The following is a 72,089-nucleotide window of genomic DNA, read 5'->3' as shown; positions in this document are numbered from 1 at the left end:
AGCATAATCAATGACACCAAGTTACACGTGTAAACACTGTTGAATTTGCAAACGGTTCATTAGTTCTAATTTTTACAACAAAAACATAATTTTGTAAGTAAGCTGAAATGCAGACGGATTAACTCTAAAATTGCCTGTGAAGCCTAGGAGAGAGGATTACCACCAACCCTCCAGAGGCTCCACTCCAAACTTCTCTAATATTTGCAGTCCCTGGAGGCATACATCCATGACTACCGGAACCCTGACATGTGGAATCCCCTGGTCTGTAAGAGTGACCTCTGTGACATAGCACCGATCCGTCGGCTTCCTCACATAGCCAGAGGGTGCTAAGTCAGAGCGGCTTTAGAGGAAGAAGGCTCCTCTTGTCAGAGAAGTGGTGAAATGTGCTGACTATGTCCTCTCTAATCAGTCCTGGTATGACGGGTCACAACAAATTTTGAGCTAGAAGCAACATCCAATAGTCCCCTCCACTGCAGTGGACCAGGTGCATGTTTTAAAGACATCAAAAACCCTAACGTTCATTATACGATAGAATAATGATAAAATATTCCACGTATTGAGCAACTACGGTTTATGAAAGGTTTTCCAAAAGTTTTCAACACACTAGCTTATTTACATCTCATGGCTCTCCTACACGGATATCATTTCAAACATCTCACAGTTGAGTAAAGTTAGAGACAATCGATTGACCACATGCTCGACGCTGCCAGCCAGAATGCTGACGTGCCAGGGTCAGGAGGCAGGTCCATTTGTCTTTGATGTCTCAATTTCTGACAACCCCGTTTCTGCTCATATGCTACAGTTTTGTTCTTAATCCTGGCTGTTATTCTCCAAAAGTACCATGGATGATCTAGGGCCCTGCTGGATACTAGGGAGACGAGACAAAGGAAACGTCCTATTCAATTCACACAACCCGGAGATGCTTCTCCTGGTAAAGCCCTGTATCTCAGACAAGACTTTGTCCTTCAGGTCCTTAACTGTGCTTATGTTCACTTATTAAAATTGATTTAGGTCACATTGACACACAGTCTACTTCATGTTGACAAAGCAGATACAGCTTTACGACAAAACAGAAATATATCTGGATAAGCATAAATCGTTAACTTTCAGAGACATTTTCCTGAAGGCACTGCAATACACGGTGAGCAAATGTCTTCTTGGTGTATAAACTGGTGTCCATGCTGGATACCAGTTAGTGCACGAGTGTGTGCATGTGTGTAAGCGAACAGTGGTGGACGAGGCCGAAGAGTCTGGCCCAGATGGGACTGCAAAAAAAAAAAAAAACAGAGAGAGAACAAAGGGGCGCGGGGGCCGCGGAGTGCAGGTGGGGGCAGGACATTTAGGACAGAGACCTCACACCTGGACAGGACTGCCCAGTCCACAGCTGCTCCCCCAGAACGCTCACTTCTGCTTCCGGTTTCCGGGACACTAGATGCTCAGTAGAGGGCTTCCGTGCAGGAACCTAGAGTGCTCTCTATCTGGGGACCTAGGGGCTCAGTGGTTCTCCCTGGTGTGTGGGATCTGGCCATGGCTGCCCTTCATTTCCTCTACAGAGAAACGCCTGGGTTTTCTTAAATGCGTATATGAACTGAAATGCAGAATTCAGCAACCTAATATACTGAAGAGGGGTATGTTCTCTACATTTAATGACATTTCTTAGAAATGACATGAGACACTTTTAGCTACAGCTCACTGAGAAAGCTTAGTCACATGGTACCATCTGGTAGCAAGGACTGCTAGGAAATAAAACGCTATTCCTAGGTGACCACAGTTAGAACTGAAACTCAGGAATTCTATGACTAAAGTCCAAAAGAACAACAAATATTGAAGGAGACCAACATCTGTTACCAAAAGTGGGCAATTTTGACATACGTGTTGGGGGTACAAATAGCAGAACTTGAGGACTGCTTTAATGGGCAGTGACTGATGAAAGCAGACAGAAAACTCGTAATTTCCACTTTTCTGACCTAACCAACAGGACAAATGGCAGTGCCTTTCTAGAAATGGAGAAATCAAAGGCGGAGAAACTTGAGGCAAAAACACAGGATTCATTAGTTACTATGACCTTGTCCACACAGCCCTGAAGAACGGAAGCAATCTTCCCATTTTCCTGTGCACATACTCAAAGATGTTTTATGACCTGAGATGTGTAACTGTAAGAGGCACAAAGACGAGGATCTAACTGAAGTTCTTTAAGGTTAATTTATTTTTACAAAAATACGGTGTGGGCCATTGAATGCATGTGTTAATTTCCCCCCAAAGGGGGTCTGTGGGTGTTCTGGAATACTCTGTCAACCGCAGAAAGAAAAACGCACTCACGTAAGAAGGCCAGATATAAGCACTCATAGGAGCCAGAGGATGCTACAGCACGCTTGGATACATGGCCACACAGGTGATTACACCCAGGGACAAAGCAACAACACGTTGGAACTATAGGAGAGGGCTTAAATATGGCAAGAGGGTCTACATCTTGGAGTTGGGATGTGCTAAGAACTTACTGACCAGTTTAAAAGTTTCTACTGCCTTAGTGTGGGAAAAGCCCAGGACCAGAGAACAAGTATCAAGCCACAAGTTGTTTACAGCTTACCTAGGAAATGTCAACCAACATGGACAAAAAGTAGCAAACCTTCCAAGCCCACTGGCAGTCACTGGTGACAGACAGCAGGGACACAGGAGCATGTCCTGAGGGGGACAAGAGGAGCCGGTCCTAAGGAGGCCAAGAGAAGCCTCTCCTGAAGGAGCTGAGAGGAGGCCTGTCTTCAGGAGGCTACCAATAGAGATGCCGGTGTTGGGATAAGCTGGGACATATGATGGGCCACAGCATTAAGCTGCGCATCAGGCACAAAGGGAACTCTTATGCAATGCACATACACTGTAAATCGAAACACTGACCCAAATCCTAATGCAGACTACCTCCTAGGAATTTTATCTGACTTGCAGAGGGCAAAGTTCCAGCCCTGGGGAATAGGATCCATGACCAGAGAGCCTGGAGCTCTACGTTGGAAAGCACTAAAAGCTGAATATCCTAGAAGCAATTTGTAATTTCAGGGATCACTTTGGAAAAATGAGATCCCTCCTCTTTCTCCTTCCACTTTGGGAAAATGAGTTCCCATTTGCGTTGTCTTTTCTTTCCTCTTTGAGGAATACTTATTGGGCGTTCAAATTTTCTCACAGGCTCAAATACCTATACATCTGATATTCTGGCAAGTTAATAAGTTTTCTTTAGGACCTGTTTTTCTGCAGAATTGAGTCAATCTTACCAAGGAATTCATGTATACATTTTAAGACCCTGGGTTCCCTATTTGCTTTCTATTCTGTTACATTGTTTAGGAGTACAGGCCTGACTTTTCATCTGAACTCAATAGACTGATGAGTTTATGTTGTTTTTCTGTCACATTTTGCTCTGAAAGCTTGACTGTGATGTAGTAATTGTAACCGTAGTAATCTTTTAGTCCATTCAGTCCCATGTAGTTAATTTTGGTTCACTGCAATTCTGGACCAGCAGCACTATGTAACTGGTTGTTTTCTACACAAGAGTTCTAGAAATCTTAACTCAGTCTAGTGGTATCCACATTCAAACTATAATAGTCTTTTTTATAAGGCTGAGAGATGGAATTACAAAAGTAATGCAAAGTTAAATAAAATCAATACAAAAACATAATCCAACTGAGGGAGCAGAAGAGCAGTGGGATGCAGACCCCAAATTCTCATAGAAAGGCCAGACTTAACGGTCAGTCTGGGACTGGAGGGACCCCGGAGGCCATAGACCCCAGACCTTCCGTTACCCCAGGGCAAGAACCATTCCCAAAGCCAACTCTTCAGACAAGGATTGGACTGGACTATGGAATAAAAAATGATACTGGTGAAGAGGGAGCTTCTTGGAGCAAGTGGTCACATAAGACTATATGGGCATTTTCTGTCTGGAGGGGAGATGAGAGGGCAGAGGGGGCCAGAAGCTACCCGAATGGACACAAGGAGAGAGAGTGGAGGGAAGTACTGTGCTATCTCATCAGAAGGAAAGCAATTAGGGGTGCATAGCAAGGTGTACATAAATTTTTGTATGAGTTTTTTTTTATATATATAACCCAAACATATCTCTAACAATGACTTTCTTTTCAAGTGCCTCACATATAATAGATAGTAATCTTGAGATGCAATAATGTATAGTGAGAATACCACATTTTTGCTGAAATAATGCACACCTTCTACACATTTGTTAACCAACCACGGCCTATCCTAGGCCAGCCAGCATCCAGTTAAGCCCGAGCTTGGGGGAAAATCCAGCCTGGATTAGCAGCTGCCTTTCTGACCCACAGCTGATGCAAAGGCATCCAAGGGCCTGCCAGGAATAGAAACCTGTTATGTGGACCCAAAAAGAACAGCTTCTTTTTCTAACTCCCTGAGTTTTTACACAGCCATAGCAACTTAACGATTTTTCATATACATAATTTAGTAACTTCAATTACATTAATCATGTTGTGCAACCATCACCAGTATCTGCCGTCAAATTTTCCATCACTATAAACAAGAGAAACTCAATGCCTGCCAAAAGTCTGAGTTGACTGGAAAGCAACTTTTTTTAGGTACATTGGTCGGTAGAGGGGAAAGTCTGGGTGATTCAGGACCTGACAATCACATCAGCATTGGCCAGGGATAAGGGCAGAGCCTGATGACATAATCATCCTGGGCTTTCTACTAGGTGAGTCCAACTAGCACAAAAGCAGCTGCACGTGATTTGGTCTATGAATTTTACACTGTCTTCTTTGAGTTCCCTGGTCCCTATATCTCAATCTACTGTGTAAGTCAGGGCTCAACACACTACACAACCCCAGGCCAATTCTGCTCCAACAACTGCATTTATAAATAGCATTTCCTTGGAACATGGCCACAACAATTCATGGAAATACTGCCTATAGCTGCTTTCAAGATACACTGACAGAGCCAAGGCTTTGCAAAGCTAAATATCTGGGCTGCAAACTCTAAAGTGTTTACTATGTAGTCCTTTACAAAAGTGCTTGCTGGACCCTGCTCTAAGTCATGGTACAGAACACATTTCACTTTCAAAGTAAACTTTCTTATTAGAAAGGAAATGAACACCCTACCCGTGTATGTAACTTAAAACCTGTCACATCACTTGAAATATGTGAATGTGTACCCAAGCTACACCCATCAAATGACGGGATCAGAGGGAACATGTACCATAAAAACACTTTGTCAAAAATAAGCCGTGCTTTCCCCTGCCCTTCCAGTTCTTCTAGAAACTGCAAGATTCAAAACAGAAATAAGTAGCAGGAGGATCAAGATGGTGGCACAGATTTGGCAGAAGTTGGAGGTCAGGCCTCCCAATAGTGGGAGCCATATCATTATATCACAGAGACTACATGGCCTGGCTGTGATTCATCCAAAAGGGAATACTGAGCTCTGAATGATCTAAGGTTTCTGAGATTGGTAATAGTAACTCCAAACACCTGTCTTGGCAAAAAAAAAAAAAAAGCTCTTTGGAAAAAGAAAAATTATATCTTCGATTATGTCCTTAGTTGAAATATCTAACATATTGACAGCCATTAAGCCTTGATAACAAATATATGAACAACTCTTATTCTTTTAGTATACCTTAAACATGATTCCAAATAATAAAAAAATCTAAAAAATATGACATCACAGAACCACAAAATTATCAGACACACAGGAAATGAACCAATATGGACAACAGGAACAGATACGAGAAACTGAACCTAGTCATAAATTCTGTACTGAAACACATGATTACAAAATTAGAAGACGTAGATAGGTTTCATATCATTACATACACAGCAGGAAGTAGGTTTCGTGAACTTAAAGATTGTTGTTGTTACATGCAATTGCGTCAATTCCGAATCACTGCGATCCCATGTACAACAGAACATTTTTAGGTCCTACGCCATCCTAAGAATACTTGCTATGCTTGGGCCAACTGTTAGAACTTCTGTGTAAATCCATCTCTTTGAAGGTCTTCCTCTTTTTTGCTGAACCTCTGCTTTACCAAGCGTGATGTCCTTCTCCAGGGACTGATTCCTCCTGACTACACGACCAAAGTATGTGAGACGCAGTCTTGCCATTCTTGCTTCCAAGGAGCATTCTGGTTGCACTTCCTCCAAGACAGATTTGTTCGTTCCTTCGGTAATCCGTGGTATAGTCAATATTCTTCCCCCAGCACCATAATTTAAAGGCCTCAATTCTTCACTCTTCTTTATCCACTGCTCAGCTTTAAAATGCAAATTAGGCAATTGAAAACAGCCTGGCTTGAGTCAGGTGCACCTAAGTCCTCAGGGTGACATCTTTGCTTTTCAACACGTTAAGGAGATCTCTTGAAGCCCGTTTGCCCAAATAATGTGTCTTTTGATTTCCTCACTACTGCTTTCATAGGTGTTGATTGTGGAACCAAATAAAGTGAACTTAAAGATAGGTACAAAAATAAACAGAATAAAGTAGAGCTATAAAAGTTGGAAAACACTGATGGAATGGAAGGAAAAAGAGGACAAAAAAAACTCATGATAAGGAAAGTAGAGGTAGGTTAAAGTGGGCAAACCATTCTTCCTGTAATACCCAGAGATCTTGTTTGTGGATATTCTGCTTTTTGTGAAAAAGCCTCTTTTCTCGAGATTTCTTCTGGGTTTTTAAAAATCAATTCAATGCTTTCAATTTTATCTCATACCCCTTGTACCTCTGATTCCAGGAGTAAGGTCAGAATTAGTCTCAATCCCTAGTACCACTTGGGAGTTGATCTTCTTCCACTCTCATGTAAAATCCCTTGTCCTTTTACTGCCTTTTATCTATACCAGCTTCTCTCTATCTTCACTGTTGTATGCCCATATCCCAGTCATTTAGTGGACGGACGCATGACTTTTGAATCTGGCTCATCCTATTACAAAGATCCCCCCTTGCAGGAACTCAAGTCCTGGATCCCTTGCCCACTAGTGATACAGTGTTTCCGTGTTGCTCGTTCTTACTGTTTGCAGCTGGGCAGAGGCCAACATCCCCTGTAAGTTCAGGTAAGGAGTTGTGCAGGGGCAGGGTCCATGTTCTGCATTTCCCTCCCCCACCACCTGATAAAGGGGGCTCACATGTGCGGTGCCTAGGAGGGCAGCCTCCTAGCCTCCCAAACTCAGAGCTGTGAGAGAAACGTACCAAGACAGAATCCAATGAAGTGGCAGAGGTTCGTAATAACACACGGTTACAACTTTGTAATGCACATCAAAATGTCATTACTGTTATCACTGTACTATCATGTTCAAAATATTTTATTGAAACTACAAGTGTTTCCTTGGACCTTTTTTATGCATAGAAAGGTACACTGTACAGTATATTCTAAGGAAAACATCCGACTAAACGACATTACATACAAATAATCGTACCTAAGCGTTCCGGCGTGCAAATTCAACTAACAAACGCACTTAGGAATGGAACTCCATCATAATCTGCGCCCTGCCTATACTATTATGAATAATCAAAAACAAATATCAGAGTGAAAGAAATCTATTTCTTTCAGAATGCCAATTAATAGATATATTTTATTGGGTATTGGAACAAAAAATATCATCCAGTAAAGACCACAGTAATAATAATACGTATTTATATGCAAATACTAACATAGGTAGGCCAAAGTACAATGAAAACCAGAGTATTTACACAGTCTCAAACTATCACTATATGACAGTTATTAATTATAACAGACAAAACAGTTTACGATAAGAATGGAAGGAATGTTTCAAATATGAAAACAGTCTGATCCAAATATAAGATGAGTGTATTTTATTGTTTGCAAAATAACATCAAGGATATAACATTAAATAATATAAAACCACATTTGCTCAATGCTATTCCCTGCAGCCTCACTGGTAATAGCAAAGACTTTAACAAAGCTAAAATTTAGCTTAGACTGAGAAAGTAACAAACACTTATGAGGACAGTCCCAGTTACAATGAAACTGGCATTTCTCCCAAAGGCATAAATTATGTTTGAGGATCCTCTGAGTTAGTATTAATTTCTTACTAAAAGTCTTTGTTCTTTATTTATAAACTTTCAGAAATTTGCTGTTCAAAAGCATAACTGTAAGGATGAAATATCTCACTTTTGACCTAAGAGTAATCAATCAACTCGCTGTGAGTTCTTATATGTGAAGTGAGGTGCGAGGAACAAATAAAGGCCTTCCCACATTGCTTACATTGATAAGGTTTCTCTTCACTGTGAGTTCTTTTATGCATAGTAAGGGCTGAGGAATAAATAAAAGCTTTTCCACATTCTGTACATTCATAAGGCCTTACTCCATTGTGAGTTTTATGTCTACTGAGGGCTGGGGAACTGAAGGTTTTCCCACATTGTGTACATTCATAAGGTTTCTCTCCACTGTGAGTTTTTTTATGTGAAGTGAGGTGGGAGGAACGAATAAAGGTTTTCCCACATTCCTTACATACATGAGGCCTCTCTCCACTGTGACTTCTTATATGTGAAGTGAGGTGGGAGGAATAAAGGCTTTCCCACATTGTTTACATTCATAAGGTTTCTCTCCACTGTGAGCTCTTTTATGCATAGTAAGGCATGAGGAATATATGAAGGCTTTCCCACATTCTGTACATTGACAAGGCCTCACTCCATTGTGTGTTTTTTTATGCCTAATGAGGGCTGTGGAACAACTAAAGGCTTTCCCACATGGTATACATTCACAAGGTTTCTCTCCACTGTGAGTTCTTTTATGTGAAGTGAGGTGGGAGAAACAAATAAAGGCTTTCCCACATTCCTTACATTCATGAGGCCTCTCTCCACTGTGAGTTCTTATATGTGAATTGAGGCAGGAGGGACAAATAAAGGCTTTCCCACACTGTTTACATTCATAAGGCCTTTCTCCACTGTGAGTCCTTTTATGCACACTGAGGGCTGAAGAACTACTAAAGGATTTCCCACACTGATTACATTCAAAAGGTTTCTGTCCACTGTGAGTTCTTTTATGGATACTAAGGGCTGAGGAATAACAAAAGGCTTTCCCACATTCCACACATTCATAAGGCTTATCTCTGTTAGGACATTTTTTAGGTAAAATGAGGGATGAAGGACTACAGATTTTACAACATTCTTTACATGCATGCTTATGACCACTCACGTCTGTACAAAGGGATGACAAACTACAAAATCCTTTCCCACATTTGTTGCATTTGCAGCATTTCTCACCAGTGAGTGTTGTCACAGGATTCTTAAGGGTTGACATACAAATCATATCCTTCCCAGACACCTTACATTTACGGCATTTATTTCCATGAAGAACTCTCAAAGGCGTGGTTAGGTGAGAGGAACAGCTGCAGGATTCTCCACATTCCTTACCCTGAAAGGCACTGCATCTGGTGGAAGATCTGATATGATGGTTATATGCTGAGTGATCCATGAAGACCTTTCCACAATCAGAGTATTCAAAAGAGTTTACTCCTGGAGGGTTTCTTTTGAGCGCAGTAAGATCTGGAATCCAGCTGAAGGTTTTCCAAGACTGAGTGCCCTCATTACTTTCATGGAAGTTCTCTACTGTATGACTGCTGTGAAAAATAGGGAACATGGTGTTGGAAATTAATGTGTTCCCATTTCACCATTACCAAATATTCAGAACATGCTTGGTTTTTTCCTGACTTGTCCCATGTTTCCTAGGTTAAATACCCTAGTACAGATACGACCATTACTCTCACAGAGTATCCTTAAAATAAGAGGCTTTCTGATAACCGCGTCCAGGTGAAATACGTTTCAAATACTCTGTATCTCACTCATCTATTTGAATATGCTGTAATATACAAATTTCCAAAACGCATACTTTTCCATCTATGTTCATATACATAGATGTCTATGTGTGTGTGTTGTGTACACCTTCTCCTCATTTATCAACATGGTTAAGTTCCAAAGACCAGCTCGTTATGCAATTTTAGCATTATGTGAAAATGGAGGATGACATTAGATCAGAAAATAAAGGATGACAACATGATTCCATAATCACCAAGTTATATCATTACATAAGTGATAAACCAGTGAGAATCGTGGCCCAGCCATGTTGACACAATCTTAACCATCACAGCCAGCATTACTTAGTTTTCATCCAAACATTCATTACCAACAAACATCCATCATTAATGCTGAAAATAGTCAGATACTAGACTTTTCTTTACCATAATCATACATGCAAAATAGATACAGAGACAGTCAAAAGTGAGAACGTATACATGTTTGTAGGTATCAAGATTTCAAAATGGTTCGTAACGGTTCAGGAACTGCCTACAGAAACAAGGGCAGCAAATACTTTGCATAGAAACTAAATATTTTGCCCATTCAATTTTGACGTCAGTAGGTAAAATACAGCTGTGCCCCGCTCAAAGATAGCAGTCAAGTGTGTGTCAATTTGAATGTGTGTCATTCTGTCAATTTGAATGTATGTCGTTCTTCAGGGTCCTGTCAATAATCTACTCTCCCACACGGACACCGAAAGTCTCAGGAGCCTGATGCAGGAAATTGGATTACGGGCAGGACTGCAGAGAGTGACACATACTCAAAGTAGCACAAATAGTTGCCATTCTTGAGCAGGGCACCACTGACTATTTCCTACTTGGGTCCAAACCTGACAGGGAACAGATTTGTTTTCTATGCAATGCATACACTGCCCTCGTTTACCTTGGCAAGTACTAAACATTTACAATACTGGCTGAACGTGTGTGTACATTAATGTCAGGACACTTTTGGTCTTCCTCCTGAGGCACTGTTTTCTTCTTTGAATGACACTCACCTCAAATATTTCCCCTGGGTTTCAGAGTGATCTACATTGCCATGCCATCTGCAGATTTCTCCTAACATGGACAACTGGGGGTTATTCTTTATGTATTGTAGCATTGTATCTTCACCGGATAACTTTTCTCCATCAATAAGGTTCTGGGAGACTGACCCAAATATTCAAGTTGAGGTTCACAATACGAAACAAAAAACAAAGGAGTTATTGGGAAAAAGGCTGCTGTGAACAAAGAAAGACTTAACCACATTTCATTGAGCACATTCACAACGGTTCAAAAGCAATTTACTATGAAATAATTCCATAAGGACTGAGAGTGATGGTGACATAAATAAGTGTAGTTGGGAGAATAAAGAAGAAAAATATTGGACACGATACACAATATAACATTAAAGAAGAAAAGGCTCTCCTCTCCGTGACCACGGTTTTGACAACACTGCTAAAGTCAGAAAAGTAAGTTCAGGTATCTGTGACGTAGTTTCCACAACCCAAAAGGGAGTTTTTTTAGCTGACTAATTGAAATATAATTCCATTCACACAGGGCTTGCCCTTCCAAAAATTCCTGCTTTCCTGCTGCTTCCTGACACAGGGGTCCTGGAGGGGTCCTATCCTCACTGTACTCAAATCTTTCCTTTTTTCTCTGAGAAATCAAATAGGTAGAGCTCACATGGTCCTATTGGAGAAATGCACATCATGAGAGAAGACAGTGAAGAGCAATGAACATTTTCTTGACAGTGAGCCAATAGTTTCCTCTTCAGGATCTCTGATGATAGACAGGTGTGACTTTATATACAGCAAAATAATCATGTTGAACTTGTAATAAATACTGTAAAACTCTCTACAAGGTCCCAGACCACCTACATCTCAATGGCCCATAGTGACCCTGAAGCCAATGCTTACACTTACAACACTTAGAAAGCCTCAGGGCTTTTCATCACAGGAGAAATGAAAACTCACTTTAATATAAGAAGAGCTTTATGCTCATCCAGAATCCAGGATATGTCAGCTCCATGGACCAAGGGACCACACCTGATTTAGTTAACAATTTATTCCCATTCCTCAGCCCAAATTCTGGAGTAAAGTCAATGAGTCAAATATTTTTGTTTGCTAAAGAAAGAAGTAAAAAAAGAAAAGATGCCCTTCTTCCCTACTGAGGTCAGGTTTCTGAACGTTTCCATCATCACATCTCTGTAGAGTTTCCTCTCAGCAACATCCAGCAATGCCCACTCTTCCTGGCTAAAGGCCACAGCCACGTCCTCAAGGACCACTGAGTCCTAAAACATTCCATACATTATGAATCAGCAAGGTTCCATGGACTTCAGTGTCTACAAGAATGAAGGGTAGGGCTCAGAGCCCAGGGGAACTAAGAATTCAAAGGGATTTGACACAAAGTTCTGCATTGTACCAAGGTTTACCTTTGGCTAGTCATCAGTCTCTTCCCTTCACTAACTACATTCACTGCCTCATCGATTCCATCCTGTCTCATACACTTTCAACAAGCACAAATAAGCTTTCCACAGTTTGACTCAGACCCACATAGCAGAAATTAGAGAAATACTCTCATCCAGACTATCACTTCCTTGTTAAAAAACAATTCCACTTCCTTCCATAGGACCCACCAGAACACTCAACAAAACAAAAAGCAAAGGGTAAAGGCAGGCTGAGGTATTACCAAGTGGAAAACACTGCAGAAGGACAGTGTTTCCTTTTGCCCCTCACAGCCATGGCAGGACCAAGGTCCTACACAAACTGGCAAACCAGGACCCTGAGCTGATCATATATACTCGAACTCGAAGACATCAGAAGGTGACAGATTCACCTGCTGAATTCTTTTGGAGAATTAGGAATTTTTACAAGTCAATCACCTATTCCTCAAAAACTCAGTTCTTCTGTCATCTTCTGCCCTTTTCAGAAACATGCAAAGGGAATACAATTTTAAGAGCTTAGATAAGACAGGAAACAGGAGAATCCAGACTGCCACACAATCCTCACATTTCAAGATGTGATGTAACTGTACATTAATTATTAGTGACTGTTCCCCTCAACAAACATGAATTCATACATCCTCAAATAAAAAGAATCTAATGTTATCCCATACCAAAGAGCACAACCTCCGCAGACACAAGAACGGCACACCCTTGCGTTTGCCGACCGAGAAGAGGTTATGATTTCCATTTCGTAATGATGGCACAATGTGAGGAACGTAAGCAATGTCATCAAATCATACACGGTAAACTTTGTTGAATTGGCGAATATTACGGTATATGTAATATCTGCAACAATAGACACCATTTTTTAAGTAAGGTGAAGTGCAGTTTATCTGTTAAATTGCCTGTGAACCCTAGGAAACAGTTACACACCAGCCCTCTAGAGACTCCGCTCCAAAATTCTCTCCCATTTGCAGCCCCTGGAAGGCACACAACCACGACTACCTGAACCCTGACCACTGGAATCCCTGGGTCTGTAAGAGTGACCTCTGTGAAAGAACACCAATCCATTGTCTTCCTCCTGTCATGAGGAAAGAAAAGGCTCCTAAACCAGTGCAGCTTTAGAGTAAAGAGACTCCTCATCTTAGGGAAGGGGTGAAATGAGCAGTCTATGTCATTTCTAATCAATCCTGGTATGACGAGATCACGACAACATATTGGAGTGGCGATACATTCTACATAAAATGCAGGCCAGTAAGGGGATAAGCAGCCAAGTAACAGAAGTATATTTCCCTTTAGTAAATTAGTGAAGGGAGCAAAATGATTATTTCACAAAACATTAACTAGCGAAACTTGGCTTGGCAAGAGAAAAAAGGATAGCACTTTCAGTTCTAAAAAATTAGAAGCAGACTGTAAACATTCTGCAAACACTCATATATGTTTAACATGCTTTTTGATGTCAGCAAGTCCCAGAGTAGAAGTGCAGGAGCCAAAGGGCTCCACTAACCTTCATGCCCAGTAAAGGAAAGACACACTGCTTAAACCCAGGGAAAAAAAAAGTCATTAGCAGTAGGTCAAACATGTAAAGTTAGGAAATGGGAAAAACAAAAGCAGAATAAAGGAATATTATGAACAAAGTAACAAGAAAATAAAGACCACGATAATGACACAAAACACAAATGAAGGCTTCCAGGTTCTGGTCTGATATAGAAGGAGCTTGAAAGCTGTCACTTCCATCCTTGCAAGAAAAAACTAAATATCCTGAACTCAGAAAATTGACGTAACATGGGCAAACGGGTGTCCTAAAACTGGAGGGACACATAAGCAGCTATGGAGACTCATACCAGAGCAAAAACCTCCTCTAGGATCAGTATCAGGGAAGGAAAACTTAAAATACAGTCGATGAATTGCTGGAGAGTGGATGTGGACCAACTTCCAAGTTAAAAATGCAAGGGGGCCAAACTTAGGTGAATCCAGAGTTTTCTGAGTTTTACCTACAGGAACTCTATCAGGTCCTCAGCGAGACCATCAGGGAAAACTCGTATGATTCCTTATAGTAGGGGGAAGAGGAAAAGCAGCCATTTCAAAAATTTCCCACAGGGTTTCGTTCTACCTGATAAAGCCTCCCTCAAGGGAACCTATTTTACCAGAGTGTAACTGAGCTGCAATAGTAAAACGTCCAACTGCAGCCTCATCTAGGCTTCCTGTCTCACCAAAGTGGGTGAGGGGGAGCAGAGGAGCACCTATAGGGTCACTGCCCAGGGCACAGGCTCACTAAGACTGAGACTTAATCACTGGGCTGTCTCAGGCCTTCCTTTTGTCCCTACCTTACAACCTCATCTATAGGGCTCCTACGTAATAAGAGGATTCCAACAGAATTGCAAGCCTCAGGCCTGATTTAAGAAGTATCTAAAGAAGCCCAGACACAATAGGTAAGAAAAAAACAAGCACATCAGAGCAACTGAGAACTACACTATACACAGCCTAATGACTAGCCAGGGAAAAATAAATCTCCTAAGAAAGGCCTATTTATTTACCTCATTTCTTTTACTTAATACATAATCCCTGTCTTTCAACAAAAATCTACCAGGCATACTAAAGACAAAACCACAGCTTGAAGAGACAGTGCAAGCATCAAGATAGCCAACATTTTGTAATCACCAGACCAAAAATTTCGACTAACACACTTTGAGTTATTCTAACACTAAAAATGCTAATAATAAAGGACAGAACATGTAATAACACATGGTAAAGTTAGCAGAGAAGGAAACCGTAACAAGGAAACCAAAGGAAATGGCACAAATCCATTCCTAGTAACAACAATGAAAAACACCTTTAACTAATTCCTCCAATGACAGGAGAAAGCCAAGAAGAGATTAGTGAGCTTGAAAATATGTTAATGAACTCAAAACTGAAATGAAAAAGATGGAACAGAATATGCAAAAACTGTCAGACAATTACTAGAAGAGGGTTATCCACATATTGAGGATGCCAGAAAGGAAAGAAAATAGAAACAAAAAGAAATAGTTCAGGTAATAATGACTGAGAAACTTAGAAAAGCTAAGACACACACCAAACCAAAGATTCAGGAAGCTCAGAGAATACCAAGGAGAACAAATAGCAAAAAACTATACCTGGTGATGTCACATTCAAAATGCTCAAAATCAAAAAGAAAATACGAAAAACAGCCAGAGGAGAAAAAAAATCAACTTTTTACTGAAAAGAACGGTTAGAATTAGAGTATATTTGTCTTAAGAAATCATGCAAACAAGGAGAATGAAACATTTAGCATTTTGTTGAGAGAGAGAGAAAAAAAAGACTACACTAGAATTCTGTACCTAGCAAAACTAGCCTTTAAAGGGAAGGAGGAACATAGAAAATAACAAGCGTTGGCAAGGATGTGGAGAAACTGGAACCATCATCTATTGCTCTTGGGAATGGAAAACGGCACAGCTCCTGTGGAAGTTTGGCAGTTCCTCAAAAAGTTCACCCCACAGCTACGATATGACCCAGTAATCCCACTCCTGTGCAAATAAACAGAAGAATTAAAGACAGAAATCTGTACGCCAATATTCCTTGCAGGAGTATTCACAGGAGCTAAAATACGGAAGCAACCTAAATGCCCATCAACAGATGAATGGATGAACAGAGTAAGAGTCTATCCACGCAACGGAATACTGATTAGCTACAAAGAGAAATAAGTCCTGATAGATGCTACAATACAGATGAACTTTTAAAATGTTATGTTGAGTGAAATTAATTCAGTCAAAAAAGAACAAATACCACAGGATCTAACATCTAGGAAACAGGCAAATACAGAGTGAACAAATTTATTAGTGATCAGCAGGGATGGGAAAGAAGGGAAAAGGAGGTTCACTGCAGAGAGGGCACTGAGATTCTACTACTGGTGGTGCAGTAAGGAAGAAAAAAATAGTGGCAAAAGTTGCAAAACAAATGAACTTAAACAACTTTGCTACATTATCGTTGTTCTTAAGTTGTCACCTAGGTGTCCCAGACAGAGCAGGAGAAAAACGTAGAACAAAATTCAAATTCAAAAAAAGGGGACAGATTTAGTGGTCTAACAGAGACTGGAAGAATCCCCGAGATGATGGCCCCCAGACACTCTTCTAACTCAGAACTAAAGCCACTCCCAAAGTCCACCTTTCAACCAAAGATTAGACAGGCCTATTAAAAAAAGCAGTAACACACGTGACCAAAGTGCTTCTTAGTTCAATCAAGTATGCGAGACCAAATGGGCAACACCTGCCCAAAAGCAAGGACATGAAGGTAGGAAGGGACAGGACAACTGTATGAACGGATACCGAGACCCCAGGGTGGAAAGCAAAAAGGGCAGAGTGCTGATGCTCTGTGGAGATTGCAACCAACGTCACAAAGAATCTGTGTATAAATTTTTGAATGAGAAACTAATTTCCTCTGTAAACTTGCACCTGAAGAGAAATTTTAAAAAATACTTTTCCAGTGTAGAGTTGGAAAGGAACATGGATAATCCAAAAAGGGCCAAAGACAAAACATATACACCTAAACAATATACACACTTAGGTAGTCCACATTTTGATAGTAAAAGCAGATATAAAACTGATACCCATTATTCCATTCCGATTCAACATCATCCAAAGGGTTGTATCTGGTACATGACAACAAAGAAAATTAAAGAAAAAAAGTAAAGAAATAAGAATGTCAAATTCGGAGCTCCCCATATCATTTTACAGATTAAAGAACAGTACATGTAAAACTCCAAAAGACGGTGTAGACGATTATGGGATTAAAGAGATTTTGCACATTCAGATTACAAAATAAATATCAAAGGTGGAAAGGTTTCATTTACAAACACTAGTACCAATAAGTTGAGCACTGAACTTTTAAAAGACAACATGCATTTTAGTTAAAATAAACAACACCTAAAAGGAGTATAATTAAGTAGATTAAAGTTCCCAATGAAAAAGTGGTAAAACATTATAAATGACATCCAAATAGACAGCAGTAAATAAAATGGTACGATGTACCCTGATAATGATTCTCCCCAGATAAATTGTTATTTCCAATGCACTTCCATAAAATTCCAAGCAATGTCATTATTTTTTAGGACTTCACAAAAAACTGCGTTGAAAAAGTATTTCAAAGGGCAAATGCCCAAGATTACCCAATACGTTCTAAGGAAAAAGGCACTGGGGTCTGTCCCAACACGTCATATGTAATGTTAAGACTTCTATTCATTTCCTTTATCAATAAAGTTATATTACATTTATAAATATTTATGTTGTTTTATATTTATAGTAGATTTCAAATGACAGCTTGAGAAGACCAAGTATTATGACATGTGCAAAGACCTGGAGTTAGAAAACCAAAAGGGAAGAACATGCTCAACATTTCTGAAGCTGAAAGAACTGGAGAAAAAATTCAAGTCTCAAGTTGCAATACTGAAAGATTCTATGGGCAAAAAATTGAACAATGAAGGAATCATCAAAAGAAGATGGAAGGAACACACACGGTCACTGTACCAAAACAAACTGGTCAACATTCAGTCATTTCAGATGGTACCCGATACTCAAGAACCGATGGTAATAAATGGATAAATAAATTATGGTATATTCACACAATGGAATACTACACATCAATAAGGAAAAATGATGAATCCGTGAAACATTTCATAACATGGAGGAATCTGGAAGGTATTATGCTGAGTGAACTGAGCTGCAAAAGGACAAATATTGTATAATACCACTAGTATAAGAACTCAAGAAATAGTTTAAACAGGGAAGAAAATATTCTTTGATAGTTATGAGGTGGGGAGGGAGGAAGAGAGGGAGGGAGAGAGGTATTTACTAATTAGTCGATAAGAACTATTTTAGGTGAAGGGAAAGACAACACACTACAGGCGAGGTCAGCACAACTGGACTAAACCAGAAGCGAAGAAGTTTCCTGAATAAACAGAACGCTTTAAAGGCCAGCATAGCAGGGGCAGGGGTTTCGGGGGACACCTAAGTCAACTGGCATAATAAAATCTATTCAGAAAACATTCTGCACCCCACTTTGGAGAGTGGCGTCTGGGGTCTTAAATGCTAGCAAGTGGCCATCTAAGATGCATCAATTGGTCTCAACCCACCTGGGGCAAAGGAGAATGAAGAACACCAAAGACACAAGGTAATTATGAGCCCAAGAGACAGAAAGGGCCACATAAACCAGACACTACATCAGCCTGAGACCGGAAGAACTAGATGGTGCCCGGCTACAACCGATGACTGCGCTGACAGGGAACACAACACAGAGCCCCTGAGGGAGCAGGAGAGCACTAGGATGCACACCCCAAATTCTTTTAAAAAGAGCAGACTTAATGGTCTGACTGAGACTAGAAGTACCCAGGTGGTCATGGTCCCCAGACCTTCCGTTAGCCCAAGGCAGGAACCAGTACCAAAGCCAACACTTCAGACACGGATTGGACTGGTCAATGGGATAGAAAATGATACTGGTGAAGAATGAGCTTCTTGGATCAAGTAGACACACAAGACTATGTTGGCATCTCCTGTCTGGAGGGGAGATGAGGGGGCAGAGAGGGTCACAAGCTGGCCGAATGGACACAAAAAGAGAGAATAGAGAGAAGCAGTGTGCTGTCTCACTGGGGGGGGGGGGGGGGGGGAATTAGGAGTATATAGCAAAGTATATGTAATTTTTTATATGAGAGATTGACTTGATTTGTAAACTTTCACTGAAAGCACAATTAAAAAAAAAAGAACCGATGGTAATGAAGGATGAAGGCCAAGCAACACTGAAGACACTGGTGAAAAACAAGGCTCTAGAAATTGACGCAATACCAATTCAGATGTTTCACCAAGCGGATGCAGCACTACAAGTGCTCACTGTCGATGCCAAGAAATTTGGAAGACAGCTATCTGGCCAACTGACTGAAGAGATCCGTGTTTATGACTATTCTAAAGAAAGGTGATCAAACAGAATGTGGAAATCATCAAACAATATCATTAACATCACATGCAAGTAAAATTTTGCTAAGGATCATTCAGAACAGTTGTAGCAGTACGTCAACAAGGATCAGCCAGAAATTTAAGCTGGATTCAGAAGAGGACATGGAATGAGGGATATCACAGCTGATGTCTTAAAACAGAGAACACCACAAAGACCTTTTCCTGTGTTTCACTGACTATGCGATACCTGCATATACACCAAGTAGTAGTCCTTCAGACAGAACAAGGGGATACTGCATAGCTTAAAGTCAGGGAAGGTGTGTGTCTGGGTTGTATCCTTTCACCAAACCTATTCAATCTGTATGCTCGGCAAATAATCAGAGAAGCTACACTATATGAGAAAGAATTCAGCATCTGGATTGGGGAAAGACTTGTTAACAACCTGCATTAGGCAGATGACACAACCTAGCTTACTGAAAGGGAAGAGAACCTGAAGAACTTATTCATGACAATCAAAGACTACAACATTCAGTATGGATTATAAGTCACTCAAGAACCCAGAGTAATAACGAATTTACACTAAGCACAAAAGAGGCAAAGCTAAACAACACAGAGTTTATGGATTAAGACTTGGGTGACAAAGCTATAATATTACCAATAATATTGGTAGTAATCATAAACTTTTAAATACAGTTACCAACAATCTCCAGGAAAGAGATGAGAACTTCCTCAAGATTTAAGTAAGCTCCAGCGTAACTTTTAGATAAGTTAAAGTAAGCATTCCTCTGTGTCTGAGAAGTTTATATTCAGTTGAAAATTTTTCACTAGAAACACAACTAGGAACTTAGAATTTTCATCTAGTGTAATCTGTAAATCCGAGAACGTGAATACACAAATCTCATAGGATCAGAGAACCCTTTAATTTTTGATCCTGATTTAAAGCTATGGAGAACATCTACAATTGTACAGATGAAACACCAGCTCTAGGTATAGGTGGGAGGACAAGGACCGACACTGGGGAGCCATGCTTTCCACACACCTGAAAGCTCGAGGTAAAAAAAAATTCCCAAATGGAGGAAAAACAGGTCTGTGGAGCGCACACAGGACCCAGCTGGATGCACCGTTCCAAGTTTCATAATTTTGTTGACATCAGGAGAGCACTACCATGATCCAGGACCCAGTAAACATTCAGGGCCTTCCCCTACAAACTATCCACCCCCTTTTCTAACCCATATCACAGTGTGAACAGGGAGCTGTGGTTTTAGAACAGCACAAGAAATGCTTCACTGCCTAGAAGGAGTCAAGAACATTGTTCAGAGAGATGGGACAAGGATGGCTCTGGAAGGCGGGGCTCAGTCTGCACATCCAGAGCTGCTCTGTCTCTAGATTCTGCTCAGGAGACTGTTATTCAACACAGAGCACCAAGGCCCACGGTGGGGATGGTAATGCCCCACGGTGCCAGCTCTGAGAGTCACATAAGGAAGGTGAACCCAGGCATCTAAATCCTGACAAGCCACCTGTGTATAGGGGAAGGGCCCAATGGCAGTGGGAGAGGGCCCCAGGGTGCCTCCTAGGCCTCAGTCCCTTGGCCTCCTCTGCTACCTTTTTTCTTCATTGAGGAACCACACCTCCGCAGCACACAGTTGCTCCCCCAACAATTCAGATCCAGCCTCACCCACTTTGCTAAGGACAAGCCAGTTCTCCGTAGAACTCACCATTTCCTTTTCCAACTTCTAGAATTCTAAGGGAATGTCGTCTCTCAGCCTAAGAAGTTACTTCAGGAAGAGGAATAGGAGTGTGAGCAGAGGCCTGGGCAGTTTGGAGGCAGATGAATAATGCTTGGCCCACACACCAGCCAGAGCAGTTGAAATCCTTCCCTGTGATTAACGCATGTGCAAGATGGTCACCCTAGGTCCTCACCTGCCTGGACTGGACTAGTTCTCTCTGCACCACACCTGAGACCTGAAATGGAAGAAGGATAGGGAGGAAACAGTGCGGAGGAAGCAGGGAGTCACAGGCCTATGTCCTCCTCCCAGGCTCAGGGCAATGCTCCACCCTGAGGGCCTTTACACTGAACGCAGAACAGGCTCCAGCCCCCACAGCACACACCTGCATTCTTCAGGCAGCTCCATGGGCCTCTCCTTTCTGCAGCAAGACCACAGATGGAGGAATTTACCTCTCCGGGAGCAGGAGGAGCAACCAGACCTGGCCAGGCTGCAAAACTTGAACCTGATTTCCTCCAGGGAGTTAGGGGTACAATATTGAAGTTGTGGGCTCACCTGTGTAACTCCATCCCTTACAGATCAACACACGCAGTTACCTCGTATCAATGTGAATTGTCAGGAAGAAAACAGTTTTCAACTTTGGCCAATGAACGTATCAAAGTTCAGTCATCGTTAACCATGTGGAGCTAAATCTCTGGAGATTTGCTCTTTTTATACGGAGTGACATACATATGCATCAACAGCGAGGGCAGGATCTTTAGTTTGGTGGTGCGTGCGCAGTCCGCATAATTTTAGTGAGTGGGCTTTTGTGCACGGCTCGAAAAATACTGCACACAGCCCTAAAAAAATGGCCCTGGCGCTCTATTATCACCCCAGGAAGGTCATATAACGGGTCAATTTGAAATCTGTGCACCTGCGCCTCAGCCTCCTGCCACGAGAGGACAAGGAACCTGGGGATTCAACCGATCATGGTGAAGTGCTATAAAGTTGTAACAAAAACGCAGCCAGAGTAGACTTTTCTGAAAAACAACGATTATAGGATGGTGAATAACCCTTAATAACCGTTTCAGGACTGCCTGCTTTAGTGTCCTCAAAGAAAAAGGTTTAATAGAACTCCAAAGTTCTCACAATGGTTTTCAGATGGTAAATTGTTCCTATCTTCCCATTGGATGTCGCAGAAAATCCAAATCCATTTGACTCGCCCATATTAATAATAAACCCATTGTCGTTGAGTCGATTAGTGACCCTATAGAACAGAGTAGAATTGCCCCATAGAGTTTCCAAGGACCGCCTGGTAGATGTGAACTGTCCACCTTTTGGTTAGTAGATGTGGCTCTTAACCACTACGCAACCAGGGTTTCCATAATAATAAGCGCAGATATTACTTACTGAGCACTTATTCTCCCTCAGGGGTTGTGTTAAACATTTTATATGTATAACTTGCCTCACTGCCCTTTAGGGAAAGTTACCAAGATGAAGAACACGTAATATGTTCCCTTTTCTGTAATCTTGGTCAAAATTATAAAAACAAAACACTCGAGCACAGAAAACCCAGGAAGTCATGAATTCCAAATTGGATCGATGGTTCATTTTGCCCAACACCATTTTCAACAACACATGTGTACAGGACTAAATGGGCACACCAACACGGAGGCCCGGGACCCTGCATGTCTCCCCGCTCCCTGAGCACCACAGGTCTGCGCGGCTCCCACAGCTCCCACCTCACCTGTCCACGCACGGACACACACAGGGAGCGACCCCGGCGCACGGGAGGCCCAGGACCCTGCATGTCTCCCCGCTCCCTGAGCACCACAGGTCTGCGCGGCTCCCATCACCTCACCTGTCCACGCACCGACACACACAGGGAGTGACCCCGGCGCCCGGGAGGCCCGGCACCCAGAATGTCTCCCCGCTCCCTGAGCACCACAGGTCTGCGCGGCTCCCACCACCTCACCTGTCCACGCACCGACAGATGCAGGTCCCACCTCCGCGGCCTCCACGAAGCAGCTGCGGCCGCGGGGCCGGGGGCGCGCACGAAACAAGCGGACAAGCGGCGGCGGCTCCCCGGCTCCAGGGAGGCCCGAGGCTCTGGGAGCAGAGGGACCAGGAGGGCGCGGGGAGCTGGGGCGGCGCCCTCAGACCCGGGACACGACCTGCTCTCGCCAGGCAGCGGAGCGCTACGGACACCCACTAGGGCTAGCGACCGTGGACGCCCACTTCCGCTTCCGGGGATGCTGGTGCCGCAGAGAAGGGCTTCCATACGGGAACCCACAACGATCCAACTCGGGACCGCTGGGTTTAGTAGTTCCCTGTTGTATTAGGGATCTGTCCCAGTCGTCCTTATTTCCTCTTTATTTTAGCCCGAAAGAGCAGTTTTAGACATTTTTTTCTCCCAAATTACCCATTAAAATTGATACCTCAGACATACTCTGTATCGGTTTTTGTAATCATTGTCTTTTGAAGGCCTCAATTGATTGTAATATCCAGGAAATTTTAAGCTCCTAAACCCTATTTCTGCTGCACCATTTCATTGCGTCAGGATAATTACGGCCTTATTTACTCTTCAGTTACACCAGTGGCTCCTAAACTTGATTGCACACACACATCACATGTGAATTTTGCAAAAATGCAGATTCTGATTACGCACGTCTGCGGTAGGACCCTAGAACTATCAAGTAGTGTTGGCGATGCTGAGCCACACTTGGAATCAAGAGACATTGGATGGTGATTATATTTATTCCCATTATTTTATTTATGGAGGAGATATAACCGAAGGAGGGCTATTGTTGCGTCCTATTAGCCAGCTGAAATAAGATGGACGCCACACCACCAGTTACAAGAGAAACAAAATGGAAATTTATTGTCTGCGCACAAAAGGAGCAAAGCAGGATTCCACAAACATGAGGCTATGTGCTCCCTCTCTGAGGGGGTTGGGGATGCTTTTAATCCCGATGGCCTCTGGAGTTGGTTTTGGTGCCCAGAACTCTCTCCCCTTAGCTCTCCCATGTCCACATCTGGAGGTCCAGATGTTGAATCATGTCGTGAAGTCCATGTCCAAGGACAAACTGAGGACACAGGTCTTCAGGTCCTGCGCATGCCCAAAGTACCGGCACCAAATACAAATTGTGCTTAGAGCCGTGCAGTGTGCTCCAGCCAAAACGAAATTATAATCCCTGGCTTGGCGGCTGCTAGCCGGGAGGGGAACCGCGACGGAATGGGAGGAAATCCCCACGGAGGCCTCAGAGGCATTTTCCTAACGGCACTGGAATACACGGTGCACAAATGTCTTCTTGGTGTGTGATCTGATGTCCACCCCGACACCAGTTAGTGTGCGAGCCTGTGCGTGTGTGTAAGCGACCAGTGGTAGACCAGGCCAAAGGGTCTGGCCCAGATTGGACTGCAAATAAAAAGAGAACAGAGGGGCGTAGGGGGAGCAGACTACAGGTAACCTCAGGCCACTGAGGAACAGAGCCCTCACACCACAACACGACTGCCACGTCCGTGGCTGCCCACCCAGAACGCTCACTTCCACTTCCAGTTTCCGGGATGCTCACTGCTCAGGAGGTGGCTTCCCTACCAGAACCTAAAGCCCTCTAAGTCGGGGCCTGTGGTTCAGTGGCTCCCCCTGATGTTTGGGATCTAGCCATGGCTGTCCTTTATTTCCTCCACAGAGAAAAGCCTGGGTTGTCTTAAGTGCGAATATAAACTGAAATGCGGAATTCAGGAATCAAATATACTTAGAGAGGTAAGTTGTCTACCTTTAAGGACATTTGTTAGACATTACATATGACACTTTTAGTTAGAGCTCATTGAAGAGAACTCAGTCACATGGTCCCACCTGGTAGCAAGGACTACTGGGATATAAAATGGTGGTCCTAGGCGACCAGATTTAGAACGGAAACTCAGGAATTCTATGATGAAAGTCCAACGTGACAACAAATATTGAGGGAGATGAACATCTGTCACAGAAGTAGACAATACTATGTTTTGGAGGTCCAAGTAGCAGAACTTGAAGACTGATTTCATGGGCAGTGACTGAGGTAAACAGAAGTAACACGCCTGATTTCCACCTTTCTGACATAACCAACAGGGTAAATGGTAATACCTTTCTAGAAATGGAGAAAAGAAAGGAGGGGAAGTTTGAGTAAAAGACGAAGGAATAATTAGTTACTGTGACCTTGTCCACACAGCCCTGAAAAAGGGAAGCAGTTTTCCCATTTTACTGTGCACACATCCAGAGATGTTTTATGACCTGAGGCATGTATAAAAGAGGCTGAAAGAGTAGGATCTAAAGTTCTTCAAGGTTAATTAAAGAAAAAAAAAAAAATCTCTCGGCCATAGAATACATGTGATAATCTCCCCCCAAAGGGGGTCTGTGGGTGTTGCACAATGCTCTGTCAACCGCGGAAAGAAAAACACACTAACATTAAGAAGGCCAGAATTAAGTACTCACAGGAGCCAGAGGATCCTACAGCACACTTGGATACAGGGCCACACAGGTGATTACACCCAGGGACAAAGCAACAACATGTTGGAACTGTATGACAGGGCATTAAGTATGGCAGGTAAGAGGATCTAAGTGTTGGAGTTGACATGTGCTAGGAATTTATTGATCGGTTTAAAAGTTTCTACTGCTTTAGTGTGGGAAAAGCCCACAACCAGAGAAAAAGTATCAAGCTACAAGTTGTTTACAGCTTACCCAGGAAATGTCAGTGAACCTGGACAAAAAGTAGCAAACCTTTGAAGCCCACTGGCAGTCACTGGTGATAGACAGCAGGGCCACAGGAGCCTGTCCTCGGGACGCCAAGAGGAGCCTGTCCTGAGGGAGCTGAGAGGAGGCCTGTCTCCAGGAAACTACCAATAGAGAGACACTTATGTTGGAATAAGCTGGGACATGAGATGGGCCACAGCATCAGGCTTCTCATCAGGGAACTCTCATGCAGTGGATGTACACTGCAAAACGAAACAGTGACCAAACCCTGCTAGGAATTTTATTGGACTTGGGGAGAGCAGAGTTTCAGCCCCTGGGAATAAGATCCTTGACAAGGGAGCCTCAAACTCCACCTACTGGGATGCTGCTTTGGGTTTCATATCGAAAAACACTAGAAACTAAATATATTAGAAGCAATTTGGAATTTCAGGGCTCACTTTGGGAAAATGAGTTCCCACCTGCAACTTCTTCCACATTGGGAAAATGAGTTCCCATTTATCTTTTCTTTCCTCTTTGAGGAATTCGGGTTTTCTCACAGGGTCTGATATCTACCCATCTGATATTAGAACCTGGTTTTCTGTAGAAATGAGTCAGTCTTACCAAGGAATTGATGTACACGTTTTAAGGCCCTGGGTTCTTTATTTGCTTTCAATTTTGTTATGTTGTTTAAGAGTATAGGCCTGGCTTTTCACCTGGACTCAACAGACGGGTTAGTTTATGTATTTTTTGTCCCATTTTGTTCTGAGAGCTTGACTCTGATGGAGTATTTGTAACCATAGTGAACTTTTAGTCCATTCGGTCCCATGTAGTTAATTCAATTCTTTGCAATTCAGGATCAGCAGCAGTATGTAAACCAATCATTCTCTATGCATGAGCTCTGGAAAACTTGATTCAGTCTAGCGGTATCCACATTCAAACTATCAGCTTTTTTTATACGTCGGATATAGGGAATTACAAAAGTAATGCAAAGTTAAATAAAACCACTACAAAAAAAATTATCACAAAATGCCTCTAACAATGATTAACTTTATTTTCAAAGTGCTTTGGATATAATAGATAGAAATCTTGATGTGTAATAATGCACGCCTTCTACATTTATTTGGCAACCACGACCTCCCCCCACAAGGTATTTTTGTAAGCGTGCTATGCCAACTATTTTTGTACAGCAACATTTTAAAAAATTCGGGATGGTGGCACTTAAAAAATACCTTGTGAGGGGAGGGCACAGTTGGCAAACCAAAGTACAAGGTGTGTATTATTTGGTTAAAAATATGGTATACCAAGAATATACCAAGATTATCAATTATACTCAATATTCATCAACTCAATGTAGTGTCACTGTTCACCAAAGCCTTCCATACCTCCATACCCCTAGGACGTTGTTTTTAAACTTCTCTTTATTGCCATAAAGGAGATGTTTTAGACGTTTTTGTCCTCTAATCGCCTATGAAAATGAATACCCCAGATATACTATTATCAGTTTATGTATAATAAACTTCAGGGGGCCAAAATTCATTGTAATATTCAGCTTAATTATGGCCCCCCCAACTCTATTCTTACTTTTACTCTCCACTATCTCAAGGTAATTCTGATCCTATTTACTCTTCCTTCAGTTAGACCAGTGGTTCTCAAACTTTCTCACAAAACACATTACCTGTGGGTCTTGTTAAAATGCAGATTCTATTTCTGTAGGCCTCAGGTGGGGCCCCAAAAACTTTGTTTCTGAAAAGCTCCCATATGGGGCTAGTGCTGCTGTTCCATGGAGCACACGTGGAACAGTGAGGTATTAGTTGGTGGTTAGAATCATTACCATTCAGTTATTTTCTAATGAAGGAGACATTTTTGTGATACTGCTGGAATACACAGTACACAAATGTTTTCTTGGTGGGTAAGCTCATGTCCACCCCGGACACCAGTAAGCAGAAGCAAGGTGAACCCCCTCACCACCCCATTGTCTCTCACACATATGTTATCACTGTGAAAATGATGACCTTGGACGAGATTCACCCTTCGCAACAGCTGAGGTAAATAAACCTCCATACGTATACACTTCTTTCTTTTATTGTCCTTTGATTAAGCTGCTTTCCATAACATATTTATAAGGGTCTCCAGTCTGGGATTACCAAATGCCAAGATGTGCATGGGACAGTTTTTAACCTTTCTTCCAGGATATCAGAAAGTTCTGCTGTCAGGGAGGGGTATTCGAAATGCAAATAGATGAGAGACATTCATGAATTGGAAGGAAGAGGGGCTTTAAAATCATTGAAGAGACATGACAGTCACGGAGACTGCAAGGTTACCAGCTAGTAATACAAGGATGTTAGGAGGCGGGGCCAAGATGGCTGACTAGGTAGAAGCTACCTCGGATCCCTCTTGCAACAAAGATTCAGAAAAACAAGTGATTCGATCACATACATGACAATCTACGAACCCTGACCATCAAACACAGATCTGAAGAGTTGATGTCAGTGACAGAGACTGAGAACGAACAACCACGGGGAAGCAGAGACTGTTTTCGAAGCCTGGAAGCAGCGTCCCAGTCAGGAAACCTTGGCGCCGGGCTTTGGACTGGGCTCAGGGGAGCTGAACAGGGCATCCTGTGACGGCACAAACACGGGACGCTGCCCTACCCCCCAGAATTGACCTCGGGAGAAGCCCAACCAGTGCACACAGACAGCGCAGCAACGCGGCTGACAGGTGGAGAAGTCACCAGGGGGCAGCAACTGGTTTTGCAGCCAGGAGTGCGGCGTCCCAGACAGGGAACCTTCGCGCTGGGCTTTGGACTGGGAGCTGAGGAAATAACCGTGGCTTCTGAGACAGTGCAAGCACAGGACAGGGGCCTGACCCTCGGGGGCAATCTCTACCCAGCCAGCGCACAGTCGACATGCCCCTCGGGAATCTCAGATAAAATAGTCATCCCAAGCAAGATAAGTAACTTTGTCTATATTCTGGGGTGCTACTCTCTCCTATTTATCTGAACCCTCCCATCCCCTTCCCAGGCAGCTTCATTAACATTGGAATTTCCTGAGCCTGCCTGACAGAGAACTGGGCTGCGATTTTTTTTTCTTTCCTTTCCTTTCTTTTTTTCTTTTGGTCTTTTCCTAACCCATTCTCCTGGCCTGAGAGAAGTAGCTACAAAAAACCCAGGGACCAAAAATCCTTCCCTAATTGGACTAAAAACACACAACCAGCTCCAGCCAACCATATGTGATCCACAGTCTTGGGTTTTCATCCCTACAGGGAAGAAGGTGGCTATTATAACGAAAAGACATTTCTGATAGAGATATGACTGTAATTGTTTTAGCTGATTACTGGAAAGACAAGTTTCCAAGGTCTGATATCTCTGCGTATTCAACAGAGCCCTCACTGACCCACAACAGGGAACTGAGGGCTGAAGCTCCCTCAGACCTCCTAGCCTCCAGCCTTAGGGGTTGAAGGACGGTGACACTTACCAATCTGTAGAGGTACTTGCATTGGGGGCCTAAGGTAGAGCTGCAGAGCCCACCCACCAAAGTGCTTTAGGAATAGAGACACACCTACCTCACTAGCACTTGGGGGAAGCCTGTCAGCATCTTGACCCCCCTGGAGTGTGAACCCCTACTGTTACTAGAATCTGGTGCACACAACTATCACCACTACTTCTCTAGGTGGATAGGTGACAGTCTGCACCACACACTTGGTGACACAAAATCAGATTCTACTCAAGAATACTGAATGGACTCTTAGGCTTGTATATCTGATAACAGCCCAAACCAGCTGGTAAGAGGACATAAGTGATTCAAGGGCTACAACAATCAAGACAGCACAATCTAGTAGCCCATCTACGTATATTGAAAGAAAACAAGACTCAGTTAGCAAATATAGAATAAATCACTACAATATCTTAGTGATGGCTCGAAGACGGCAGTCGATATCAAACCACATGAAGAAGCAGACCATGATTGCTTCTACAACTCCCCAAACCAAAGAAACAAAATCTTCCCCAATGAAGATACAATCCTGGAATTGCCAGATGCAGAATATAAAAAACTCATTTACAGCATGCTTCAAGACATCAGGGATGACTTCAGAAATGAAATAAGGCAATCTACAGAAAAAGCCAAGGAACACTGATAATGCAGTGGAAGAAGTCAAAAAGATTATTCAAGAACGTAGTGGAAAAATTAATAAGCTGCAAGAATCCACAGAGACTGCATTCAGAAATCCAAAAGATTAATAAAATTACAGAATAAGACAACGTAATAGGAAGTCAGAGGAGTAGACTCGAGCAGTTGGAATGCAGAGTGGGAAATCTGGAGGACCAGGGAATTGACACGAAAATAGCTGAAAAAAAATCAGATGTCTATGCAAGATGCTCATCGAACCCCATTTAAGATTGATCCAAAAAGAAAATCACCAAGACATATTATCATCAAACGTGCCAAAACCAAAGATAAAGAGAAAGTATTAAAAGCAGCCAGCGATAAAAGAAAGGTCTCCTACAAAGGAGAATCAATAAGAATAAGTTCAGACTACTCAGCAGAAACCATGCAGTCAAGAAGGCAATGGGATGACATATACAGAGCACTGAAGGAGAAAACCTGCCAGCCAAGGATCTTATATCCAGCAAAACTCTCTGTCAAATATGAAGGTGAATTAAAACATTTACAGATAAACACAGGCTTAGAGAATTTGCAAAAACCAAACCAAGCCTACAAGAAATACTAAAGGAAATTGGTCAAAAAAACAATAATATCACATACCAGCACAATACAAGGTCACAGAGCAGAACATCCTGATATCAATTCAACTAGGGAAATCACAAAAACAAATTAAGATTAATTTTAAAAAGAAAAAAACACTCAAAACAGGGAATCATTGAAGTCATTACGTAAAATATTACAATAATCAAAAAGAGAGACTAAATACAGGTGGCATACAACTGCCATATGGAAAGGGATACAAGGCGATATGGACAATACAAGTTAGATTTTTACTTAGAAAAATAGGGGTAAATACTAAGGTAACCACAAAGAGGTATAACAACTCCATAACTCAAAATAAAAACCAAGAAAAACGTAACGACTCAGCAAACATAAATTCAACTACTATGAAAATGAGGAACACACAATTTACAAAGAAAAACGTCTCACCACAAAAAAGTCAGTGGAAAAATGAAATTCTCAACAACACACATAAAAAGGCATCAAAATGACAGCACTAAACACATACTTATCTATAATTACGCTGAATGTAAATACACTAACCCCACCAATAAAAAGACAGAGAGTCTCAGACTGGATAAAGAAACACGATCCGACTATATGCTGCCTACAAGAGACACAAACAAACTAAAACTCAAAGGATGGAAAAAAATATATCAAGCAAACAATAAGCAAAAAAGAGCAGGAATAGCAATATTAATTTCTGACAAAATAGACTTTAAAGTTAAATCCACCACAAAGGATAAAGAAGGACACTACATAATGATTAAAGGGACAATTGACCAGGAAGATATAACCATATTAAATATTTATGCACCCAATGACAGGGCTGCAAGATACATAAAGCAAACTTTAACAAAACGGAAAAGTGAGATAGACACCTCCACAATTATAGTAGGAGACTTCCACACTCCACTTTCGGAGAAGGACAGGACATCCAGTAAGAAGCTCAACAGAGACAGGGAAAACCTAATTGCTACAATCAACTACCTTGATCTTATTGACTCAGACAGAACACTCCACCCAACACCTGCAAAGTATACTTTTTTTTGTAGCGCACATGGAACAGTCTCTAGAATAGACCACATATTAGGTCATAAAACAAACCTTTGCAGAATCCAAAACATCGAAATATTCCAAAGCATCTTCTCAGACCATAAGGCCATATAAGTGGAAGAACACACCTTGCCCATGGATAGGAAGACTTAACATTATAAAATGTCTATTCTACCAAAAGCGATCTATACATTTAATGCAATTCCAATCCAAATCCCAACAACATTCTTTAATGAGATGGAGAAACAAACCACCAACTTCATATGCAAGGGAAAGAGGCCCCGGATAAATAAGAATGACTGAAAAAGAAGAACAAAGTGGGAGGCCTTACTTTACCTGATTTTAGAATCTACTCTACCGCCACAGTAGTCAAAACAGCCTGGTACTGGTACAACAACAGATACACAGACCAATGGAACAGAATTGAGAATCCAGACATAAATCCATTCACATATGAGTAGTTGATATTTGACAAAGGCCCCAAAACAGTTAAATGGGGGAAAGAGTCTTGTTAACAAATGGTGCTGGCAAAACTGGATATCCATCTACAAAAAAAAAAAAGAACCAAGACCCATACCTCACTCCATGCACAAAAACTAACTCAAAATGGATCAAAGACCTAAATATCAAACCTAAAATGATAAAGATCATGGACGAAAAAATAGGGACAATGTTAGGAGCCCTAATACAAGGCATATACAGTATACAAAACATTATTAAGAATTCAGAAGAAAAACTACATAACTGGGAGCTCCTAAAAATCAAACACCTATGCTCATCCAAAGACTTCACCAAAAGAATAAAAAGACCACCTACAGACCGAGAAAAAGGTTTTAGCTATGACATTTCTGATCAGTGTCTGATCTCTAAAATCTACATGATACTGCAAAAACTCAACTGCAAAGAGACAAACAATCCTATTAAAAAATGGGTAAGACATATGAATAGACACTTCACTAAAGACATTCAGGTAGCTAACAGATACATGAGGAAACGTTCACCATCATTAGCCATTAGAGAAATGCAGATCAAAACTACGATGAGATTTCATCTCACTCCCTCAAGGTTGGCCTTAATACAAAAAACACAAAATAATAAATGTTGGAGAGGCCGTGGAGAGATTGGAACACTTATACACTGCTGGTGGGAATGTCAAATGGTAAAACCACTTTGGAAATCGTTTTGGTGCTTCCTTAATTTTTCTTTTTTAAAAGCTAGAAATAGAACTACCATACGATCCACCAATCCCACTCCTCGGAATATATCCTAGAGAAATAAGAGCCTTTACAAGAACAGATATATGCACACCCATGTTTACTGCAGCACTGTGTACAATAGCAAAAACATGGAAACAACCGAGGTGTCCATCAACAGATGAATGGATAAATTATGGTATATTCACACACAATGGAATGCTAGGCATCGATAAAGAACAGTGAGGAATCTGTGAAACATTTCATACCATGGAGGAACCTGGAAGGCATTATGCTGAGTGAAATTAGTCAGTTGCAAAAGGACAAATATTGTATAAGACGACTATTATAAGAACTTGAGAAATAGTTTAAACTGAGAAGAAGCAGTTTCCTGAATAAACTGAATGCTTCGAAGGACAGTGCAGCAAGGGAAGAGGTTTGGGGACCATGATTTCAGGCGACATAGAAGTCAATTGGCATTAATAAAATCTATTAAGGAAACATTCTGCATCCCACTTTGAAGAGTGGCGTCTGGGGTCTTAAATGCTATTAAACAGCCATCTAAGATGCATGAATTGGTCTCAACCCACCTGAAGCAAAGGAGAATGAAGAACACCAAGGTCCCAAGGTAATTACGAGCCAAAGAGACAGAAAGGGCCACATGAACCAGAGACTACATCCTCCTGAGACCACAAGAACTAGATGGTGCCCAGCTACAACCGATGACTGCTCTGACAGGGAACACAACAGAGAACCCCTGAGGGAGCAGGAGAGCACTGGGATGCAGACCCCAAATTCTCATAAAAACACCAGACTTAATGGTCTGACTGAGACTGGAAGGACCTCGGTAGTCATGGCCCCCAGAGCTTTTGTTAGCCCAGGACAGGAACCATTCCTGAAGCCAAATCTTCAGACATGGCTTGGACTGGAAAATGGGTTAGAGAGGCATGCTGGTGAGGAGTGAGCTTGTTGGATCAGGTGGACACTTGAGACTATGCTGGCATCTCCTCCCTGGAGCGGAGATGAGAGGGTAGAGGGGGTTAGAAGCTGGCGAAATGGACACAAAAAGAGACAGTGGAGGGAGAGAGTGGGCTGTCTCATTAGGGGGAGAGTAATTGGGAGTGTGTAGCAAGGTGTATATAAGTTTTTATGTGAGAGACTGACTTGATTAGTGAACTTTCACTTAAAGCACAATAAAAAAACACACTGGATGAAATAAAATACATCTTTCTAAAATTATAAAAAAATAAAATCTTGAGAAGTTGCTGGGCACAATTTAGGCGAATATGGAACGAGAGAGAGCAGTCAAGCATTTCACATGAACTTAACCAACAGGAGGGTGGCTCAGTTAGAAAACTATGGAAATGAGGTTCAGATGTACGGGCAGAAGTTGGAGTTCAGGCTTCCCAAAAGTGGGAGCCATATCCATGTATCACAGGGACTACATGGCCTGGCCGAGAGTCATCCAAAAGGAAATACTGAGCTCTGAACGTTCTAAGATTTCTGAGATTCGTAATAGTAACTCCAGCCACTAAAAAAAAAAAAAAAAAAATTCCTTTGGAAGAAAAATTATATCTTCAATTGTCTCTTTAATTGAAACATCTAACATATTGACAGCTGATGAGACTTTACAACAAATATATAAACAAGTCTTGGTTTTATTTCCTATATTTTAAACATGGTTCAAAATAAAAAGAAAAGCTAAAGAATATAAAGTCTATCAAAGAACAACAAATTATCAGACACACTGGGAATGAACGAGCCTAGACAACAGAAACATACAAACAGATATAAAACACCAAACCTAGTCACAAATTCTGTATTTAAACATATAATTGCAAAATTAAAGGGGGTAGATAGGTTTCATATCATTCGATACACACCAGGAGATAGGTTTCATGAACTTAAAGACAGTTGTTGTTACATGCCACTGAGTCGATTCCGACTCATTGTGACCTCATGTACAACAGAACAAAACACTGTCAGGTGCTGCACCATCCTCACAATATCTGCTAAGCTTGAACCGACTACTGCAGCCTCTGTAAATCCATTTCATTGAGGCTCTTCCTCTTTTTCACTGACCCTCTGCTTTACCAAGCGTGATGCCCTTCTCCAGGGACTGATCCCTCCAGACGACACGTCCAAAGTATGTGAGACACAGTCTCTCCATTCTTCCTTCCAGGGAGCATTCTCGTTGTGCTTCTTCCAAGACAGATTTGTTCGTTCTTTTGGCAGTCCATGGTATGTTCCATACTCTTTCCCAACACCACAATTCAAAGGCCTCAATTCTTCTGTCTTTTTTATTCACTGCCCAGCTTTCAAATGCAAATTAGGCAATTCAAAACACCCTGGCTTGGGTCATGTGTCCCTTAGTTCTCAGGGTGACATCTTTGCTTTTTAACACTTTCAAGAGGTCTCTTGCAGGAGATTTACCCAATGCAATGTGTCTTTTGATTTCTTGACTGCTCCTTCCATGGGTGTTGATTGTGGAACCAAATAACATGAACTTAAAGATACATACAAAAATAAACAGAATAAAGCAGAGCTATAAAAGTTGGAAAAGACTGATGGAATGGAAAGAAAAAGAGGATAAAGAACTCAGGGTAAGGAAAACAGAGATGGGTTAAAGAGGGTAAACCTTTTTCCCTATAATTCCCAGTGATCTTGTTTGTGGACACTATTTTTTTGTGAAAAAGTATCTTCTCCAAGTTCCTTCTGGATTTTAAAAAATCAATTCAATGCTTTCAATTTTATCTCTCACCCTTTGTACCTCTGATTCCAGCAGTGAAGTCAGCATTAGTCTCAATCCTTAGTACTGTTTCGGGGTTGATCTTCTTCGACTCTCACGTAAAATCCCTTGTTTCTTTTACTGTCTTTTATCTATACCAGCTTCTCTCCATCTTTACCTGTTGTATGCCCACCTCCCAGTCATTTACTGGACTGACTCATGACTTTCCAATCTGGCTCATCCTATTAGAAATGAAGATCCTCTCCTGCAGGAACTCAAGTCCTGCATCCCTTGCCCAGTGGTGATGCGGTGTCACCGTGTTGCTTGTTCTTACTGTTTGGAACTGGGCACAGGCCGAAGTCCCCTGTAAGGTCAGATAAGGAATCGTGCAGGGGTGGGGTCCGTGCTCTGTACTTCCCTCCCCCACTACCCTATGGAGGGGAGTCACATGTGCAGTGCCTAGGAGGGCAGCCTCCTTGCCTCCCCAAGTCAGAGGTGAGAGAAGCGTATCAAAAGAGAACCCAATGAAGTGGCAGAGTTTCGTAATAACATAGGGTTACAACGTTGTAATGTGCATCAGAACGTCATTACTGTTGTTACTGTACTATTATGTTAACAATGTTTTATTGTAACCAGAAGTGTTTCTTTAAAACCTTTTTAAGCACAGAAAGGTACGTCATATAGTATATTCTAAGGAAAACAGTCGACTAAACGATGTTACATATTTACAATTATACCTAACTGTTCCAACATGAAAATTCAACTTAAACACATAGTTAGGGAAGGAACTCCTTCATAATCTGTGGACTGCGTATCCTACTACGAACATTTAAAAACATGATAAAATAGGGGAGAAGGAAAAGCTGTTTCCTTCAGAATTCCAATTAATAGATATAGTATTTTTGGACATTGGGACAAAAAACATCATCTGGTAAACACCACAGTAATAATGATATGTAATTATCTTTGAATACTAAAATTAGTAGGCCAAAATACAACGAAAAACAGAATATCTACACAGACTCAAAGTACCACTATGAGTTATTAATTATAATAGATAAAATAGCTTACTTTACAATAGGAAAAAATGGAAAGAACGTTTCAAATATGACAAAACAGTCTGAACCAAATACAAGATGAGCATATTTAATTGCTTGCAAAATAACATCGACAATAACGTTAAATAATATGAAGCCAATTATTCCCTGCAGCCTCATTTGTAATAGCAACGACTTTCAGAAAGGTGAAGTTTAGCTTGGACTAAGAAAGTAACAAACACCAATGAGGACAGTCCCACAATTACAATGAAACTATCATTTCTCCCAAAGGCATAAATTACTCTTAATGATCCGTTCTTTTAAGTTAGTATTGATTTCTTACTTACCAAGAAACTTTCGTCTTTAATTGCTGACTTTCAGAAATTTATCAAAATCATAACAGTAAGGACAAAACATCCCACTTTTGACATTAGAATAATCAACTCTCTGTGAGTTCTTATATGTAAAGTGGGGTCTGAGGAACAACTAAAGGCTTTCCACATTGCTTATGTTTATAGGGCCTTTCTCCATGGTGAATTCTGACATGCTTAGTGAGGTTCCAGTTCTGAAAAAAGGTTTTCCCACACTCCTTACACTCATAAGGCCTCGCTCCACTGTGAGTTCTTATAGGCGAAGTGAGGCTGGAGGAATGCATAAAGGCTTACCCACATTCCGTACATTCATAAGGTTTCTCTCCACTGTGAGTTCTTTTATGTGAAGCGAGCTGGGAGGAACGAATAAAGTCTTTCCCACATTCCTTACATTCATAATGTTTTTCTCCACTGTGAGTTCTTTTATGTTTACTAAGGGATGAGTGACAAGTAAAGGCTTTCCCACATTCCATACATTCCTAAGGTTTCTCTCCACTGTGAATTCTTTTATGTCTACCAAGGGATGAACGAATAGTAAAGGCTTTCCCGCATTCAGTACATTCATAAGGTTTCTCTCCACTGTGAGTCCTTTTATGTGAAGTCAGGCTGGAGGAATGAATAAAGGCTTTCCCACATTCTGTACATTCATAAGGCCTCACTCCGTTGTGAGTTCTTTTATGCTTATAGAGGGTTGCATAACAACTAAAGGCTTTCCCACAATGAGCACATTCGTAAGGTTTCTCTCCACTGTGAGTTCTCTTATGAGAAGTGAGGTGGGAGGAATGAACAAAGGCTCTCCCACAATGCGCACATTCGTAAGGTTTCTCTCCACTGTGAGTTCTCTTATGTGAAGTGAGATTGGAGCAATGAACAAAGGCTTTCCCACAGTCCTTACATTTGTAACGCCTCTCTCCACTGTGAGTTCTTTTATGTACATTGAGGACTGAGGAATAACGAAAGGCTTTCCCACATTCCGTACATTCATAACGCCGCACTCCATTGTGAGCATTTTTATGCCTAGTGAGGGCTGAGGAACAATTAAATGCTTTCCCACATTGCGTACATTCATAAGGTTTCTCTCCACTGTGAGTTCTTTTATGTGAAGCGAGCTGGGAGGAAAAAATAAAGGCTTTCCCACATTCCTTACATTCATAAGGTTTCTCTCCACTGTGAGTTCTTTTATGTTTATTAAGGGATGAGCGGCGAGTAAACGCTTTCCCACATTCCGTACATTCATAAGGTTTCTCTCCACTGAGTTATTTTATGTGAAGTAAGGCTGAAGGAACGAAGAAAGGCTTTCCCACATTCCTTACATTCGTAAGGTTTCTCTCCACTGTGAGCTCTTTTATGTTTACGAAGGGATGACCGACAAGTAAAGGCTTTCCCACATTCCGTACATTCATAAGGTTTCTCTCCACTGTGCGTTCTTTTATGTTTAGTGAGGTTGGAGGAACTAGTAAAGGCTTTCCCACATTCCTTACATTTATAAGGTTTCTCTCCACTGTGAGTTCTTTTATGTGAAGTGAGGTCGGAGGAACGAATAAAGGCTTTCCCACATTCCTTACATTCATGAGGCCTCTCTCCACTGTGAGCTCTTCTATGTGAAGTGAGATGGGAGCAATGAATAAAGGCTTTCCCACATTCTTCACATTCATAAAGCCTCTCTACGGTGTGATTTCTAATATGTATTTTTTTTATACTGAGTTCTGAGGAGCTACAGGCTTTCCCACATTCCTCACATTCATAAAGCTTATCTCTGTCAGGACATTTTTTAGGTAAAATGAGGGATGAAGGATTATAGATTTCACAATATTCTTTACATGCATGTTTATGACCACTCACACATGTCCAAAGTGATGACAAACCACAGAAACCTTTCCCACATTTGTTACATTCATAACATTTCTCACCAGTGAGTGTTGTCACAGGACTCTTAAGGGTTGGCATACAAATTAAGTCCTTCCCACATACCTTACATTTATCGGGTTTATTTCCATGAGGAACTCTCAAAGGAGTAGTTAGGTGAGAGGAACAGCTGCAGGATTCTCCACATTCCTTACACTGAGAGGCACTGCATCTGGTGGAAGATCTGATATGATGGTTATATGGTGAGTGATCCATGAAGATCTTTCCACACTCAGAGTATTCAAAAGCGTTTACTTCTGGAGGGTTTCTTTGGAGCACAGTAAGATCTAGAATCCAGCTGAAGATTTTCCAAGACTGAGTGCCCTCATTACTTTCATGGAGGTTCTCTACTGTACGACTGCTGTTAAAAATAGGGTGCACGGTGTTGGAAATAATGTGTTCCCATTTCACCGTTACCAAACATAGTGAAGGTGCTTGATTTTTGCCTGACTTATCTCAGGTTTCCTAGGTTAAATCATCTAGCAGAGACACGACCATTACTGTCACTGAATTTCTAAAATATGAAAAAAAAGAGGCTTTCTGATAATTGTGTCCAAGTGAAATATGTTTCAAATACCCTGTATCTCACTCATCTATTTGAATATGCTGTATTATGAAAACTCCCAAAATGCATACTTTTCCATCTATGTTCATATACATAGACACCTCTATGTGTACAATTTCTTCTCATTTATCAACATGACTAGGTTCAAAAGACCAGGTTGTTATGCAATTTTGGCATTACGTGAAAATGGCAGATGACGTTAGATGAGAAAGTAAAGGATGACAACATCATTATGTAATTGCCAAATTACATCATTACATAGCTAACAGACCAGTGAGAATCGTGGTCCAGTCACTCTGACACATAATCTTAACCATCACAGCCAGCAATACTTATGCCTTGCATCTCAGCATTCATTACTGCCAAATGTCCATCTTCAAAGCTCAAAACAGTCGGATAGTAGACTTTTCTACCGTTGTCAAATATGCAAAATGCTGGGTAAAGAGACAGTCAAAACTGAGGAGAATGTGTACATATTAGTACATTTCAAGATTTCAAAATGGTTCGTAACAGTTTAGGAATTGCCTACATAAACAAAGGCACCATATACTTTGCACAGAAACAAAATCAGTTGCCTGTTCAATTTTCACATGAGTAGGAGAAAAACAGCAGTACCCAACTTCGAGATGGCAGCCAAGTGTGTCACTTTGAATGTGTATCACTTTCCAATGTCCCGCCAATAATCCACTCTCCCACATGGATCCCAAAAGTCTCAGGGGCCTGATGCAGGAAATTGGATTATTGGCAAGACTGTGGAGAGTGACACATATTCAAAGTAGCGCAAATAGCCTCCATCCTTAAGCAGGGCACCGCTCACTGTTTCCTACTCCAGTCAAAATCTGACAGGGAATAGATCTGGTTTCTATGCAACGCATACGCTGCTCCTCATTTACGCTGGCGAGTACTGAACATTCACAAACCGGCTGAAAGTGCTAATGCACCTGCATAAACATGTATGTCTATACGTTAATGTCAGGACACTTTTGGTCTTTCTCCTGAGGCACTGTTTTCTCTTGTTTGAATAACACTCACCTCAAATGTCTCCCCTGGTTGTCAGAGTGACCTATATTGCCATGCCACGTGCAGATTTCTCCTAACGTGGACATCCGGGGATTATTCTTAATGTACCGCATCATTGTACATTCACTGGATATGGATAACTTTTCTCCACCGATAAGGTTTTGGGAGACTAACCCAAATGTTCAAGTTGAGGTTCACAATATGAAAGAAAAAAGAAAGGAGTCAGTGGGGAAAAAGGCTGCCATGAGCAAAGAAAGACTTAGCCACATTTCACTGTTTGAGCATGTTCGCAATGGTTAAAGAACAATTTACTAGGGAATAATTCCATGAGGATTGAGAGTGATGGTGACATAAATAGGTGCAGTTACGAGAGCTGAAAACAAAAATATTGGACACAATGCGCAATGTAACATTAAAGAAGAAAAGTCTCTCCGTGACCATAGTTCTGACAGGACTGCTAAAGTCAGAGAAGTAAGTTCGGGTATCTGTGAAGTAGTGTCCACAAACCAAAAGAGAATTTTTCTGGCTGACTAATTGAAATGTAATTCCATTCATACAGGGCTGGTCTTTCCAAAAATTCTTGCTTTCCTGGTGCTTCCTGACACAGGGGCCCTGGATCGGGCCTATCCTCACTGTACTCAGATCTGTCCTTTTTTTCTCTGAGAAATCAAATGGGTATAGCTCACATGGTGCTAATGGAGAAATGCACATCATAAGGGAAGACAGTGAAGAGCAATGAACATTTCCTCGACACTGAGACGATACTTTCCTCTTCAGGATCTCTGACGAAAGATGGGCGTGACTTTATATACAGCAAAATAATCATGTTGAACTTGTAATAAATACTGTAAAACTCTCTACAAGGTCCCAAACCACCTACATCTCAATGTCCCATAGTGACCCTGAAGCCAATGCTTACACTTACAACACTTAGAAAGCCTCAGGGCTTTTAATCACAGGAGAAATGAAAACTCACCTTAGTACATAAAGAGCTTTACAGGAAATTCAGGATTATGTTGGGTCCATAGACCAAGGGACCACATGTGATTTAGTTAACAATTTATTCCCATTCCTCAGCCCAAATTCTGGAGTAAAGTCAATGAGTCAAATATTTTTATTTGCTAAAGAAAGAAATAAAAGAAGAAAAGATGCCCTTCTTACCTACTGAGGTCAGGTTTCTGAAGGTTTCCATCATCACATCTCTGTAGAGTTTCCTCTCAGCAACATCCAGCAATGCCCACTCTTCCTGGCTAAAGGCCACAGCCACGTCCTCAAGGACCACTGAGTCCTAAAACATTCCATACATTATGAATCACCAAGGTTCCATGGACTTCACTGTGTACAAGAATGAAGGGTAGGGCTCACAGCCCAGGGGAACTAAGAATTCAAAGAGATTTGACACAAAGCTCTGCATTTTACCAAGGTTTATCTTTGGGTCGTCATCAGTCTCTTCCCTTCACTAACTACATTCACTTCCTCACTGATTACATCCTGTTTCACATACATTCAAGAAACAGAAATAATCTCTCCACAGTTTGACTGCAGCCCACTGCAGTCTCATTCCTCTTTATGGTCTAAAACAGAAAACATAGCAGAATTTAGAGAAATACTCTAATGCAGACCATCACTTCCTTGTGATAAAACAATTACACTTCCTCCCATAAGACCCACCAGAACATTCAACAAAACATAAAGCAAAGGGTGAAGGCAGGGTTGAAGTATTAACAAGTGGGAAACAGTGCAGAATGGCGGTTTTTCATTTTGCCCTTCACAGCCATGGGACCACTAAGGCCTGAACAAACAAACTGGCAAACCAAGACCCTGAGCTGCTCATATGTTCTTGAACTCTAGGAGATCAGAAGGTCACAGGTTCACCTACAGAAAAAAGAATGATTTTGGAGAATTATGAATTTTTACATGTCAGTCACCTAGTTTTCAAAAACTCAGGTGTTCTGTCTGTCACCTGTCCTTTTTAGAAACAGGAAAAGGTAATAAAAGAGATCAAATGAGACAGGAAACAGAAGAATCCAGATCGCCACACAATTCTCAAATGTTGAGACCTGATGTAACTGTACATCAATTATTAGTGCCTGCTCCCCTCAACAAATTCATACATTCCAACATAAATAGAGTCTAATGTTATAAGGTGTTGCCAGGGGCCACTGAGTCATTTCCAACTCCTAGCAACCCTAAGTACAAAAGGACAAAACACTGCCTGGTCCTGTGTCACCCCCACAGTCATCGTTATGCTTGATCCCATTGTTATAGCAGCTCTGTCAATCCATCTCGTTGAGGGTCTTCCTCTTTTTTGCTGACCCTCTACTTCACCAAGCAGGATGTCCTTCTTCAGAGACTGATTCTATAATTCAAATTTATGCACCAACCACGAAGGTGAAGAAATTGAAGATTTTTATCGATTTCTGTATTCTCAACTTGATCAAACGTGCAGTCAGGATGCATTGATAATTACTGGTTGATTAGAATGAGAAAGTTGGAAACAAAGAAGAATCGGTAGTTGGAAAATATGGCCTTGGTGACAGAAACAATGCCGGAGGTGGCATGATTAAATTTTGCAAGACAGTGTGGCATTGGCAAAAGAAAAGGCAAATAGATAAATGGAACAGAAGACAGAGCTCAGAAATAGACACAAATAGAGTCTTCTGATCTTTGAATAAGTACCAAAAGCAATTGAAAGGAGGAAGACTAGCCTTTTCAATAAATGTGCTACAACACTTGTACATCCTCTAGTAAAAAAAAGGGAATCCAGATGGAGATCTTACACCTTTTACAAACATCAACTCAAAATGGATCAAAAACCTAAACGCCAATGTAAAACTATAAAACTCCAAGAAGACAACATAAAAGAAAACCTAGGTGATCTCCGGGTTTCGGGACGATTTTTTAGACACAACATAAAGTACTAGCCATGATGGAAACACATAAATTGGACTTGGTTAAAATTAAAAAATGTTTTATTACCTACGTATTTACAACAAAATGGTTTTTAAAAAAAGGAAAAACTTCTGCTCTGCAAAACACAGTGTTAAGAGAATGAAGACACGCCAAAACCTAGGAGATAATCTTTCCCAAACACATATATGATAAAGGATTGATATTCAAAAAAGGATCCTGAGTAGGGCAAACAGTTCATGCTCAGTTGCTAGCGCAAAGGTTTACAGTTCAAACCTACCCACCGGAACCATGATATAAAGTCATGGTGATCTACTTCTCTAAAAATTACAGGCAAGAAAGTCCTGCCCTGTAATCCACAGAGTGGACATTACTTGGAATTGATTCAATGGCAAAGGGTTTGGTTTTCCTTTTTTTTCTTTAATTCAAAATATATAAAGAACTCTTAAAACTTAACAAGAACCACCCCCAAAAAGAAAACAAATTAGAAAATGAGCAAAAGATCTGAACAAATAGCTGCCAAACAGGTGTATGAAAAGATGTTCAGCATTATGTATCAGTAACAAACTGCAACCTACAACAAAAAAATACCACTACATATTGATTAGAATGGCTAAACTCCCCACCAGTGACAACACCAGGATGCGGGGCAACAGGAACTCTAAGTCACTGCTGGTTCGAATGCAAAACGGTACACCCCGTTTGGCAGTTTCTTACAAAATTGAATATCCCCTTACCACATGATCCAGCAATTTCACTCCTTCATACTTATCCAAATGAGCTGAAAACCTTTGTCCAGAGAAAAATCTGCAACGAATATTTCTAACAGTTTCATTCATCCTTGTCAAAAGCTGGAGGCAATCAAGAGGCCCTTCAGTGGGTGAATAAATAGATAAGCAAAGTGTGGTGCAACTACACCCCAGAATATTACTCAGCAAGAAAATGAAGTGAGCTATCAAAACTCATGTAAAGATTTGGTGAGTAGCGTTTGGCATCTTAAAGGCTTTTCGGTGGCAATCTAAAAAAGACAACTATCGGTCTCTTCCAGTCAGCAGCAAAGGAGAGGGGAAAAAACAAAAGACCCAAGGGAACAATTAGTCCAAAGGGCTAATGGACCTCATGAACCACAGACCACATGCCTCGGAGACCAGAGAGCTAGATGGTGCCGGGCTACCCCTACGGACAGTTCTGACTGGGATTACAACAGAGTGGGAGAAAAATGTAGAACAACTGGTCAAATTCACAAAAAAGACCTGACTTACCGGACCGACAGAGACTGGAGGAACCTGAGACTATGGCCCCCAAACACCCTTTTAACTCACACTTGAAGCCATTCCCAAAGTTTACCTTCAGCCAAAGATCAGGCAGGCTTATAACATGAACAATAACACACATGAGGAAAATGCTTCTTAAATCCATCAAACATACGAGATCAAATAGGCAACACCTGCCAAGAAACAAAGACAAGAAGGTGGGAGGGGACAGGAAAGCTGGACGAATGGACACGGTGGCCCTGGTGTGGAAAGGGAAAGGGAGAGAATGCTGACACAATGTGGGATTGCAGCCAACACCATGAAAAAATCTGTGTATACATTTTTGAATAAGAAACTAATTTGCTCTGTAAACTTTCACCTAAATCACAAGAAAAAAAAATCCTGTAAAGACAGAGCAGAACCTTAAACGAATATTGCTCGGTAAAAGAGACTACTCTGAAAAAACTACATACTGTAACATTCCAACTCTGTAAGATTTTAGAAAAGGGAAAAGGATACAGACAGTAAAAAGACAAGCGGCTGCCAGGTTAAAGGGTAGAGGGGAAGAGATGCGTAAAAGTGGAGCATAAGGGACTTTTAAGGAAGAGAAAATATTCCACGTGATATCAGAATGGTGGATCCATTGATATTACGCATTTGTCAAATCCCATATAGCGTACAATACAAAGAGGGTACCCTAATGTAAACTATGTTTTTTTGCTGATTATACGGTACCCATGTTGCTTCAGCAATTGTAACAAATTTCGCATACTAATACTAGACGCTGTAATATGGAAAACTGAAGTGGAGGGACAGGAGGAAGTAGAGGTACATGGGAACTTTGTATTTTCCACTTGTTTCTTCTGTTAATCTAAATCGGCTCTAAAAAAGAAAATCTATTCATTAGAAAACAAAAATGAATAACAGAAAATTAGATAAGCTAAAATTTGTCAGACGGTCTTCTCTGTAATTGGGATATATAACTGAAAAACTCAAGACCTCCCTATTCTAAAGGTTAGAGACTCAGCCATCAACAATAGGACGTTACATCACACGAACATGTAAAGGTGATGAGTCCAGTGGAAAAATGAAAGGTAGAGCAGGATCCAGAGTACCGGCAGCCCTGACAATGCAAGCAGCGGCACTAAGGAGGCGGTTCAGACTGGGCTTCACTGAAAAGAAACACCTGAGCTAAGACTCAAGGGATAGGAAGCAACGATCCAAGAAATCTGAGAAGACATTGTTCCAGAAAGAAAGAACAGCCAGAGCACAGGCCAGAAGGTGGGAAGGTATCTGTATGTTTTAAGACCGAAACGCCACCAAGTTTGGAGCAGAATGAGAGTAATGTTAGAGGAAACGGGACAACGGACTGAGGTCAAGGGACCTATCACATTCTAGGGAACCTGTTGGCAACTGAAAAGACTAGGGCTTTTTAATCTGATGGAAATGCAGAGTGATTTAACAATCCTGAGTGGAAGAGGAAACCAATAGAATGGCTTATAAAGAACTGGTGTGTAGGGGACTAATATAATAAAAAGATATGCTATAATGTTACGGGCATGAACAGATAAGAAATGATGATGCCTGAGACTGCAGCTGTGGCTGGAAAAATGGCAAGTGCAAGGGATGGCCCTAGACTTCCAACGTAGACGTAAGAGAATTTCCTGACGCACTGAACATTAAAGTGTAAGAGAAATAGAGGACAAAGATGAGTCCAAGATTTTTTCCTTTGAAAACCAGAAGGATGGTGTCATGGACTGAACTGTGTCCCTCCCTGACCCCCAAGAAAAATATATGCATCGCACAGCCTAACCCTATACCTATATGGTAAAGCTCAACACCATCAGTCAGAACAAGGCCAGGAGCCGACTATGGGACACTTCAACAACTGCTCATATGCAAGCCAAGATGTAGCTGAAAAATATTAGGACGACTCCATGAGAGCCAAAGTATGACCTTGAGTAAATTCCACCTGAATTTAGAGACCATCTCAAGAATATACTCAATACACTGAGCATTAATGACCACAGACCAGACGAGCTGTGAATGACATCAAGAACATCATACACAAAGAAAGCAAGAGATCATTGAAAAGATAGAAAAAACCAAAACGGATGTCAGAAGAGACTCTGAAACTTACTCTTGAACAAACAATAGTTAAAGCAAATGGAAGAAATGATGAAAGAAAAGAGCGCAACAGAAGATTTCAGTGGGCAGCTCCAGAACACAAAGTATTACAACGAATGTCCAAAGACCTGGAGTTAGAAAACGAAAAGGGAAGGGCATGCTTGACAGTTCTCAAGCTGAAAGAACTGAAGAAAAAATTCAAGCCTCGAGCTGCAATACTGAAGGACCCTACAGGGAAAATATCGAATCATGCAGGAAGCATCAAAAGAAGATGAAAGGAAAACACGGTAAGTCTACCAAAAAGAACTGGTCAACATTCAATCATTTCAGGAGGTAGCATAGGATCAAGAACCAATGGTACCGAAGGAAGAAGTCCAAGCTGCACCGAAAGAACTGGCGAAATACAGCCATCCAGAAATTGATGGAATACCCGTTGAGATGTTTCAACCAACAGATGCAGTGCCGGAAGCGCTCACTCGTCTATGCCAAGAAGTTTGGAAGACCGTTACCTGACCAAGCAACTGGAAGAGATCCCTATTCAGGCCTATTCCAAAGACAGGTGATAAAACAGAATGTGGAAATTATCGAACAACATCCTTCATACCACATGCAAGAAAATTTTCCTGAAGATCATTCAAAAGCAGTTGCAGCAGTACTTCAACAAGGAACTGCCAGAAATGTAAGCCAGATTCAGAAGAGGACATGGAACAAGAGATATCACAGCTGGTGTCTGAAAGCGGAGAATACCAGAAAGATGTTTACCTGTGTTTCACTGACTATGCAAAAGCATTCGACTATATGGATCATAAAAATGATGGATAACATTACGAAGAATGGGAATTCCAGAACACTTAACTGTGCTCCCGTAGAAACCGCACACAGACCAAGAGGCAGTCGTTCAGACAGAATAAGGGAATACCGCATGTTTTAAAGTCAGGAAAGGTGTGTGTCAGGGTTCTATCTTTTCACCATACTTACCCAACTGTATGCTGAGCAAATAACCAGAGAATCTGGACGATATGAAACAGAACACAGCATCAGGATTAGAGGAAGACTGAAAAACCACCTGGGCAATGCAGATAACACAATCTTGCTTACTGAAACTGAGAAGAGAAGTTGAAGCATTTTCTGATGAAGATCAGACTATAACCTTCAGAACAGATTACAAGTCACTGAAGAACCCAGACACAGTAATAACAGAAAGCTCAAAAGAGGCAAAACTAAACAACACAGAGTTTACGGATTCAGACCTGGGTGGTGAAGCTATGATACTGGGAATAATATCAGCAATGGTCATAAACTTATAAAAATAGATGATAACAATCTATAGGCAAGAAATGAGAACTTTCTCAAGATTTAAGTAAGCTTTAGAGAAACGTTTACGTAAGTTGAAAATAAGCATTCCTCTGTGCTTGAGAAGTTTACATCCATTAAATTGAAAAATTCTCAGTAGAAACACAACTAGTGGTCTAGAAATTTTCATCCACTGGAAACTGTAAATCCAAGAATTTAAACACACACATCTCTTCTGCTTAGAGAATACTTTATTTTAGATTCTAATTTAAGACTAGGGAGAACATCAACAATCATAGGGATTACACACAGCTCTAGTCACAGGTGGGAGGACGAGGACCAAGACTGCGGAGTCATGCTTTCCACATACCTGAAAGCCTCAAGGCAAAAGCCTTCCCCAGTGGAGGTAAAAATGGGCTTGGAGAACGCAGACAGGATCCAGCTGGACTCATTGTCCCCAGCTTCATGCCTTTTTGTGACATCAGGAGAGCACCACCAACACCCAGGACCCCATAAACAGTCAGGGCCTTCCCTACGAACTCTCCTCTCCTTTTCTAACCCATAAAACAGTGTCACAGCTGCAGGTGTAGTTTCAGAACGGCACTGAAAATGTTCCAGTGCCTGGGGGGAGTCAAGAACATTGGTCAGAGAGACAGGACAAGGATGGCTCTGGATGGCGGGGCCCAGCCTCCACAGCCAGAGATGCTCCGTCTTCAGGCTCTGGTCAGGAGACTTTGTCATTCAACACAGAGCACAAAGTCCCGGGGTGGAGATGTTAACACTCCAGGGTGGCAGCTCTGAGAGTCACATAAGGAAGGTGACTGCAGGCATCTAAATCCTGAAAAGCCACATGTGTATAGGGGAAGGGCCCAGTGACAGAGAAGCAGGGCCTCAGGGTGCCTCCTGGGCCTCAGTCCCTCAGCCTCCTCTGCTACCTTTTTTCTTCATTGAGGAACCACAGCCCCGCAGCACACAGCTGCTCCCCCAACAATTCAGATCCAGCCTCACCCACTTATGCTAAGGATAACCCAGTTCTCCACAGAACTCACCATTTCCTTCTCCAGTTTCTGCAAGTCTAAGGGAATGTCGTCTCTGAGCCCAAGAAGCCACTTCCAGGAAGAGGGACAGGACGGGAAGCAGAGGCCTGGGCAATTTGGAGGCAGATGAATAATGCTTGGCCCACACACCAGTCTGAGCACTTGAAATCCTTCCCTGTGATTGAGGAATGTGCAAGATAGTCACCTGAGGTCCCCAGCTGCCTGGACTGGACTAGTTCTCCCTGCACCACACCTGAGGCCTGAAATGGAAGGATAGGGAGGAAACAGTGTGGAGGAAGCAGGGAGTGACAGGCCTTTGGCCTCCTCCCAGGCTCAGGGCAATGCTCCACCCTGAGGGCCTTTACACTGAAGGCAGAACAGGCTCCAGCCCCCCAAACACACACCTGCATTCTTCAGGCAGCTCCATGGGCCTCTCCTTTCTGCAACAAGATCACACATGGAGGAATTTACCTCTCCCGGAGCATGAGGAGCAACCAGGCCTGGCCAGGCTGCAAAACTTGAACCTGATTTCCTCCAGGGAGTTAGGGCTCCAATGTTGAAGTTGTGAGGTCACCTATGTACCTCTGTCCCTTACAGATCAACACAGGCACCGTCATTTCGTACCAATGTGGGTGAACTCTCAGGATGAAGTTTTCAGCTGTGGTCAATGAACTTATCTAAGTTCATTCATTATTAATTATGTGCAGTTAACACTCTTTTATTATGCTTTGAAATCTTTTTTTCGTTTACAGCACTCTAACATGTAATAGGTAGTTTTCCCGTTGCTTTGCAATGAACATTTCTTTCTTCCCCTTGAGTTTTTTCCCCCTCTCCTTCATTGTCAAACCATGACACCACCAGTTCCTAAACATCTGAGAAATCAGGGAAGGTTGCTAAATATTTGTCTTTCAACCTTATACTAAATCAATCAGCAAATCAGAAAATCACTGAGTTTTCTCTATGGAGCCCTCCCCTGTCTCTGTTCCCATTGCTTTCCACCTTGCTCCCCGCCCAGCTGACTGCTATTCTTTCGTTTCTTGGTCTCAGAGTCAACGTTCTCTCTCTCACATGATCTTTATGCCAGTGTCTCCCCTTTAAGCATGATCCTTACTTTTATTATTTCCTCTAACAGCACTAATTTTAATTCACATCCTTATTCATAGCCTTATACCCAGCACAGACTATAAGATTGTTGAGTTTGTAGACTCTTGCATCCCACACCAGAACTGCTGAATCAAAATCCACTTTTTAGCAACATCCCCAGAGTTACCCACACTGTTTTAATTATCTAGTGCTCCTATAACAGAAACACTACAAGCAGATGCCTGTAACAAACAAATTGATTTTCTCACAGTCTAGAAGGCTAGGAGACCAAATTCACAGCACCACCTTCAGGGGAAGGCTTTCTCTCTATCAGTACGGGGAACGTTCTTATCATCCATCTTCCCCTACTCTACGAGCTTCTCAGTGCGGGGACCCCAGATCCAAAGGACATGCTGTGCTCCTGATGCTTCTTTCTTGGTGGTATGAGGTCTCTCTGTCTCTCTGCTGGCTTCTTTTACATCCCTAGAGAGACTGACTCAAGATATAACCTAACCTTGTAGATTGAGTTCTGCCTAGTTAACATAACTGCCTCTGAACAAAAAAACAAACCCAGTGCCCTCAAGTCGATTCCAACCATATAGGGCAGAGTAGAACTGCCCCGTAGAGTTTCCAAGGAGTGCCTGGCGGATTCGAACTGCCAACCCTTTGATTAGCAGCCGTAGCAGTTAACCACTAAGCCACCAGGGTTTCCTAATTGCCTCTAATTCTCCTTTATTAACATAAAAAAGGTAAGACTTACAACACATAGGAAAACCACTTCAGATGACAAAATGGTGGCCAAACACACAATACTGGGAATCAGAGCTTAGACAAGTTGATTTCTGGGGGCCACAATTCAATCCATAACACACATAGACATTCAAGTCACTAACTGATCTATAGCCTGTAAGTCAAGGATGAGCAGTCCAACATCGGACACCCTGTGAACCATCTACATCTACATTACATCACCACACTATCTTCCTGATGGAAACCCTGGTGTCACAGTAGTTAAGAGCTATCACTGCTAACCAGAAGGTGGGCAGTTTGAACCCACCAGGCATACCTTGGAAACCCTGTGGGCAGTTATAACCTGTCTTACAGGGTCACTAGGAGTCGAAATGGACTTGACAGCAATGGTTTTTTTTTTTTATCATCTTCCTGATCCACAACCCATCTTCATGTCTAGGCCTCCTCTGTCTTCCCTAACTTGTTCATAACAAGCTCCTCCTGAGTCACTCAATCATGGTTGTCACTTCAAATCCTACTTGTAGCACAGGAACTGCTGAGTGCCAGTCAGTGGCTGCGCCTTTGCCTACAAAGAGCCCAAAGTAGTCAGCTGGCTTCAAAACAGCCTGCTGTCACTTCGTTTACTCCCATGTCCAACCACCTTGTTTTCTCTGCTTCAATCATCTCCGACTTTCATCAACGAATGGATACTGGGTTCTCTGTTGCCTCAGGAATTTCAACACTCATTTTTCCCAGCTGAAATACTCTTTCCACCCCCACCCGTAAAACATGCTATAAGCCCTACACAATCATGCATGTAAGCAAATAAAACTAATTTTTTTTAATCTTCACTCCAATAATTTTCCTTTTCATGCTGTCCAATCTCTCAGTTTAGGTCCTTTTAGTACAAGTACCGTATGTCCCTGGTTTTTCACTACCTATTTGGAAACCCTGGTGGCACAGTGGTTAAGTGTTACGACTGCTAACCAAAAGAGTGACAGTTCAAATCCACCAGGTGCTCCTTGGAAACTCTGTTGGACAGTTGTACCCTGTTCCATAGGGTTGCTACGAGTTGGAATTGACTTGACAGCAATGGCTTTTTTCTCTTTTTCTTTTTATGGCTTATCACACTGACACACAGAAATTATCACCTGTTGTATATACTTATGAGCAACACTATCCAGGAGAACTTGCTGTGAAGACAGCCATGTTCTGTTTCTGCACAGTCTAACATGGTAGCCTCCAGCCCACGTGGCTACTTAGCACTGAACATATGACTAATACGATTAAGGAACTGAACATCTTCTTTTAGTTGTAATTTGTTTTAATTGAAATAGCAACCTCTGGCTACCAACCACAGCTCTCGTGGACTCACCTCATTTCCACAGCCACACCAATTCCTTCCCCCTCTTCCTCCCCTGCCCCTGAAACCCTTGCCTTTTTCTCAGAAACTGCATGAATAAAGAAAGGCCACTTGACATAACCTGGTACATAAAAGCAATAATCTCCCTGACTCAAAGGAGTCAGTCCTTTGGAGACACTTAGTCTCCCAGCTGACTCCTTTCACTTGACTCAGGCAAAAGAAATCTTGCTGAAGGTAAAGTTTGTCTTTAAAGTGTATTCTTACTCGAGGAAAAAACAAGAACCTTTTGTGTGAAATTGACAACTGGTACCAACAAGGCACGTGTAGGGAAGCTTCCCGCGTTCTTAGGACGACCTACTCAGAACAAAAATGCTATTAAAAGACCGGAAAAGAACCGAAGGGCTGCACAACAAAACTGAGGCCAAACACTGAGAAGCCCGAGGTCGGGTACCCGCATCCGGCTCAGACATCTGCCCCCGTCCCGCTGTTCCTGTGCACAGGATTCCCCACAAACTTCCTGAATACCTATAACTTCCTTATTCCGTCACCCCATAAACATGCAGCGCACCCCTCAAGGAGGGAGCCTCACCTGAGGAAATGTTTCCCGGGTCCCCGCCTGCGGACTCCCAATAAACGTTGCCTTAGATTTCCCAAACGCCAGAGTCTTGCTCAACCGCCTTTCCCTGCCCCCGTCACGGCCCCCATTCTGCCCGCTCACAGGACGTCACATCTGGCCGCAGCTGGACGGTAAAGACACACAAAAGAGAACCGGAGGGCGGCGGTGGGGGTGGGGCACGGAGACGCAGGGAGCGACCCAGGCGCCCGGGAGCCCCGGGACCCTGCATGTCTCCCCGCTGCCTGAGCACCACATGTCTGAGCGGCTCCCTCCACCTCACCTGTCCAAGCACGGAAACACTCAGGAAGGGAACACCTCCACCCGGGAGGCCTGGGATCCTGCTTGTCTCCCCTTCCCCTCCCCCTTTGTCGTGATAACACTAAGCTTGTTTTGAGCAGGAAGTCGCAGCAGGTAGTGGCTGGGTCCACTGACTAGCCCTAGTTACACCTTGAAGCATGCACAGATCAAAATCACATCCTTCACCTGACCCTCCCCCCACCCCATTATAGGCAGGGGAGGGCTAAAGGCAGAAAATTCCAGGTACCAAACCCAACTCCTCAGGCCACTGGAAACAAAAAGCTCCCCAGCTTCCCTAGTCAGCCAGCACCTGGCCATAAGGTCACTAGGCCCCAGGCACTTCTTGTATGTGCAGACAATAAACCTGCCACTTTCTGTTTCCCGTGCAATCAGTGTCCATCTTATTTCAATCGGCTAATAAGACAGGACAAGAACCTGAGTGGTTAGGTTACAGTTCAATTCCTAGTACCCAATCTACCACAGACTACACACCCAGGGTGTGTGATACCTATAAATCATTCGTCGCCTGCATTAAGACTGTTCAGCAACATCACATTTTATATTGGACCAACTAGGCCTGGCTGTACGGTTTCTCACACAATCGTGATGAAAATTTCTGCCTTAATGCCCAAGAAATTCCTCGAAAGGTGCCTGTATTAAATGTTTTCCTCCTGAAACTGGAATAAACGTGCTCCTAAATGTACGTACTATTTCCAAGTCATGTTTGTTGAGTGTTCATCAGTCCTAAATACATATACCCATCAAAGGAGGAGGTTATACTCCTCACCACAATCTTCATTTCCCCAGGACCGCTAATACTCAACAAAAGTCCTGCCTGATGAAGCACAGAAAAGAAAGAGGAGCCGTTTCGGGCTGGGAGACTGTGATCACTACGCCCCTTGAAGTAAGAACAGATTTGCATTTGAGTTCAGACACTGCCACTTAGCAGGTATTTGTCTACGGGCAAGGTATTAAATTTCTCCGAGATTATTCGACTTCTGTAAAACGTTACAAATCGTCGCTCCCTGGCAGTGCTGTTTGGAAGCTCAAAGGAGGTGCCTTAGACAAAGTTCTTCACCCCGTGCCCAGCCCTCCGGAAACACCTCAGTAAACAGTAAATACACAGACGGGCCGGCGGTGACTGAGGGCTGAGGAGCTGCTCGAGGTGACCCCGCACCTGTGTCTGCACCCCACGTAGGGACACGCCATTCAGACGCCGGGAGCACCCCGAGCACCCAGGAGGCCCGGGACCCTGCATGTCTCCCCGCCCCCTGAGCACCACAGGTGTGCGCGGCTCCCATGGCGCCCAGCACCTCACCTCTCCACGCACCGACACACACAGGGAGCGACCCCGGCGCCCGGGAGGCCCGGGACCCGGCATGTCTCCCCACCCCCTGAGCACCACAGGTGTGCGCGGCTCCCACCACCTCACCTGTCCACGCACCGACACACGCAGGTCCCACCTCGGCGGCCTCCAGGAACCAACTGCTGCCACACACACCTCACACCGAAGAGCGATGGTCAGGACCTTGGCCGCCCTCTTCCGCTTCCGGTTTTCGGGACTGTCGGTGCGTACGTGAGTGCTTCCGTGCGGGAACCCAGAGCCCTCCAAATAGGGACCGTGGGGTTCAGTGGTTCCCCTTGGTATTTGGGATGTGACCAGGGTTGTCCTTATTTCCTCCACGGAGAAAAGGCTGGGTTTTCTTAAATGTGTACCTGAGCTGTAACGTGGATTTCAGTAATCAGAGATACCCTTGGGGGAACAGAGGATGTTAGTATTTGCATATTTGGCCATTTGAAAAAGTCTTCCCATATTCTGTATGAGACAAGGAAGAAAAAGGGCCTGTGCCCCTAGGCAAGGTACCCTGCAACACCTGCAACTTGCAAGCTACTTACAAAAATTATGTGCTTGGCTAATGACGCAAAACCCCCATCCTGGAATGTGCGATAAGGAAAGAAGGAGCAATATACTTCCTTGTAAGATGTTTTTCAGAAGCACTGACCGGATCAGGTCCCTGGAGCACGCATAGACTTCCACAAGGTGACCGAGGGATGACTTCTGCCTGATGCAAGTACTCGCGACAGAAATCGAACCAGCACCATGGGAGGGACTGCGCAGGTGCGACACCCCATAATAAGTCCTGCCACCCAGTCCCAGGATGGTTCCATCTTAGATTCCAGATGGGCAAGAAGTCTAATTTAGCATGCACCGCCATTCTGAGAAGTACCGGCCCCTTGAAAGAAACCTGCTAAATAAATATTCGTCACTCTATTATCCTCGCCAAACCCATATAAGCCCCAGAAAAAATCCTTTGTTCGGGGGAACAGAGGCTAGTGTTGCCCAGTCCCTCTCTGTTCTCTGCTCTTGAGCTTTTATTCCTGTGGAACCTGTGAGCCTCTCCTGGTCATCCTTGGTGAGTTTTAGGCAAGAACAGAGGCAGGGCGTAGTCCCAAGCTGGGAGCCTTGACCTGCAACACGTAGAGAATTACTTCCATTGCTCCCCATAAATGTTTCCCAATATTTAGGATTGGTGAAGTCTCTAGTTTGGCTTCTATTTCACGGTTTGTTGTCTCTTGCGTATCCAGTATCTTTCCTTAGGAGCAGCTTACAGACTGTGCACACCCAGTCTGACCTCTCTAAGTGCTGAGGAACCGGGGGGAGGAGTTTTCCAGGGTGAGAGGCAGGGAGGTACCAGTCATAGGTAAAAGGTGAAGTATCTTTGAAAATGACAATTACAAACTGTATACTTTTGTCTCATATACACACATAATAAAGTGCACAATGTATATTAATCTTAGTGTATGTCTTAGTTATCTAATTCTGCTATAACAGAAATACCACACGTGGATGGTGTCTTAGTCACCTAGTGCTGCTATAACAGAAGTACCACAGTGCATGGTGTCTTAGTCACCTACTGCTGCTACAACACAAATACCACAGTGGATGGTGTCTTAGTCACCTAGTGCTGCCATAACAGAAATACCACAGTGGATGGTGTCTTAGTCACCTAGTGCTGCTATAACAGAAATACCACAGCGGATGGTGTCTCAGTCACCTAGTGCTCCTGTAACAGAAATACCACAGCGGATGGTGTCTCAGTCACCTAGTGCTGCTGTAACAGAAATACCACAGCGGATGGTGTCTCAGTCACCTAGTGCTGCTGTAACAGAAATACCACAGTGGATGGTGTCTCAGTCACCTAGTGCTGCTGTAACAGAAATACCACAGGGGATGGTGTCTCAGTCACCTAGTGCTGCTGTAACACAAATACCACAGCGGATGGTGTCTCAGTCACCTAGTGCTGCTGTAACAGAAATACCACAGGGGATGGTGTCTCAGTCACCTAGTGCTGCTGTAACAGAAATACCACAGCGGATGGTGTCTCAGTCACCTAGTGCTGCTGTAACAGAAATACCACAGTGGATGGTGTCTCACTCACCTAGTGCTGCTGTAACAGAAATACCACAGTGGATGGTGTCTTAGTCACCTAGTGCTGCAGTAACAGAAATACCACAGTAGATGGTGTCTTAGTCACCTAGTGCTGCCGTAACAGAAATACCACAAGTGGATGGCTTTAACAAAGAGAAGTTTATTGTCTCATAGTCCGGAAGCCTAAAAGTCCGAATTAAGGGCACCAGCTCCAGGTGAAGGCTTTTACTCCCTGTCAGCTCTGGAGGAAAGTCCTTGTCATCAGTCTTCCCTTAGTCTGGGAGCATGTCAGCACAGAAACCTCAAGTCCAAAACACATGCTCTGCTCCTGGCACTGCTTTCTTGGTGGTATGAGGTCCCCAACTCTCTGCCTGCTTCCCTTTCCTTTTATCTCTTGAGGGATAAAAAGTGGTGCAGGCCACACCCCAGTGAAACTCCCTTTACATCAGATCAGGGAGGTGACCTGAGTAAGAGGGTGTTACAATCCCACACTAATCGTCTTTAACATAAAACTATAATCACAAAATGGGGGACAACCACAGAATACTGGGAATCATGGCCTAACCAAGTGGACACATATTTTAGGGGGGACACAATTCAATCCATGACAGTGTACAATGCGATGGATTTTTACATCGGGATATACACTCGTATAACCTCCTCTGAGGTGGAGGTAGGGAAATTTTCCAACACACAGAAGATTTCCTCCTGCCCTCTTCCCTGTTGATATTCACCCTAGAAGTAACCAAATGGGCGGCTCATGTCTGGAAGCACAATGAGAAGGCAGGAAGGGACAGTAGTTGGTTGTATGGACACAGCAAATCCATTGTGGAAAGGACCCCAGATGCTACTCACCAAAGAGCAATGTTCTGTGTTTATTCAAGAAGCTGAATGGCTGGATATAACATGATATATATTCCTATTTTTCTTCCTATCCCTTCTACTCATCATACTTTATTCAATTGATTTGAACACCAAAAACAATGACATTCTATAACTTCAGCTCTCCATTTAAAAATATCTGCATTGGCCTTTCTACCAACTCATTGGAAAGACAAATCACATTGTCTACAAATGACACAAATTATCTATTGCTGTGGCTTTTTTCTTTCCTGAGAGTCATTCATGAACAACCTGGTGTTGAAGCCCTCAACTCATAGGTTCTTGTCAAGCAGACTAGTGAACTGAAGCCAGCCAGACACAGGGTTGTTGTGGCGTTGGTGAAGAATACTGAATATACCATGGACTGCCAAGAGAATGAACAAATCTGTCTTAGAAGAAGTACAACCAGAGTGCTCCTTAGAAGCAAGGATGGCGAGACTGCGTCTTACATACTTTGGACATGTTGTCAGGAGGGATCAGTCCCTGGAGAAGGACATCATGCTTGGCAGAGTACAGGGTCAGCGGAAAAGAAGAAGACCCTCAACGAGGTGGATTGACACAGTGGCTGCAACAATGAGCTCAAGCATAACAAGGATTGCAAGGATGGCTCGGGACCGGGCAGTGTTTTGTTGTTTTGCACAGGGTTGCTATGAGTCAGAACCGACTCGATGGTACCTAACAACAACAAGACACAAGATTGGAAGAACAGAAAGGTTTATTCACAGTTTGCAAACTGGGAGAATGGCAGGGTCTCGTGACCTAATGCTGCCAGCTCCCTGGTCCAGGGCAGACTTGCTGGTTTTATAGGGAGTGACATACATATGCAAGAACAGCAAGGGGAAGGTGTTTAGTTTTGTGATGTGTGCACAGTCCGCATAATTTTACTGAGTGGTTTTTGTGCACGGCTCTAAAAATACTGCACACAGCCCTAAAAAAAATGGGCATGGCGCGCTACTATCACCCCAGGAAGGTCATATAGCGGGTCAATTTGAAATCTGTGCACTTGCGCCTCAGCCTCCTGCCAGGAGATGAGAAGGAACCTGGGGAGTCAAGCGATCATGGTGAAGTGCTGGAAAAGTTGTAACAAAAACGGAGCAAGAGTAGATTTTTCTGAAAAACAAGTATTATAGGATGGTTAATAACCCTTAATAACCGTTTCAGGACTGCCTGCTTCAGTGTCCTCAAAGAAAGAGTGTTAACAAAATTCCAAGGTTCTCACAATGGTTTTCAGATGGTAAATTGTTCCTACCTTCCCATTAGATGTTGCAGAAAATCCAAATCCATTTGACTCGCCCATAATAATAATAAACCCATTGCCGTTGAGTCGATTAGTGACCCTACAGGACAGAGTAGAACTGCCCCATAGAGTTTCCAAGGAGTGCCTGGTAAATTTGAACTGCCCACCTTTTGGTTAGCAGATGTAGCTCTTAACCACTATGCCATCAGGGTTTCCATAAAAATAATAGTAGATACTCCTTACTGAGCACTTATTCTCCCTCAGGTGTTGTGTTAAACATTTTAGATGCATAATTTGCCTCACTGCCCTTTAAGGAAAGCTATCAAGATGACAAATACATAATATGTCTCCTTTTCTGTAATCTTGGTCAAAATTATAAAAACAAAACCCTCAAGCACACCAAACCCAAGAAGTGATGAATTCCGAATTGGATCAATGGTCCATTTTGCCCAACAGCATTTTCAACAAGTGTATATGAGACTAAATGGGCGCACCAGCCCAGGGGCAAGGACAAGAAGGCGGGAGGAGACAGGAAAGCTGGACGAACAGAAATGGGAAACCCAAGATGGAGAAGGGAAGAGTGTTGACATGTCGCTGGGTTGGCAAACAATGTCACAAAACCACATGTGTGTTAATTGTTTAATAAGAAACTAATTTCTTCTGTAAACCTTCATCTAAAGCACCAAACATATATATATATACACACACGTACTCCCATACCCATTGTTGTCGAGTCAGTTCGGACTCATAGTGACCCTACGGGACAGAGTAGAGCTGCCTGATAGGGTTTCCAAGGAGTGTCTAGTGGATTCCAACTGCCAACCTTTTGGTTAGCAGCCAAATTCTTAACAACTATGTCACCAGGCTTTCCATATATATATATATGTATTGTGGACCATGGGATGCATGTCTTAATTTGGACTGAAATGGGGTTTCTTGCTGTAGGGGATAGTCTGACAAGAGCGACAGAAGTGAGACTCATAGGAGAAAGCCAGAAAACTAATAGAGTTTAGTACTCAGAGGTACCAGAGAGGAAACTACCACATGCTTGGACATAAGGCCACACAGGGGATTTCACCTAGGAACAAAGCAACGACACTTTGGGACTGTAGGAGAGCTTTTACGTATGGTATGGCAAGTGTAGGTCTTGGAGTTAACATGCACAGACGACTTACTGGTCAGTTAAAAGGTTTCTAGGGCTTTAGTGTGAGAAACGCTCAGAACCAGAAAAAAAAGTATCAAACCACAAGTTGTTTACAGCTCACCCAGAAAATGTCCATCAATCTGGACAAAATGAAAAATGCTGGGGGGCCCAGTGGCAGATTAGTGGTCACAGAAGGTAGTGCCAACAAGAGCCTGTCTTCAGAGGGCCCAGGGGAGTATGTCCTCAGGGGGCCCAGGGGAGCCTGTCCTGAGGGAGCCCAGGATAGCTTGTCCTGAAGGGGATTAGGGGAGCCTGCCTGAGGGGACTGAGGGGAGCTTGTCCTCAGGGGACCCAGGGGAGCCTGTCCTCAGGGGGCCTAGGGGAGCCTGTCCTCCCAGGGCTGAGGGGAGCCTGTCCTGCCAGGGCCGAGGGGAACCTGTTCTGCCAGGGCCGAGGGGAGCCTGTCCTCAGGGGACTAAGGGGAGCCTATCCTTGAAGTAGAGAAAATACATTTTCTCCAGTGTTTTAATATTAAAGTAGAGAGAATATATTTTCTAGTTTGTTTTAGTATAGCTGTATAAGCTGTGATTAATCTCTAATCTTTAGAAAATGGCACAGGCTCTGTTCAAGATATGGCCGAGCAGCCTGTTCCACTCTTAATCATAACAGACACCCTAATACCTTACAACGTGTTTTCTCCTCTTCAAAATGGGTGATTGAGAGCTTGAGGTGACTAACGCCGTAATGATGCTCTAAGTAACCGCTAAACACTTTTATATTGCACCAGTGCACGGATCTCTTCCAAAGGGGTGCGGAGCTCTCTCAGTGCCTGTGGCCTTGGTCTCTCTTCTCTTCTTTGTTCTCTTGAGAAATGGCCTTTAGCCTGCAAAACGGCAGAAAGGCTGCCTGGCATTTTTAATCTACAACTTCTTTCTTGCTCACTATCTCAGCCAAGTGGACTTAGCAGAACAGTTCCACTAGCTGAGAGATTCTTATGCGAGTTTTTTTCCAGCCTGTTACAAACATATTGATTAGAGTCCAGATGTCTGATATGCATATCTTTAGTTTAATAAAGGGTTTCTTATAGTTGTTTTGTGATGTATAAGGCCAACTGTGGGCTAACCCTGACCTTCCCCCTACAAAACCCTCCTGCAAGCTCTTTAGAATTAGAAATTGGGAGAAACTTAACCCCCTCTGTCCCTTGAATACCAGTGTTCAGTAAAGCCCTCTTGCCTTTTACCTCGTCCTGTCTCAGTCCTGGCTTTGGGCAGGCGGCTGGAATCCGAGATTTGTGGTAACATCCCCAGGGGGCTGAGGGGAGCCTGTCCTCGGGGGGCTGAGGGGAGCCTGCTCTGAGGGGCTGAGGGGAGACTGTCCTAAGACGGCTGAGGGGAGTCTGTCCTTAGGGGGCTGAGGGGAGCCTGTCCTGAGGGGTTCCAGGGGAGCCTGTCCTCAGGGGCCTGAGGGGAGCCTGTCCTCAGAGGTCCGAGGGGAGCCTATCCTCATCGGGTTGAGAGGACCCTGTGCTGTGGGGGCTGAGGGGACCCTGGTCTGAGGGGGACGAGGGGAGCCTGTTCTGATGGGATGGAGGGTAGCCTGTCCTGAGGGGGCTGAGGGGAGTCTGTTCTCAGGGGGCCAAGGGGAGCCTGTTCTGATGGTAAGGAGGCAAGCCCTCCTGAGGGGACACAGGGGAGCCTGGCCTTAAGGGTCAAGGGGACCCTGCCCTGAGGGGATGAGTGGAGCCTATTCTGAGGGAGCTGAGAGGAGCCCGTCCTGAGGGGGCTGCGGGGACTGTGTCCTGAGGGGGGCCCAGGGGAGCCCCTCCTGAAGAGCCAAAGGGAGCCTGTCCTCAGGGGGCTGAGAGGAGCTGTGCATGGCTGAGAGAGCTGTCATGCACTGAGGAACAGAGATTTTGCCTACATATTTCCGATACTGCTCCTGAGTTACTTCCTGTTACTTCCTTAATAAGCCACTTAAGTGTATGCACAGCTTCTGAGGTCTGTGAGCTTTTTTTTTTAAGTGTAAGCACACCTTGTGAGGTCTGTGAGGCTTTGCATCCCATTGCCAAACCTAAACAGGGGGAGGGAACAGTACTGAGGGGAGGCAGAGCACCTCTGTCAAGGATGGAGTGGTACAGCAGCTTGGAGAATATGGGAATCTGCAATGTATTTGACCTCTACCTCACATAAATTGGGTGGTGCTGATTATGGTCATTGAAATTATTTTTACAATATTAAAATATTATTTTTACTCTATTCAATATTCATTCATGATCTTATTAATTTTATATCTTGAATAATACCCCGAGGCTGAAAGTGCACCAGTAATTCTACTGTAGTCAGGAATTTTGTAATGAAAAAACTCACTGGGATTAAAAGCTGGCACTCATCGTAAGGCTGTGGGACCTGCTTTTAATGATGGACATGAACACAAAAGCACAAGCAGCAAAAGACAAAATAGATAAATGGGACCTTGTGAAAATTATTTTGTTCTTCAAATGACTTTATCAACTCAATGAAAAGACAACCTAAAGATTGAGAGAGAAATTTTCAAGGACCATATATCTCACAGGAGACCTGGTGGCACAGTGGTTAAGAGCTACAGCTACTAACCAAAAGGTGAGCAGTTCAAATCCACCAGCTGCTCCTTGGAAACCCTATGGGGCAGTTCTACTCTGTCCTACAGGGTCACTGAGTCCGATTCAACTCCATGGCAACAGGTTATTGTTGTGGGTGTATTGGTTTGTTATTCTGTGGTGGCTTGCATGTCGCTGTGATGTCTCTGGGTATTTCAAATACCAGCGGGGCCACCCACAGTGAACTGGTTTTAGCAGAGCTTCCAGACTAAGACAGGCTGGGAAGAAAGGCCTGCAGAGGCATTTTGAAAATTAGCCAATGAAAACCCTATGAATCAGAAAAGAATGTTGACTAACAGGACTCAAACATATCCATAGATAAATCGTGATGACACAAGACCCAGCAAGGTTTCATTCCATTACAAGTAAGGTCCCCAGGAGTCGGAGACAGCTCAATGGCAACTGACAACAGGTTAATTATTGGTAATAATTTAGAAGAGAAGATATTAGTTTAAAAAAAAAAAATCTTTTGCCATCGAGATGATTCCAACTCATAGCAACACTGTAGGACAGAGTAGAACTGCCCCATAGGGTTTCCAAGGAGCAGCTTTGAACTGCTGACCTTTCGGTTAGCAGCCAAACTCTTAACTGTTGTGCCACCAGGGCTCCTAGTTGTCAAAAGGAGGTTGTCATGGATTGGACTGTGTTCCCCCAAAATATGTGTCAACTTGGTTAGGCTGTGATTCCCAGTATTGTGTGGTTGTCCACCACTTCGTGATTGTGATTGTGATTTTCCTATATGTTGTAAATCTTAATCTTTCCTGTGGTTAATCTTGCCTATGGGAGGAGGGGACCTCCTGCCAGCCACTCAATTCCCAGATGCTGGCTCTCCCCTCTAGCTGCAGTGACCTCTCAAGGGACTCCCTTTAGGGCAGCATCACTGCCATCAAACCAAACCAAACCCAACCCACTGCCGTCGAGTTGATTCCGACTCATAGCGACCCTAAGGACAGAGTAGAACTGCCCCCATAGAGTTTCCAAGGCGGATTCTAACTGCTGACCTCTTGGGTAGCAGCCTTAGCACTTAACCACTAGGCCACCAGGGTTTCCTCACTGCCATCCCTGGCGGCCAAAGCCCACCCCACATGTTGGCCGCCAGAGCGCCTGGGACGACACAAAGGTGGCCGCCAGGTGGCGCCCGACAACCGGCACAACCTGGACTTACGTGGACCGCATAGGCGGCCTGCAAAGGCGGCCTGGTGGGGGTCTCAGGCCAGGAGCACCCGCCTACAGCAGTCGGGGGTGACACGCTGGTCTAGGACGCCTCTGTCCTGGGCGGGGGACACAGACAGCACTTCTGGAAGGTGCCCCTGATGACCAGGCCCCACATGAGGCTGTGGGGGCGCCCTCCACGTCCCTCCCTGGCCATCCCCATCAGTCTCCCCATCTGGAGGAGGACTTAAACGTTTTTGGAAATCAAGGGTGGTTACCAAGCCCCACGGGAGATGGCCCTGCAGGGGCATCCCTAGCCACTCTGGAGGGAGACCTAGAAACACTTTCAGGAGACACATCAGCTAATGGGGTCCACGTGTGATTGTGGCTAGGACCAGAACCCCCTCCTGGGCGTCTCGGGATGACTCCCCCCGCAAAACCAAACCCGATTCCAACTATATATAGTCACATGTATAGAAACCTAGGTAGCATTCGGGTTGAGAGCTAAGGCTGCTAACCCAAAGGTCAGCACTTCGAATCCACCAGGCGCTCCTTGGAAATCGCATGGGGCAGTTCTACTGTGTCCTATAGGGTCGCTATGAGTAGGAATCGACTCCATGGCAATGGGTTTATAGTCTCATGGATATATGTGGTTTTATATATATATATATGGTCACATGTTGTTGTTGTTAGCTGCCCTCCGGTCCGTTGTGACTCATAGCGACCCTACCTACAACAGAGCAAAACACTGCTGTTCCCGAACCATGCCCACAATCATTGTTATGCTTCTGCCCATTGTTGGAGCCACATATATATGTGTATACGGTCATATATAGAGAGAGTTGGAATCAACTCCGCAACAGGTTTGGTTTTTTTTTTTTTTAAGTCATTCTGAGAGGCCCGAGGTGGGGGGGCGGGGAATGGTCTGGTCTCAGCCCTGGTCACATGCGGACCCCATTAGCTAATGTGACCCTATACATATATATGGAGCCCTGGTGATGCAGTGCTTAAGAGCTTGCCTACTAACCAAAAGGTCAGAAGTTTGAATCCACTAGCCACTCCTTGATAACCCTATGGGATGGTTCTACTCTGTCCTATAGGGTCACTATGAGTCAGGACCAACTTGACAGCACTCAACAACAACAATATATATATATGTTCCTATATAGGGTCATGGAGCCCTGGAGATGTAGTGGTTAAGAACTCGCTATGATCCTATATAAACAAGGAAAAAAACCAAACCCATTGCCATCAAGTTGCTTCCGACTCACAGCAAACCCACAGGACAGACTAGTATTTCCAAGGAGTGGCTGGGGGATTTGAACTGCTGACCTTTTGGTTAGCAGCCAAATGCTTCACCACTGTGCCACCAGGGCTCCTACTGGTATTTTCCTCTAGAGGGAGACAAAAATTTTGTAAGTGTCACATCCAGAAACTGGGCCCCACGGGGGCAGTGGCAGGACTGGAGAGCCCTCCTAAGGTGTTCTACTCAGCCCAGGCCCGTGGCCTTCTCCAGAGGGGGACTGGAAAACTTTTTCAAGAGGCACATGTGACAACCGATACACCTGACCAGACCCCACCAAGCAGGGGCTTAGGCACCTTCTCAGGGAGCACCTCCAGAGACAGGGCCCAAAGCAGGACCGTGGCCTCCATGGCTGGCCAGGCTAGGCCTGGCCTTCACAGGGGAACTTAGAAGTGTCTTCCGGAAGTCCGTCCAATGCCCAGGCCCTAAGCGGCTCACTGGGTGCACCTGGGGCATCTTTCCAGGCCTCCCTGGTTGGCCTGGGTCTGCTCCCCCTAAGGTGGGAGGGGGCTTAGAAAACATTGAGAGCCACATCCTCAATCTGGTCCCACACAGGGCCATGGGCAGGCTAGGGGGTTCCTCCATGATCATTCCTCACTGGCTTGGACCAGTCCCAGGCTAGTGAGAAGGACTCAGAAATCTTTTTTGTTAGGAGTCTTAAAATCTGCCACCCAAGCAGGACCAACACCAGGCCTGGTTCCCCCACACCCAGCTTCCCTCCTGGCCTGGTCTGTGTCCCCTCTCAGAGTGAAAGAATACAGTGACCAGGGCCCAAGAGGGAGTTGGCTGAGGTCTGCTCACACTCCTCAAGCCACACTGGCCCACCCAGTCTGGTCCACACCACTGGAGGAGATTAGAAACATTTTTGGTGGGTGCCTTCTAAGACCAGACCACCTGCCCTAGGCCTCCCTGGCTGGCTCTGGCCTGTCCATACCAGTGAAGGGGGACTTACAAATACTTTAGGGGCTCCTCCTATGACTAGATCCAATGAGGGACACGGCCTCCCTGCACCTCCTCCATGGCTACTACGCAGTTCTCCCATCCGGAAGGAGACTTGGAAATATTTTCAAGAGGTGCACCCATCACAGGCACCACATAGCACCAAGGCTAGGCTTGGGCTACGTACTTAGGCTGCCCTGTTCTACTCAGACTCGTCCTAGCCTCTGGAGGGGGCTTAGCAAACTTTCAGGGGGAGGCATTTTAACAACTCTGGAATCAAGGCCCTGCCTGGTGATGCCCTCCTGGGGCCTCTCTGACCAAGGCTGGCCTCCATCACCAGAAGGTGACTTAGAAATGTTTTGGGGAGATGCTTATTGAGGCTAAGCCCCTTCCGGGGCCATGACCTGGGCAGGACACACTCCCCAGACATCGCTGGCTGGTTCAGGCTGGTTCTCTCCTTTGGACAGAGGGAAAAATTGGCGGGGAGGCACAGTCTGACATGGTTTCACCACGGCCAGGCCTTTCTTGCCAGCCCAGGCGTATGCTCCCCGCTGAAACAGTTTTGGGAGGTTCGTCCTATAAGTGGGTCCACATGGGCTGTGGCCGGACCCAGGGCACCTTCTCCTGGGCTTCTCGTCTGGCCTGGGCTGGTCCCAGACTAGGATTTGGACTTGTCAACCTTTTTTAGGGACACCTGCCATACCCAGGCCCTATGTGGGACCACAGAATGGTGTGGGCAGCCTCCCTGAACCTCCCAGGCTGGCCCATGCTGGTCCCTGCCACGGGAGTGAGACTTAGAAACATTTTCAAGAGTGTTTGTTGGGCCAGGCTGCATGCTGGACAATGAACAGGCTCACGGCACTGACCTTGAGCCTTCACAGCTGCCTCTGCTGGTCTCGGCCACTACAGAAAGACATAAACTTTTCAGAGGTGCTCCCAATGCCCAGGGCTCACAAGGGATAGCATCTGGGTCCCTGGCACCCTCCACAGGCTTCCTCGTCCAGCCCAGGATGCTGCCCCCCCCATTTGGGGGGGGAACTTGAATACCTTGTAAACAGGCACATGTGCAACAACCAGGCCCAAAGTGAGGGTCAAGCATGACTCAGTCCAATCCTGCCACCAGAGGTTCTTAGGAGACAGGACCCCCACACTGCTGTATTCTTTAGCTGGCCTCCTCCCCCACAGTGTTGTATTGAAAAGTCCTTTCCTTTGAACCTCCCCCCACCCCCCCCAGCTTTGCATTTGAATCCTGCTTTTGCTTGGAGGTTGTATGTAAACCCCATTGCACCTGCCTAGTACTAGTACCACTATAAATGTTGCTGACATAATATGTATGTATGAACTCCCTACTTGTAAACCCCTTTAAAAGTACCCTACCTGTGTCTGGGGTCTTAAGCACTAGCAAGTGGCCATCTAAGATGCAGCAATTGGGGTCAACCCACCTGGACCAAAGGAGAATGAAAAACACCAAAGACACAAAGTGAGTATGAGCCGAAGAATCAGAATTGGCTACATAAATCAAAGACTACTATTGGCCTGAGACCCAAACTAGATGCTGCCCAGCTACAACCAATGGCTGCCCTGACAGGGAACACAACAGAGAACCCCTGAGGGAGCAGGAGAGCAGTGGGATGCAGACCCCAAATTCTAGTAAAAAGACCAGACTTAATGGTCTGACTGAGACCAGAGGGACCCGGGAGGTCATGGTCCCCAGACCTTCTGTTAGCCCAAGACAAGAACCATTCTCAAAGTCAAGTCTTCAGACAGGGATTGGGTTGGACTACAAGACAGAAAATGATACTGCTGAGGAGTGGGCTTCTTGGATCAAGACACATGAGACTATGTGGGCAGCTTCTATCTGGAGGGGAGATGAGAAGTCCGAGGAGGACAGAAGCTGGCTGAATGGGCACGGAAACACAGGGTGGAGAGACGGAGTGTGCTGTCTCATTAGGGGGAGAGCAACTAGAAGTATATAGCCAGGCATATACAAGGTTTTGTATGGGAGAATGACTTGATTTATAAACTTTCACTTAAAGCACAATTAAGAAAAAAAAAAAGTAGCCTGCCTGCCCACCCTTGGCCAGTAGCCTTGGCAACAGTAAGCACCATTTCCTTGTAAAAAGAAATAAAGGTGTCTTTTCGTTCTCTCACCTCGGTCTCTCCTTTATTGGCCAATAGGAGTAATGTCAAGTAAGAACCTGAGTTTCCACCCAGTAATCCGCGTCAAACAAGGGGCGGTTGACAGGCTGGGGCCTCTTTTGCCCACACTTCCCTGGTCAGCTCCTCAGGTCTCCTCCTCTGCATGGAGGCTTTGTAAGGCATTTGGGAGGTGCATCAAGCCACTGGGCTGCACATGGGACCCGGACTAGGCTGGGGAACCCTCCTTGGGCCTCTGGGCCTGCTGGATGGTCCCTCTCTTTAGAGAGAGACTAGGAAAAAAAAAATTAAGAGCACATCTGTTAACCAGGCCCCACGAGGGGCCGCAACCAGGCTCAGGGTCCCCTCCCAGGCGTTCCTGGCTGGCCCAGGATCCTGCCTTGATTCCCACTCTGGGAGGGGATTTAGAAACGTTTTCTGCAGGCACATGTGACATTCGGGGCCACGTGGGTGTCGGGCGCCCTGTCTACCCCGCCCCGTTTAGCCCGGCCCAGCCCAAAACGCCGGAATGCAACTTAAAAGCCTCTGCAGGCAGAGCCGCCAACCCGGGCTTCCAACTGGTTCAAACCGGCTCAGTCCTGGCTGACAAAGGGAAACAGGAAGAGACCCAAAGTTTTACCATTTGGCAGATTCGGCATGGTACGGGGAATGGGAAAAATCACAGATCGAAGCCCTGGAATGGGAGACTTGGAAGAGGCGTCGTGAGCCCTTTCAGGAGCCTGATGCGTGAGATTGGGTTATTGGCAGGACTGAGCGACATTCAAAGCAGCACCGTTAGCCGCCATCTCTGAGCGGGGCGCCGCCATCTCTGAGCGGGGCGCCGCCATCTATGAACAGGGCAACATGGCTTGAGACTGTGCTCAAAATCCAGGGCATGCGATGTGGTTGCTATGCAATTGATGCGCTGCCCTTGTTGTCCAAGACAGAAGTTAATAAGTTTCTAGAAGGGTTTTGACCTGTAATTTTTCCCATTCCAGCTATCTTTCCAGTTCACCCTAATTTAGAAAAATTCAGATTTCTTCCAGGGACACTTCCTCGGGCATGACCAAACCGGGCAAAACCGCTTTGAAGCCCTGCGACCAACAACTGGGTCCATAGGGGATCGTGGACGGGAAGGCCGAATCACCCTCCACCGTTATTCCTGGTTGGCCAAGTCCAATCCCCTTCAGTGGTCAAACCAAACCCAGACCCAGGCCTGTGTCTCTTCACCCCCCGCCTCAGCGCCTCCTAGAGTCCCCAGCCCTCAGCGTGTTGGCGCGCTCCTGGTGGCTCGGAGGTGGTGAGGGTCCCTGGAGCGAGTCTTCTCTGAGGGCACACACGTGTGAACCTACAGGCTTCAATACGTGCGTGCACATTCACCCATCAGGTGCTCTTAAGACACGTCTTGAGTGCAAAACAAGAGCCAAGTGTGAAAATGAATACAAAACCAAATAATTACCAACCTTGAAAGAATCTCGGGGATGCAAGAATAAACTTGAAATTGTACTAAACCTTCAAAAATAATTTTGGTTTTATTACTGAAAACCTTAGTGGAAAAATTGTGACTTTATTTAAAAAAAAAAAAAACCCAACTAAGCTTGTTGCCATCAAGTCAATACCGACTCATGGTGACCCCATGTGTTAAAAGAGTAGAACTGTTCCGTACGGTTTTCTTGGACATTATAGTACAGGAGGAGCCCTTGTGGCATAGTGGTGAAGCACTCGGCTGCTCACCAAAAGATTGGCAGTTCGAATCCACCAGCTGCTCCTTGGAAACCCTATGGGGACAGTTCTACTCTGTCCTGTAGGGTTCCTATGAGTCAGAATCGAATCCACAGCAATGGTTTTTCGTATAATGCAGGAATAATCTTTTCTTCGCCCCCCCGCCCCTTTTTTAATCGTACTTTAGATGAAGCTTTACAGAGCAAATCAGTTTCTGATTAAACAATTAATACATAGATTGTTTTGTGACATTGGTTGCCAACCCCACGGCATATCGTTCCCAATTACCAGCTTTCCTTTTCCCTCCTGCCTTCCAGCCCTTGCCCATAGGCTGGTGTGCCCCTTTAGTCTCACTTTGTTTTATGGGCCTTTCCAATCTTTGGCTGAAGGGTGAATCTCAGGAGTGACTTCATTACTGAACTAAAAGGGTGTCTGGGGGCCATACTCTCAGGGTTTCTCCAGTCTCTGTCAGGCCAGTAAGTCTGGTCTTTTTTTGTGAGTTAGGATTTTGTTCTACATTTTTTTCCAGCTCTGTCTACGACCGTGTATTGTGACCCCTGTCAGAGCAGTCGGTCGTGGTAGCCGGGCACCATCTAGTTGTACTGGACTCAGACTCGGACTGGTGGAGGCTGTGGTAGTTCTGGTCCATTAGTCCTTTGAACTAATCTTTCCCTTGTATCTTTAGTGTTCTACATTCTTTCCTGCTCCGGAAGGGGGTGAGACCAGTGGATTTTCCTAGATGGCCGCTCACAGGCTTTTAAGACCTCAGACGCTACTCACCAAAGTAGAACGTGAAACGTTTTCTTTATAAAGTATGTTATGCCAAGTGAGCCAGATGCTCCCTGAGGAATAATAATTTTTTTAGGAAGAATTATTTGTGCCAAATGTCACAGTTTTTATGGTGAATGGAGGCTCATCTTCAACAGAGGAAGGTAGAGACACAAGAAGCTTTCTTCTGCTGATGCTGAAACCCCCGTGCCCAGTACACAGTAGGTGCTCAATAAATATTTGAGGAAATAAAGGGATGCACGTGGGACTATGTCCCTTTACCTGGGTACACACCCGTCTACATACCGGCACACACAGGTGTAGGCACATTTACACACCCAGACACAGAGGCCATGTTGACTCAGTGTGCAATCACTCAGTTCTTCCATATGCCAGGACTGCAGACACAGTCAAGTACCAGAGAGGCTAGCCCTTGCCCTCATGGAATTCCCAGTCAAGATGGGAAGAGAGACATTAAGCAAATAGTCGATTGGTTAAAATTGGCTTGGATGTGGCATCGGGTATGAACGGAGCCTGGGGTTTGGAGAAGCCATACTGGAGGAGGAGACACTGTGACCTGAATACTCCCCGGCATGTTTTCTCCTTTTTCAAAATGGGCGACTGAGAGCTTGACATAACGAACACCATGATGACCCTGTAAGTTCTTCTTGCTCTGACTGCCCCCTCCTTCACATACCTGTTAATGACTTTGTTTTGACCTAATGTTGATGACTTTGTTCTTTGTTTGCTCTGATGCAAACAACTTTGTTTTGTTCTGTCCAACCACCTGTGACTTACAAGCCCCCACAGGAAAATCAGGTCCCAGGTATCTGATATGTATATCTTTAGTCTGATAAAGAGCCTTTTGTCACTATCTTGTAATGAATAACTCTTCCAGCCAGGCCATCCGTGGACTACAAAGACACTTCTAAGCCTTATAAGATTCTATATAAGCCCTAATGTAAAATTGCTCTTGGGGACTCCGTGGAGACAGTCTGTGTTGCTGCCGGGTCCCCGTTGATATATACATCTCCTTAATAAACTTTCTCCCTCTTTCTGACTTGGAGTACATTTCATTGGCTCGAATGATCCAGGGTACGGACCCTAATTGGGTAACAACACTGCAGCTCATGTCTTGATGGAGAAGCAGGAGTTTTCCAGCCAGAAAAAGATAATAATGAACAACCACTAACACCTGCAAGGAGCCAGACAATGTTCTGCTAATGTATGCATATGAACCCAGTCAACTCTCCTACCAGCCCTGCAAGGTGGGGACCACCATCACAACCATTTCACAGATGAGAAAACTAAGGCGCTGAGCATTTCAGAGCACCGCCGAAGGTCACAGAGGCGGTCAGTGGCAGGGCCAGGAACTGCAGCCAGAGCGTCCATTGCCAGAGTTTGCAAAAGAGTCTGCAAAGGAGCAGTTGTTAGCAGGAGAAAAATGAAGAGGGTGGCATCTTGGTAGCCAAATGCATAGTATGTGCAGGAGGAAGTGACCCAGGGTGTTGAAGGCTCCTCGGGGCCCAGGATATGGAGACCTGATGCCGTCAAGTTGATTCTGACTCACAGCGACTCCATAGGACAGTAGAACTGCCCCATAGGGTTTCCAACGAGCCATGGTTGGATTTGAACAGACAACCTTTTGGTTAGCAGCCAAGCTCTTAACCACTGTGGCACCAGGGCTCCGGATATGGAGGAGGACTGAGAAATGTCTGCTGGAAGGCCCTCAGCAACATGGTATAGAGTGTTTTTGGTGAAATAGCAGTGCAGGAACTGAGTGGGTAGGTGAGGACGTGGAGGTGGGGTAGGTAGAGGACTCTGAGGATGTGGTTGACAGGAAGGGGGACCATAGATGGGAGAGAT

At 43.9% G+C, this 72,089-nt stretch overlaps 1 protein-coding gene across 1 annotated transcript; it reads right to left on the bottom strand.

Moving 5' to 3' along the window:
• Positions 1-32,278: 32,278 nt before the first annotated feature.
• On the bottom strand, positions 32,279-49,143 carry LOC111749346 (zinc finger protein 420-like). Its single transcript, XM_064278816.1, is given in 4 exon segments — positions 32,279-37,931; positions 37,933-38,320; positions 41,320-41,455; positions 48,800-49,143. Coding segments are annotated over 4 exon segments (1,695 nt in total). The 5' UTR covers positions 48,803-49,143; the 3' UTR covers positions 32,279-36,763.
• Between the last annotated feature and the right edge of the window lie 22,946 nt (positions 49,144-72,089).

The sequence above is a fragment of the Loxodonta africana genome, chromosome Y, assembly GCF_030014295.1.
Source record: "Loxodonta africana isolate mLoxAfr1 chromosome Y, mLoxAfr1.hap2, whole genome shotgun sequence".
Classification (NCBI taxonomy): Eukaryota; Metazoa; Chordata; class Mammalia; order Proboscidea; family Elephantidae; genus Loxodonta; species Loxodonta africana.
The sequence above is the reverse complement of the archived record's forward strand: the minus strand, read 5'-3'. Positions and strand labels throughout refer to the sequence as shown.